General features: G+C 42.9%; 1 non-coding gene and 1 pseudogene across 1 annotated transcript; one reads left to right on the top strand and one right to left on the bottom strand.

Annotated features, from left to right (window-relative positions):
• The first annotated feature begins 40,592 nt into the window (after positions 1-40,592).
• Positions 40,593-40,695, top strand: LOC116631213. Its single transcript, XR_004299143.1, has one exon. It is a non-coding gene; the product is annotated as a U6 spliceosomal RNA (small nuclear RNA).
• Positions 40,696-42,929: 2,234 nt separating this feature from the next.
• LOC116631170 lies at positions 42,930-42,998 on the bottom strand (annotated as a pseudogene).
• Between the last annotated feature and the right edge of the window lie 29,091 nt (positions 42,999-72,089).

Raw genomic sequence — 72,089 nt, 5'->3', positions numbered from 1 at the left:
TGAGCTGCTAGCCCTTATTTTATCACCAACAAACAAGGCCCATAGTGAGCCAGTGAAATTATCTTTAGCCCTTGATCAGAATTGTGCTGTCCTCCCCCCCACCCCCACCAGCCATCCTCCACTTTGCAAGGATTTTTTGTGAGGCGATGCCCAGAGAAGATTTGAGCAGCCATGTCAATTAGCACTGACCTTCCACCTCAGAATGCAGAGGAACTGTGCTGTGGGTAAAGGGAAAATTGGTTTATCAGAATGGAAAACATGTTTCACAACATAAGTGGTGTCTCTTCTGGGCATTTAGTACTCACATAAGTAGAAATTTTAATCCTAGGATGAAAGAGTAGAGAGAAGAAACCCTCCAATGGTGACTCAAGACCTCTCCCTAATTTATTCACCAGGATCATGCCTCTTCAACCCTTTTTGGGGAAGAAGGGACAAAAAGGGAAAGAATATTGGTAACTGTATTAACTAGCTATTCTGAATAGCAAACACTCTAAAACACTGTAGTTTAACCAACAACCATTAATCATTTCTCCCAAGCCTAAGGCTTGGGTAAGTGGTTTTGCTGGTGGTCAGGGCTTGGCACACCTCAGCTAGAACTTGTTCATGCTTCTGCAGTTACCTGCCAGGCTGGCTGGGGGTCACTGGTCTAGAATGGCTTTCATGGGAATGACTCCACTATCTCCCATTTCGCCTCTCATATTGCAGAAGGCCAACCCAGCCTTGTCCTCATGGCAGAGGCAGGGTTCCCCAGGGAACTGAGGGCTAGACTTGGAATCTACACACCAGCACCTCCAACACACTCTCTTGGCCAAAGAAAGCCAAGCCATGTTCAATAGGTGGGGAAATAGAGTCCCCTCTTGCTGCCACGGCTCACGTGGCAAAGGGCACAGATACAGAGATGGGTGGAGAACTGGAGCCATCAGTGAAATCATCTGCCATGATGGGAGAAAGCAATGAAAGAAATAATTTGGAGAAAAGAAAGAATAGGTTCAAGGTGTCTAAAAGATTAGGCTTGTGCCTAACTCCAACTGTTCTTTCTCTTCCACCCATGCCCTCTCTTCAGCCTTCTCCTCAAGCATTGGAAGGCTTAGTGCATGTTTGTCTAGGAAAAATTTGACTAGGTCTGACGACCTGGGTTATCACCCACCCCCTCTCTGAGGAATGCTGTCGGCTTCCCTCAGGCACAAGACGTACATCTCAGCAGGCAGCTTTGAGGCCATCGAGAATCAAGATGGCTCCCAGGGCAAGGAGAGATTGCTGAGCTCCAGAGGATACTCACGTACTTTTACGGAGAAGGGGGAGGGTGAGGAGGAGAATTTTAGTATCACCCCATAAGATGGGGCCCCTGCCTACCTGTCCCATATCCTCATCAGCCATTTCCTCTCATGCACCCACCACCTGGTGTGCTAAACAACCTTTAGTTCCTGAAATGTGAGACCTGGAAACAGCTCCACATCTTTGCACGCATACTCCTTCTGTCTGGAACAATCCTTCCCATCCAGACAATTCCACTTTACCCACCCAAGTTTCAGTGTGAAGGTCACACCGATAGGTGCCTCTCTTCTGGGCTTCCAAAACTCAACCCCAACCAGAGCACTCACCACCACTCTATTGTAATTGGTTACTTTTCTTTCTTCCTTGTGATTTTGTCAGTTCCCTTAGAGCTGACCAAAAAATAAATAAATAAATAAACTAAAAAGTCTTTCGTCTTTATATTCCCAGGGTGAACCAAGTCTTTAGTCTCCACATTCCCAGAGCTTATTTCAGAGCCCACCACATAGAAATGCTTAATAAACCCACCTTCACTTTATCCTTGGGGAACACTACATAGCCCTTATTTATGGAGCAAGGGCAGATTTGTTTACTTTCCCAATACCTCTGGAGCAGAGCAGACTTTTCTTATTCCAGTTTGTTTAGTTGACTTGGGCAGATTATAACTATTTGCCTGAAGTCAACTGGCTTCCAAGTGACAAAGCAAGAACTGAAATCTCTGTCTTCCAAGTCTTAGCCCAGTGCTCTTTCTCTTTAACCCTAGGTTTAAGATGGATTTATTTAACTTTTAATGCCCTTGTCTGATTCCAGCAGAGAATTTATTCAACAGATTACGCACCAACCACATGTCAGGTACTGTTCTTCAATTTAAAAATATAGTGATGCATAAGACAGATCAAGTGAGCGTTAGATGATAAACAGTAATTATTTATTTATTCACAAATGAAATACTTAGCATTGCTATTTGCACTATTTTATATGTTTTTCATTTACAGATGAAGAAACTGAAGCCCAAAGAGGTGAAATAATTTGGCCAAGGTCACAAAACTAGAAAGTGGTCAAGTTGGAATATGAACCCAGTCTGGTTCCCGAGTCTGTATTCATAACCACTCTCCCGCAGGCTGCCGGTATAAAATGTTCTATAATGTGAGGTCATGATAAATGTTCTAAAACAAGCAAAGTAGGGTAGGAGGCAAAGGGAATAGAGGATGCTGCTTTAGACATGGTGGCCAGAGCAGCCTATCTGCAGAGGTGACACTGGAGCAGAAGCAAAGGGTGAGACTTGGAGGGGAGGAGCTTGGCAGGAAGAGGGAACAGCAGGTGCAAAAGCTCTGAGATAGGAAAGTGCTTGGTGAGCGCAAGGAACAGCAGGGAGGCCAGTGTGAACAGGGAGCAGAGGGATGGCAGATGTATTAGAGAGAAGTTCCTTTGTTTGGGCCATAATAAAGAGTTTGAATTTTATTTTAGTATGATTTGTGGGAGCTTATAGAATTACATGTGAAAACGAGAGTAAAAACAAAATCAAATAAGATTTTAAAATGGTGCAACACCAAGGGTAAAACTAGATATAAAATGTAGACCTTACATTTTGCTTCTGAATGTAAGCTGTATACTTTGCTACCAGCATCAGGCTACAAATTTGAGCTTGAGTTTCCTTGTGGCCATTGCAAAAAAGGGAAATATGGACAGTTCCATGCTTCATAGTATTGAAAGATTAAAAAAAAGAAAGAAAGATGTTGTTTAGAAGCACACCGATTCCTAGTACTGAGACTTTAGGGAATTCTCTGGAATCCTGAACTGATCAAAAGGAAAGTTAATGCCTTTTGTAGCTAAACAGAGGTATTTTGTAATTTCAGTCAGATGTACAAAATTTTACTGGTTCGCCCATGGTGGAAACATTGAAACTGAACATGAAAATCTTCCTGTGTTTCTCTGTATGCAGCTATTTCAGTCCACATAATTTGCCAAGACTGTATGTTGAGGCTCAGAACATGTCCATTTGATAAAATATTTGATTCAAGAAATGGATGATTACATGGTTTAGGTCAATCTAAGGGTAGGGGGTGAGAGGCAGCATGGTCAGTCTTCTCACACTGTCATTAGGATGGTTGACAAAGAGAAATAGACCACAGAATGGCCCCCTAGAGGCCAGGCCAAGGCAAGGTGTTTCTCATTTCTGGCACATAAGAAGAGAAAGTAATTTGTTCTTTTATTGTATTCTCTTGACAATCATCACTGCATACCAATTTTTTTCCTGCTTACTAAAAAATGGAGAAAACAGGCAGATTGGTTAATGAAGCCATGAGGGGGACGTTTCCCCACGAACCTATGTGCTCGTTAATACTCATAATACCTCCTGTGCTTTGAGCACTTACTCCAGTCAGACAAATTCCAGTTTTTTCCATGCATTCCTAAGTAAAGCTCTTTACCTTCTGGAGGCAGGCACTCGATAGGATTTAAGGGGACGAGGAGCCTCATAAGCCTTGGGTTGTGTGCTTTAATTAAGTCCCAGAGTTTTGATGGCATAATAGAATACTTGAAAGCCATGTAAGTTGTTCAGGCTATTCAGAAACTGCATGATATTGTAACGCCAGAGTTCTAATGGGCCCTAGTGACTAAAGAAAGGCCAGGGCTGAAGATGGAGAACCTGGGATCATGCACAGAGGTGACCACTGATGACCGCTTCAAGAAGGAGAAAGAGAAAGGAACACAGGGCCATGAACAAACCCATACTCTTGATCCAATCCCCTTTAGTTCCCTTTTGACCCTTTGCATTGCTTGAGTCTCTGGCTCCCCCTTCCTACAGCCTTGCTCTCCTCTTGGAGGAGGGGGACTGACAAAAAGCACCATTGGGTTTCTTAGGAAATCATGGAGCTTTTCCTGAGAGCAATTGCAGGAGCAGGACAGGCGGGAACGAGACTCAGAAGGAACAGGTTGTGAGGAGGTGGGAAGTGTAGAGGACTCACCAAGAAAGTGGCAGAGATGGGAGGGAGAGAAATTGCATGGTGGTTTGAAGATGCAGAAATTCCTACACGTGTAGGCATTTATTTGATCCTCATGAAACCCCTTAAAGGACAACAGGAAGGGCAGTTACGTCCATCTCCATTTTATGGCTGAGGGAGGAGACTCAAGAGTCTCAAGAAAGTGACTTCTAACCTTCCAGTTTTCTACGTGCTTCTGCAGTCCTGACCTTCCTCTTCTATAGCTCTATCTATCACAGATGTAATTACTTACTTGTGCAGTTATTTACCTGAAGTCTGTCTTCCCTGCTAGATTGTAGCTCCGTGAGGGCAGACTGGGGGTGCCGTTCACTGTCATCTTCCTAGTGAGTCCTGTTTATCATGGAATCCTCAATGTCTAGACATGTAATCAGTAGATTTGCGGATGGAGGTGCCGATGGGATCTCTTGAACAAATCCATTTCTTTAAAGAGATTTTACAACTTAAAGGCGCTTGTAAAATTGTATGAATTGAGATTCTTGGATTTTTAACATTTCCCCCAATATTTTACAAACTTAGTCTAACAACAAATCTGACACATTCTGACATCATGTAGTAGATAGTCAACAATTTTTGTTGTGGTGGAAGAGTAGTTATGTATGTGAAAAGAGTCAAAACCTGAGCGTAGGTATTCTGACTGCAAGTTCACATTCATTTTACCCTTCCCTGTTTCCCAGTATAACCAGAACAGTGCCTGGAACATAGTAGAGGACCAGTAGTTAGAATGAATCAATGAACTAGTATTACTTGCTATGGGATTAATGTCTGTGCCATGTAAAAACCGGTTGCTGGTTTGTTGTGTTTGGAGACCTACCAGTGACACTGGTGATATTTAAAGCTCCTTGTCACATAACCAAGAATGATTTTGTTTGTAGTAGAAAAATAAGAAAAATAAAGAACGGACAAAGATAATAATAAAAATGGAACCAAAGAGCTGGTAAGTCTTCCCTCACCAGGGCCATCGTTAACTGAAGGAGAAGACTTTTGTTATCTTTGTTTCCCTTTATGACATTAGAGAAATAAGAAAATGAATGTCTTTTTAAAATTTGCGTAACATACAATGGATTATTGCGCAGCTGAAAAACATCACTAGATTAAACTTCTCAGGCTTGCCACACTTTCCCCAGTTAGCCTGGGTTTGCCCCTACTTACTCCCTGACCTCAGTTTCCTCATCTGCAAGATGGGGACGCTGATATTTGCATTACCTGCCTCTCTGGATCAAAAGAGATGGATGTTTACTAGAAGCTGTGTTTTACCCAGCGTGGTTGCCCCCTGAAAGGATGATGTGTTACCTAAAAAGTTCTGTTATGTCAAAGAATCATAGAAAAGGATAAATATATACTATAGATACTTTATTTTGGTCTAACACATATACTTGTACATTCACTGACCAAGCTTTACTCTAGGACATAGGCCTCTTTTTTCAGTGTGGATTTGCTGATAGGTTTTTCCTATGGTCTTTCTTGCTCAAATCCATTTTTTCTTTCTTTTTTTTTGAGATTATTTATATATTTATTTATTTATTTGAAAGGAGAGAGAGAGCACGCACACATGCAAGCATGAGCGGGAAGAAGGGGCAGAGGGAGAGGGAGAAGCAGACTCCCCACCGAGCAAGGAGCCCAGTGCAGAGGCTCCATCCCAAAACCACGCGATCACAACCTGAGCCAAAGGCAGACGCTTAACCGACTGAGCCACCCAGGCGCCCCTCAAATCCATTTCTTTAAGGAAGTTACAACTTAAAGACCCTTGTAAAATTATATAAATTGAGACTCCTGAATTTTTAAAACATTTTCACCAGGTACCTGACAGTGATCTTACCCAAACTTAATTTGACAGCACAGTTATTTTTAGGAACTCACTTTATGAAATATTTCCAGTCAGCTCTATTTTTATGGAAACAATTCTCTGCTTCTTTACATTCATAGTTCATCTGCTTTAAATAAATTAATTTAAATTAGTATAAGTTCTAATATAAATTTATCAAGTACAACTGCTAAAAATAAATCTAGAAATAACTGCAACTCTGTAACTATGCCACGCAACTGGTAGGAACAGAGGCTCATGGGCATATTAGAGCAATAGCTTTCAGACTATATGAATGTATGTCCAGAGTGAGAAAGGCATTTGCTATTGCAGCCCAGTACACACACAAACACACACATGCACACACACGCACACACACCCCCTCATACAAAGACAAACACACACATGCCCCTCAAACAAAACTTTCAGAAAACACAACTTTACCCTTACAATGTGACATGCGCTTTGATGTTTTTTGCAATCTATTTTACTCTTCTTTTGTTTTTAAATTCTGGGTGCAAACTACTAAACCATTTGGATGTCACGCTCATGGAGCTCAGCCCGGAGTTTGCAAAGACCCTGTCCTAGAGAGTCAGTTTCTAGTCAGGAGCGTTGGGTTTGCTGTGGTTCTCAGCCAGCACGTTTTGTGGAGGGAATGGAGAGGGTCAGTGGGCCTGGCAAGCGGATGGGGTGGAGATTGGTTAGGAGAGTTTCTAGTGTACATGGAAACACTTCGTAATTGTATAAGGAGCTCTGCCAGTGTGTGGGTTGAAAGCAGGCTTGGATTTCCTCTCAATCAAGGCTCCCTGGTTGTTGTTCTGAATCCCCGTGCCAGATGCCCCAGTGGTCCCAGATAACAGGGCAGGGGAGCGATTTCCGAGGAGCGTACTTTCAGCACGTGGAAGCCAATCCAAAGAGACGCGGTGCGCTCTCCGCCAGGCGCTGGAGAGACCAAGGACAGCGCGGCAGACAGAGCGCCGCCAGTGTGTGATCTGCAGTGACACGTCCCGCTCCTCCTCTTGCCCACAGCAGCTCAGCAGAGTCAGACAGGATGACTGTATGTCACATGCTGAGAGGACTGTCAGCTCTGCCGGGGCCACTAGCAGACCATTCACCTTGAAACCTGAGAACTCGTCCACCCTGATGGAAATGATCATTCAGCTGTTTGTATAGGAAAGCATGAAAGGCTCCTCTGGGGCCAGGGATGAAACCTGAAATGGAAATACTAGAAAGGAGAAAAGACAAGGACATGATCCCAGGCTGCAGTCACCCACCCAAACTAGACAGGAGTCATCCAACTTCCAGGCTGTCAGAAGAGCTCTGAAGGGTTTATCAACTTTGGGGTGCTATCCGGACCTGAGCACTTTTCACTCCCAATTTCATTGTTTGGCACTCTGAAAAGGTATGTCCTGGAAGTGTTCATTCCCATCTCAACAAGGTTTTCGACACCTGACAAAACGTGAAACCCATCGTTAGCTGAGGCCCCCTTGCCCCTTGATATCCAGATATGAGGGGCTGGGAACTCCATTCCACACTCCGTGGCCAGTCACCGTCTTCCTTTTACATTTCCATGAATTCTAAAGAGTTAGGGGATAGTTCTTTTGGATTTGAGGGCTTCTCCACCTAATTGTTCAGTGATGTGCATCCAGATGTGTGACCATGTTGACCCAGATGTACAACTGAGCCTTTCCTTACTCGCCACAAAAACCTGCTCACACAGGCATTTGTGAGCTGCAGATCATCAAAAGTCTTGGGGAGGCAGAAGGGGGGTTTCATTGGAGCAGGTAACCATGTACAATGAATTATTGGGTAATCTCATTCTTACTATTTTTGCCCTCTCTCCCCAACCCTTGTCTTCCACCCACCCCCAGGCATTTTTTTTTCAGGACTTCTTGATTCCATATACTGCCTACAGCCTCACATTATCTTGCAAGCCTCTCCGTGCCTTTCCACGCCCAGGAAACCTACCTATTTTTCTCTCCCTCTATTAATCAGAGCAGTTCCATTCTCTTTGACTCTTATCGCCAAACTCAGCTCTGGTCCTCACCTTGACAAATCCAAATCACACCCAGTATTCAATGGTGGAAGAAAAATAGGGTAATTGCAATAAAAAATATTTCATTTAGGAAAGGAAAAAAATAAAACAATATACAGTGGCCACTATTGAAAACTGGTGATATCTCATGCTGGACCAGAATAACCTGTCCTGGCTGCCCTGCCAGTGGAGTGAGCCATAGGATCAGACAGTTTGGCTGCCCCCAGTTCTGCTGTCTTGGAAGGCCCTCTCCTGTCCACTCTCCACCATGTGAGCAGATCTTGGAGAAGAGGTTCCCTTCCAGAGGCTGCATTCATTCCTATGGCAGCCCACCTCTTGTGTCTGGGGGTTTGGGACCTCTCATCTTAGGGTCTGAGCAATTACAAGCATTTGAATGCCAAGTTCAGGTTTCTTCGGCAATTCAAGTTGCTTCGAGCAATCTATCCATTATCTTGGCTAATAATAATCAGAGCACCTAAAACAGTTGCTGATGTTCAGGCACTCTTCTGAGCTCTTTACATATATATATATATATATATATATATATATATATATTAAGATTTATTTATTTATTTTAGAGAGGAGGGAGGGGCAGAGGGAGACGGAGAAAGAATCTCAAGCAGACTCTGCTGCTGAGCACAGAGCCCGATATGGGGCTCGATTCCACGACCCTGAGATCACAACCTGAGCCCAAACTGAGTTGGACGCTCAACAGATTGCACCACCCAGGTGCCTCTTAAGGCTTGAGCTTTGATAGGAATATGGTTTAAATCCTAAGATATAATAAGCACATCGGCCATGAACGACTAAATTGCACTGCATTAACGAACACCTCTAAAACCTCTGTGGCTGATAACTACTAAGGTTTATTTCTCCCTCATGTTTCATGCCCCTTGGTGGTCATCAGGGGCGGTTTCACATATGATCCATGCTCAGGAATCCATGCTGATAGAGAAGCCAGCACCTTGAACATTGTTGGTTTCCATGTGAGGGCAAGGAATGTTCTGGAAAATCTTGCACCAGCATTAAGTGCTCAACACTACTCAAAATTTATTGGCCAAAATAGGTAGGTCACATGGCTCCACCCAATCACAGCAGCCATAAAATTCAATTCTAACATATGTCTGGAAGGCAAAGAGCTGCAAATTTTGGGTGTTACCAGTGCCTACAAGACTAAAATTTGTCACCACATTGCAGGGATTACCAACTTTCTAGCTAGGAGAATGGGAAGCCTCAGGACTCCATCTTCCATCCTGACTTAACCAGTTTCATCTTTTAGGTTTAATCCCTGTGACTCCCCACATCTAGGTGTCAATATCTGCAGTATTCAGGATTATTTTGGTTGCAAATAACAGAAAAGTACTGCAAGTTGGCTTTTGAAAATATGGGATTTTTTGTTTACACTATTAAGAAATGTAAAGCTGTGTTGCACTTTGGACATATCTGGAGCCAGCAGTTCAAATGATATCTCTAGGATGCTGTCTTTCTCCATTTTGGGGGGGGGGCCTTGGCTTTTCTTTACGTTGGTTTCATTCCCAAGAAGTATTTTTTATAGGGTGACAAAAATAGGCAACCACAGCCCTAGGCTTACATACTATCATTTTCGTAATCCTCGCGGAGAGTGTGCACTTATTTTCCAGGAGCATTAGCAGGAGTCACTGGTCCAGCTTAGGACACATTCACATCACCTATGTGTGGCCAAGGAAATATGGTGCTCTGATGGGCATTTTTGAGTCTCATGCACCCCAAACCTAGAGGGAGATGATTTCCACCAGGACCTTACAGGCCAAGAACAGGGGAAGAACAGTTGCTGAGAATAAAAAAAGAAATGCATGATAGGTAAAAACAATAGATATTCACTACATTTATTTGTCATTTGTATCCCCATATTCTGGTTGAAGAAACTGAGACTTGCTATAATGTTATGTGCATCCCTATTAGACGTTATGTGCATCTCTGTTTTATGGTTGAGGATGTTGAGACTTTATAAGATAAAGTAGTAAGTCTTAGATCATGCAGTGGTAGGCTTGAATTCAAACTCATCTGATTACAAATGACGTTTGATTATTTGCTGTGCTCAGTTACCTGCTCTGCATTCCAATTACTAATCTAATAACAGAAATGTATGACAAAAATGTAGCATGAGCTTTTGAATGTTTAAAGAAAAAAATTAGATCTACAGTATTTCAGTATTTCTTAATATTATTTAGAAAATGTTGATGAAAAATAGGACCATATAATATGATAGGAATCCCCAAGCTATCTAAATCTTTCTACAAATAGAAAAAAAAAAATGATTTTTTTTAAGTTCATGATCTCCTTTAGAAAAATTAAATGGTGATAATGAGTTAATTGATAAATACAAATTCCTTTTTAGAAAGGACACAGATTTAATATAAAATAATTGCCTCTTTATGACTGATTTATCTTAAGCCTGACTGCATTTAAATTATATCTTGCCCTTATTCAGACCTTATCTAGGGAAATAAATGAACCTTTCATTCTGGAAGGAGATAGAATGGAGAATGCCCCATGAGGAGACAAAGAAGAAATAGTCTGAGTTCTTAAAAGATGGATTGAGATCCTTTTCTCTCCTCCTGGTTGGTGAGGAAGACATACATATCCCACTGCAATAAATCGTGAGTCACTTATAAAGCAGTCCCTTGTAATGTAGATCTATTAGGAATGCCTCCCCCATCCCCCAGAGCCCACCACCAGTGTTTTGTCCATTCTGAGCCTCTTCTGGAAGGCTGATGAGCAGTTATCTCCCCCAGGGCCTATGGAGACACCATTGTGGTTGCTCTCTGTTGAGACAGGGTGCAGCTTGCTGGGCTCCTAAGACTCCATTCTCATGCTGAGTATTTTCCTTTGAAATAAAATATGTGACATTCTAGACTTTGGGCCCTTCTCCCCAGGAAAATGGAAAGCAAACACTGAGACAATCCTTTAAATCCTTCAAGGCCAAATAGCTCCAACTGAGGCAGAAAGGATGGGGAGGGATGGGGGGAGGTGCAGAATGTCTCAGTTATTCTAGCTCTTTGCCTAAACAGTCCAAAGTTACAGGGTAATTGCTGATGCACCACTTTGTATGTGTCAACCTAGACAAGTTTATATTTTCAATTAGATGGGCTCACTTATCTCATACAATTACATTGTACAAAATAGAGGCTAGACAGGCAGCATTATCAAATCTGGGGACCGCTTGGGTTAAATCTCTTTCCTTCCCTTTGTGACACCCTGAGTGTTTACAAATATGCCGTTTGGGGATAGGTCTCAGAAGGGCAGTAGACGGCACACCTGGGGCTGGGCAAGGAGTTGTCATAACCAACATGGCGTCCACAGTGACCTTGATGGGGGCCTTTTCCACAGGATGGTGGGGGTGAAATCCTGGTTGCAGTGGACTCAAAAGAGAACGAAGGGAGCTGGAACTAACACTAATAGTAGAGACATCTCTTTTAAGGACTTTTGCTGTAACTAGGAGCAGAGAAATCTGACCATAGCTAGAGGGTAATATGAGATCAAGAGAGTGTTCTTTGCTTTGTTTTATAGTGAGAGGGATTGTGGTAGGGTTGTATGCTGATGGGAACAATCCAGTATATAGAGAGAAGCTGATCCTTGAGTAAAAAGAGGAGATTGCTCAGAGAAAGACAAGTATCATATGATCTCACTGATATAAGGAATTCTTAATCTCAGGAAACAAACTGAGGGTTGCTGGAGTGGTGGGGGGTGGGAGAGATGGGGTGGCTGGGTGATAGACATTGGGAAGGGTATATGCTATGTTGAGCGCTGTGAATCGTGTAAGACTGTTGAATCACAGACCTGTACCTCTGAAACAAATAATACATTATATGTTAAAAAAAAAAAAAAAGAAGATAGTAGGAAGGGAAAAACGAAGGGGGGGAATCAGAGGGGGAGACGAACCATGAGAGACTATGGACTCTGAGAAACAAACTGAGGGTTTTAGAGGGGAGGGGGAGTGGGGGGATGGGTTAGCCCAGTGATGGGTATTAAGGAGGGCACGTATTGCATGGAGCACTGGGTGTTTTACCCAAACAATGAATCATGGAACATTACATCAAAAACTAATGATGTAATGTATGATGACTAACATAACATAATAAAATAAAATAAAATAAAAAAAGAGGAGATTGCTGGGCTACCTCCTTAAGTAGAAAGAAGGAATAAGACCGAGTGCACAGGTAAAGAGATTGACCTTGGACAGTTCACTCATCCTAACCAGAGGGCACATGGCACCCACAGTGTAAGTGCAAGGAGATGGAAGGACATGGTGATAGTAACTAGTGAATGTTCTCTTCGGATTACTTCAATTAATTAGTGAAATAGAAAATAAGATATTTGGCTGAGATAAGGATGGGGGGGCATTGGAATTTGAGGAGGGAGGAAAAATATGAAATAGTCATCAGGTTGAATGTCAGAATGAATGACCTAGATGAACAACCCAAAGAAGCCTATTTCTGGATTGTTAAGTGATAAACTTAAACATGACCCCACAGATTAAGGCTGTCAGTGCAGACTTTGAATTCTGATTGGAATTGTCATGTGGTGATGAAATAATGCCTTATGCGCAGTGGGGGGAGGTCAACAGTGGTGGGTTTAACCTTACAGTCTTTCAAATATTAAATAGTCTATAAAACAAAAACATTCTCAATTAAATAAAATAAAGACAATCTCCCTAGACAAAGATAGACCTGAAATAGTACTCTTTGGGAGATGCATTAAAAAAACACAAACACACATTTCAAGGGCTTGAGGAAAAATCATTGCAAGTTGAGAAGCCAAAAGATAACGCAGCTTCCAAAGGAAGAAACATAATCTAACTCACAATGTTGTTTAAATGCTGGGAGACAAAGCCCAGCAAGAATGTTTTTACAGTATAATTTTGGAAGTGCAAAAGGCTATAAAAAAACTTTAAACAGAGTTTTTTGACCTGACTTGCACACTCGCCTAGGATGGCATTCGGGTGGTATATACTCCCTGAATTTGCATACCAAATATTGTGTATATGAGTACATGCATATTTCTGGAAGTGAGCACATAAATTCTCAAGATAGATTCTGATTCCAAAAGAATGACTTCCCCCCAAAAAGGGAGTGATCTACATCAGAAAACTTGCAATATGGGCAGAATATTTTACCTCAGAATTTCTGAAATGAAAATATAGAAACAGTTTGGAATGGTAGGAAATACAATGGACCAGGAATCAAGAGTTTGGATTCTAGACTTGCACCTGATAAGCTGCTTGATTAATGGATACATTTCCTCATTGCTCAGGACATCAGCTTCCTCCTCCACAAGAGAATGGAGCTAGAATCCATTACCGCTAAGATCTCTTCCAATTATAACATGGTAGGATTCCATGGACATGTGCCACACTGCATGATTTTTGTTAACAAAAATGAGGGCTGTCTTTATCTAAAATAAAGACTCTGGAAGGGCTTTATGGCTCCTCCTGGATCCTCCCTTTCTTCTCTCAGTAAGTCAAAATGACAAACTATCTACTAACTAAAGAGAAATAACAAGGTAATATCTAGAGGATACCTTGGCTGAGATGGTAGTACTAAGTGACAGTTCAAACACATTTCACCCTCCCAGATGCCGACCAAGAATGGATTTCTAAATATTTACCTCTGACATAACAAAATGACAGAAGGGGGTTATTTTTCCAAGATTAAAGAAAGGTGAAGAGGCTGTAAGACTGCTTCCACAGGTGAAACATTTGAATTCCTCTTAATCTTAAGGCTTCTCCACAGAGTATAAATTATAGCAGCTTTCACTGACAGAGCAGTGAATTTGATGATGGTGCATGGGTCGCTGTAAATCGTCCACTGGATCATCTGTTCCTACTATCTTAAAACACATCTCAGTTGCTGTGGAAGCCAGCCTCAAAGATGGCCACCAATGATCCTTGCCTCCTCATATTCACACCTTTATGTAAGCCTCTCACATAATGCATCAGGGTTTGATTGTGTGACCAATAGTATATAGCAGAAGTGAGGCTATATGACTTTCAAGGCTAGTTCATAAAGGCATTGCAGTTTTTGCTTTGGTCTTTTATATGACTCCTACTGAAGGAAGCCACCTGCCAAGTCAGGCAGCTCTATGGAGAAACCATGTGGGGAAGAAGCGAGATGTCCTGCCAACAGCCAGCACCAATTTGCTAGTAATGTGAATAAGCCACTATAGAAGCAGATCCTCCAGCCCCAGTCAAGCCTTCAGATGAATGCATCTTCACGATGTCCTGTATCTCTTCAGAGACTCCAAGCCAAACCCTCCCAGCTAAGCTGCTACCAAATTCCTGACCCAGAGAAACTATGTGTGTAATTAGTGTTTACTGTATGTTAAAGCTCATGATTTTAACGGTAATTTGTTACACAGCAATAGATAACTAATATGGTTGCTTTATTTTTCTTAAAGTCTACAGCAAATAATACACATGATGAACAGAGAAACTGAAACAGGCAACAGTTTATAGTAGAAAAACTGGTTGATATCATAAGTGACAATTATAGCTCAAGCTATAGTCCTGTGTGTTCCTATGTTTCTGAATGAACAATGCTACTCCAGATTATCCAGAAACGTCCCAAAATGTGTGGTGAGAATAATATTTCTGACATATTAAACTAATGTCTTTAGCTCCTGATAATCCCTAATTCCTAGTTGCCCCAACACCCCCTCCCACACCAATTAAAACAAAAGAATTAATCACTTCATGGAAAAAGTAGAATCACTAAAAACAGGCAAATCATTGCTCAACTTGGAATTTCCAAAAATAATTTTTTAAGTTTATAGTCACATGATAATCTGAAGGCATGTGCTTGAAATGGCATGTTGTTGCAGACAACAGAAACTGAATCTAAATAAGCCAAAAAAAATTTATAGGAGGGATATCTGGGAGCTGATAACATCCAGAGGCAGACTGAAGGAACAGATTCAGAAATCAGGCAAGAATCAGAGTTAACCAGGAGCTTTGCATCTTTGCATGACCTAGGAGCCAGGAGTCTGCAAGAGCAAACTGGGTATCTGATCTCTCACTTTTCATCAAACTCACACCATGGCAGAACCTTGTGTCTGGTCCCATGGAGCACCTGGTCAAGAAAGGGGAAGGAGACTCTGATGTTAAGCAGCAAGGCAAAAAAAAATTTGTCAACAGATACCCACCCTTTTTATTTTTGCAGGAGCCAGTCTTTGTTGTGAGAAGGAGCAAAGAATGTTCTCCTAACTCCCAAAGCTGGTTCTTTACATATCAGGGGTCAAGCCTGGTGGCATCTGATCATCAAGTTTGCTTGTGTAAATCATGGACTATAGAAGGAGGATCATACCTGTCAGGTTAGGAGAAAGAAAAAGGCTCATATGAATGAGGGAGTCGGGGCAGGGGCAGCCTATGAGAAAAGAAGACAGCCAGGAGACCAGATTTGTGTCCTCCCTTCTCTATTCCTGTACCTGGAGGACTGGAACTTCAGCAGAGGACCCTAAGATAGGCTTAAGGTCCTTCCAGGGTAGGAAGCTATATTCTTCTTTTTCCTCTAGAATAGACCCCTCCAGCTGGGTTCTCAGTAGGAACCACCAGCAGGCCTCAGAGAACCAGGAGAGGTAGGAGATCAGGCAACCATCAGGCTCTGAGGAGCACTTGGTCACAGGTAGATACACAAGCCTCAGTCATCAAGCAACAGATTCAGCAAGTCCAAGAGAATATTGGATACATGGACTTCCCTTGAAACTATCCAAGATGACTCCTTGTGTGAGAGGAGGTAGGGAAAGCCCTTGAGAGGAGGGAGTGTATCCCCAAAGAGGCCATTATTATTATCAGAAGAGAATGACGTAGCTTGAATTGAGAAGATTGGGTATTTTCCACCATTAGCAGGAATGGAGCCTCATACAAATACATCTCTCCATTGAAGGCACCCCCATGTCAGAACTCTTGGTCTTATCTCTGTGATGCTCTGAGCTTCTGCTCCTTTGCCACAACCGACCCCAGCTCTCGATGCACCACATCTTTCCAGTGGGAGCTGGAGGAGGAAAAGGACTGTGAAGGGATCTTACTTTGAAAGCTACTGCAGTGAGTGGTCCAGGTGTGATATGTCACTGCCCTCATTCATGACCTCATCTGAGGCCATAGCCAAAGAGTAACCAAACAGCAAATGTGGCTGTCTTCACAACAGCCACCTTTGCGCCAACCTTCTGAGCCAAAGCCCCAGCTATGCTGCTCACACGCTGGGCAGCCCTGAGCCAGCCTTGGCCTTGGCTTCCTCATTTTTAAAATAGGATGGAAATGACAATGGTGGAGCATGGGTGGAGGATTTTGTTTCTTTCATTTTTTTGTTTTGTTTTCTTTGGTTTTTGATCTGGGCATGAGGAAATGGGGGAGAGGATGGGACCGGATTCGATTTCCTCAAATGATTATCCAGCCATAAGATTCTAAGTCTTTACATTACAGCATTTTCTATGGGAATGCTAGAGCTCCAAGAGACCACTGCATAATCTATACTTCAACGAATTTGTAAACATAACCTGAAAAATATTTAGCAAATAGACCAAAGACAAGAAAGCAACCCCTTAAACTCTAGCAGCTGATGGTCTTCGCCAGTAGACCAAAGAGGACATGCTTTGGTTCTAAGCAGAGTTAACAAAAACTGTCACATATAGAAATGAGCATGGATTTCTTCTTAATAAATGGACCCCCAGTAGCTGGTCTAATGTAATCTCACAGACCAGAAAGGCCAACAAATTGAACCCTAACTGAGTACCCCAGTGGGTGGCCCACCCTGTCAGCTACACCCTACAATTTAGCAGCTGTAACAATGGCCAGCCAAGCTCAGCATTCATGTCACAGCCCAATGCAAACAAGCTCACAGACTGTCTGAAGCTTCTAAAGAAATAAAGACAAATGAAAATCAGCTGATGTTCAAACTAAAACAAACAAACAAAAACAAAACAGAGGTGGTTGGAGAAAGAGCAAGATAAAATATTTTATCATTGGTGACTAAACACAACCCTGTAGGAAAATATTTTTGCTATATCAATGGCTAGATTTAGTAGTGTGGTATCTGTTTTAACTTTTTTTTTTTTGCCAGTTCTCCCAAAGGTAGTTTTATTTTGCTGAAAAGGCAAAGAAAGGGGTTAGAAAAATTAGCATTAATTAAACTTTATTTCCCTTGGCCATGGGCCACACAGTTCAAATAAAGTGCAGCCTCTAGCCAAGTTCCCTCACAAGCAAAATTCAGAATGCATGGTTTAATTCACGTATATTTTTGTTTTTCTGCCAAGAAAACAGAGAAGAGAGGGGATAAGCACAGAAAAAGTGAGAAGGTGAACAGGAAGTATGTCTTCTGTTTGGCTTTCTTTAATTTTCTTCTTTTAGAGGAAATTAGTGGGAGAGGAAGGGCAGAGCAGGATGCAAAGTTATGTTTCAACCATATAAAAACATATGTAAGTATATAAATAAATAAATACAATACACGTCAGTGAACAAAAGCTCCATTCTTCAGTGTAGGTCAAAACCCTTGGCGTTATCTTTAACCCCTGCCTCACACATCCCCCTAGACTGCTTTCAAAATGGATCCAGATCCAATTGCTTCTCACCACTTCACCACTACCCTACCGGTCCAAGCCACTATCGTCTCTTTTGCAGGATATCTAAATAGCCTCCTAAACTAGTCTCTACATTGCTTTCCAAGAATTTGTTCCCTACTAAGTCTGATCTGGCTTCCTGCTCCCTCCATGACTTCATCTGCTGTTCTCCCCTTTACTCCTTCTGATCCAACCATGAGCTAGTCCTGAAGCATGCTAAGCATTCTGTCACCTCAAATCCTTGGCAGTTCATGCTCCCTGTGCCCAGAACGTTCTTTCCCTGGATTTTCTTCGTGGCTTGCTCCCCTATTCTTTCATGGCTCTATTGAAGGCCTCAAGTTACCAGAGAAGTCTTTCCAGACCACTCTGCATAAAATGGCAAATCTCTGTCTAGTACTCCATAGCTCTCGTGCCCAGTTTTATTTATTTTTGTCCACAGAACATACCACCACCCAACATACTTTATTTGCTTATTTATTACCAAAAATTTCTCCCATTAGAATTTACACTCCTTGAGATACCGTTTTGTTTATTGCTGTATCCCCAAGGCCTACGATGGTCCTTGGCATATAGTTGATGATAATAAATATCAGTTGAATAAACAGATGAGTGAATGGATAAATAACTAAATAAAATGAACACATAGGAAAGAAAGTAAAGGAAGGTATGGGAGAGTGCAGAGAAAAAGAGAATACATGACCTCCAAATACATCTCTTTAAGGTAATAGTATGGGTAAACATTTCATACTTTTCTCAATTTTCCTAAATGTATAAAATATAGATGTATTGCTTCTGTAATGAAAATAGTTAATATTTATCTGAAAACAATTTTGTCAAAGTTAAAATGTGGCTAATATTTGAGAACAGAAAATATAAATATATTTTGGGGTTCTTTTAAATTAATGTTGCACAACTTTAGGAGAATGGACAAGTCAAAGAGTAGGAAGGGTTCTTGAGATGAAGGCCCAACTTGTCCCAATGGGACCGTCGCCCACAGAGCTGTCCAAGCCAGACACGCAGGCTCCATGCCACCTCACCCTGCGTCCCCCAGTCACCAGTCCTGGCCATCCTCTAGAGCCATCTTCCCTGCTTCCCATTCCCACCACCGTCATCACCACAAACGTCCAGGACTCATTTTCATTCCTCACTCACATCCCACTTTAAAAGTCAATCATATCCTCTCAATTTCTCCTCCTGCATCTTTCCTTCATCTATCTCTTCTTGTCCATCCACACTGTCATTGCCTTAGGGCAGGCAGTTCTATATTCAACTCCCTACACCTCATCCCTCCTCCTCAGGCAGCCTCCCCAGCAACCCTCTGCTAGAGGGGCTTTTCTTTTTTTTATTGTTATGTTAATCACCATACATTACATCATTAGTTTTTGATGTAGTGTTCAATGATTCATTGTTTGTGTATAACACCCAGTGCTCCATGCAGAACGTGCCCTCTTTAATACCCATCACCAGGTTTACCCATCCTCCCACCCCCCTCCCCTCTAGAACCCTCAGTTTGTTTTTCAGAGTCCATCGTCTCTCATGGTTCATCTCCCCTTCTGATTTCCCCCCTTCATTCTTCCCCTCCTGCTATCTTCTTCTTCTTTTTTTTTTTTTTTTTTAACATATAATGTATTATTTGTTTCAGAGGTACAGGTCTGTGATTCAACAGTCTTGCACAATTCACAGCACTCACCATGGCACATACCCTCCCCAGTGTCTATCACCCAGCCACCCCATCCCTCCCACCCCCCACCACTCCAGCAACCCTGTTTGTTTCCTGAGATTAAGAATTCCTCATATCAGTGAGGTCATATGATACATGTCTTTCTCTGATTGACTTATTTCGCTCAGCATAACACCCTCCAGTTCCATCCACGTCGTTGCAAATGGCAAGATCTCATTCCTTTTGATGGCTGCATAATATTCCATTGTGTATATATACCACATCTTCTTTATCCATTCAACTGTCGATGGACATCTTGGCTCTTTCCACAGTTTGGCTATTGTGGACATTGCTGCTATAAACATTGGGGTGCACGTACCCCTTCGGATCCCTACATTTGTATCTTTGGGGTAAGTACCCAGTAGTGCAATTGCTGGATCATAGGGTAGCTCTATTTTCAACTTTTTGAGGAACTTCCATGCTGTTTTCCAGAGTGGCTGCACCAGCTTGCATTCCCACCAACAGTGTAGGAGGGTTCCCCTTTCTCCGCATCTGGAGGGGCTTTTCTAAAACACAAACTTAATCATCTCCTTCTCCATACATCTAAAATCCCCCAGCTTAGCACACAGAGCCCCTTCTGGACCTGACCCTGCCTGACCATCTACAAGGGTCACTGCCCTTCATTCCAGCCCAACACAACTCCAGCACTAGTGGCTTCCCAAACTCTTGGGCCATCTCCTGCCTCCGTGCCTTGAGCATGCCCATCTATGTTCTTGGAATGTCAATCCTTGGCTTACTTAATGGGCACCTACCCCTTAAAACTTACCTCTCTTGCCACCTGCTCTGAAAAGTTCTCACTGGCCCCCACTGATCTAAACGCTATTCTCCTGGGTTCTCAGAGAATCGTGTGTTCTGTTTCAGTCAATGATTTACTCATTGGGATCTTACATTAGACTGTTAACCTCCTAAGGGAGGAGCCCATGTCTTAGACTGAATATTCACTTTAACATTTGACTCAGCATTTCATATCTAATAGAAATTTAATAAGTAATTGCAAGAGGAAAGGGACAGGGGAGGGAGGGAAGTCAGCTAGGTAATTAGATTGATTAGGATTATACATATGTGGAGAGAAAAGTACATAAAATCTTAAGATCATGTACACTAAGTCTCCTTCTGTGGATGTTTGCAAACCTTGGAGCTGAGATTTTTGAAGCAAATAGCATACAATTGTTAACAATAGGCAGACCATGTGGATTTCAATCTCAGTGGAACCACTTAGAAGCACATTACTTAACCAATTTGAACCTTAGTTTCCTTATCTAGTAAATGAGAAGGAGAATATTGTTTCCCTGATAAAGCTGGTATGAGGTTAAATAGGATAATTCACGTAAAGGGCTCAGCACGGTGCCTGGAAGCAGTAAATGTTCAATAAATGTCATTAGTGATAACGATGATGATAATCATTAGGAAACAAGACACCAAAGGTTTTTAACAGAACAGTAAGAGGAAGTCCAGTAATAAAACTATCCAATGTATCAAGCTGCAATCGCAATCAATGGTATTTCGAAGGCCAGCCCCAAATCAAAAGCATCATATGAGGGCTCGGGGCTGCCAACTAGCTGCACTTTAGAGTATACACACCAGCAGCGCAAGAACAGACAGCCAGCTGTTAAAGTTCCTCAGGATTTAACAGCAGCCTCAAAGCCATGTATCCAGAATGGTTCCACAGAATGGCCATGGATGTCACATGGAATAAATGGTTCTGGAGTCAAACAGGATCCTGAGATTTTATAAACCAAGCCCAACAATGGTATTTTCTATCAGATTTCCCTGAGTATCTCTGAGAAGAAGATAGCAGGATTCACCCAACATTTTTAATCCTTGTGTCCCATGGTTTTCAGATCACCTCCTGAGACTTTTCAAAAATGCCCCAATTTAAGGCAAGTCCAAGGGTCTAGCATTTACCACCCCAGTTCAAAGGAAAAGAAGGAAGGCAGAGAAAAGAAAAGAACATACAGCCTCCAGATACTAGTATGGCTGAATATTTTAACGCTTTTCTCAATTTTCCTAAATGTAGAAAATAAAAGTGTATTAATTCTGTAATCTAAGAACAGATAACATTTGTTTTAAAACAATGCTGTCAAATTTAAGATTTAGCTAAGATATGAGAGCAGAAAATGAATCAGGAAGGTTTTTTTTGGTTTTTTCTTGTTTGTTTGTTTTTTTAAGTCAATGTTTCACAATTTTAGGAGGAGAAATCTCCTGTGTTTGGTGAACTAACAGAAAGACAGGAGGGCCTCGTGAATGAATGCCGAGTCCCAGACAATCCCAACACAGTAGAATCAGGGCTGAGGGCCACTGGCTCAGAGACACCACAGAGGTCTGTGATCCCCTCTGGGCCCTACTGCTCAGCAAGCCCCTCCTCTAGCTGGGGGCATCTGCTTGGACCTGGGGAGGGGAAGGCAGGGTCTCAGCAGACACCTCCCTGGGCAGATCTCCGGGAGAGGGCTAGGTTGGCACTGAGACCCCAGCACACCTTGACTCTTTCCCTACCTCAGTCCACACAGCCTCCAGGAGGGCGCCTTCTGATGGCCTGAGTCAGACTTCTCCAGGGCACTGAGGTCAGGCTGGGCCAGCAAAGGCCAGACCAGCCTCTCACTTCCATCACTGTTGTGGGGCACAAGCTCTTTGTCTTGTATTCATTTGCTTTCAAGTATATCTGGTAACTCTGTAAGTTTCTCCCTTTCATTCCAAATTGGTTTCCTGTCATTTTTATGAGAAGGAATTTAATGGTGCTTTAAAAAAATATAAAAATGTCTTTGTGCCTAAATCTTTCCTTAACAGGCTTCTTTACAATGTTTGTTCTCTATCCTGTTTTCTGGGTTTTTTTTGTTTTTTTCCCTTTTCTGAATTCAGTGCTTCTGGGCCCAACTAAATGGAAGCAGATCTGGTAAAGGCTGGCTTGCAGGTGGGGTGGGGGCAGCCGGGCCCTGGGGTGGCGGAGCCGTGAGCTACTACCCCTCACTAAGCTCTATTACTCCCTCAGCCACTTGGCAAAACTCTTCCCCCGGGCAGCCCATCCCCCTGCTTCTCTGAATAACATACACACCATGCAGGGAGCCGTCACTTACACAAACAGCCGTGAGAACCTTCAGCCTGCTGTTGGGCTCCTAAGAAGGCAGATGCCCTAGAAAGGCAGGAAGGGAAGTGCATGCTCACAGTCTGAGCCTCCGTCTGCGGGCCTCACAGGTGCTTTCTCTTCAGGGAAAGGGTCAGTGGCCATCTGGAACCAGGGCTGCCCGCCCGCCTCCTAGGTAAGGGACCTGCACTTTGCCAGTGCTAAGCAAGAGGCCTGCTCTGGATCAGGGCAAGCTGTGGGTCCAACACTGGTGCTGGGCCCAGGGGAGGAGGGGGGGCGTGTTTGAAGGGAGCGCGTGCCAGTGAACACCTGTCATGTCCACTCCTCCCCTCGTTCAGGGAGACGGGGCAACAATGTCAGAGAGAGGGCGCGGGGTACAGCCTGCTCCCTGGTCCCACCCAGACACCACACACTCATATTTACTGAAGGCTCCTGGAAAGAGCTGCTTAAGGTAGGCTTAAAATTATCTTGACAAATGTAGGGAAAATGCCTCCCATAGGACTAAGTGGAAAAGACTGGTTTGCAGAATTGTACATAAAACAATTTTGACTGTAAAAAAAGGATACCCCTCCAATACGCATGCAAAAGGCAGGAATGGATAAAGCACAGTGGTTGCCTCTGTTTAGTGGGCTTATCAGTGGTATTTCTTTCTCCCCTCACACATTTGCACATCTTCTAATTTTTCCACAATGAGCATTCTCACTTTTAGCACCAGAAATGTCACTAAGCCATTTGTTTAAAAATCTGCTAAACACCTCTTAACAGAGTGACAATATGGGTAAGACAGGTATGTGTGTGTGTGGTTATATATATAGACACACCATGCACATATATAAATAAATGTGAATAAATGTATATGCCCATGTATGTCTGTGATTCTGTGTGTGTATATATGAGATGTATGTTATAACATACATATAACATACATATCATGATTGACTTCAAAGACCCACAAATACAGACAAATGACCTACTGGGAAACCCACAGAAATATGTCACACCCAGAAGGCCAACAACAACTAAGACAAAGGGACCCCCACTAGTGTAATAGGATTTGTCTTCCATTTTCTGGGGTCAAGTGACTGTTGCAAAATAATCCATTTATTTTTTGTAAAGATGGCCACCTTTGACAGGATAAAATGGGGAAGTCCCTGCCTGGAGCAGAAGTGGTGTGCCACACTGGTGACAGTGACCTTAATTGATATTTCTGCCCAGGGGTAGCTTCTCTCTCTTTCTCCTCCCAAGTGAGAAACTGTGCTTTACAGGAACGAGGCAGGGCAAGCCTGGGGCAGATACAAAAGACCTCGTGTGCTCTCTTGGCATGGCTGCCCTTCCCGGCCTATTCTGCCAGTCACGGGCCACTGCGCCCTCTAACAGTGCCCCCCATGCTGTTGGTCTCCAGCGTCCTCCATGGGGAAGAGCCTTTGGAATGCCTCGGCCGGAGTTCAAACACTCATCCTCCACACCTGAGAGTTCTCAGGGCGGCACCTCTGCGCATGTCCTGCTCTCACACTGAGGGCTCTGTGTAGAGCGGGGCAGAACCTATAAGAGATGAAGGGCTTTGGGGCACATGGGTGGCTCAGTCAGTTGAGCGTTCAACTCTTGATTTCGGCTCAGGTCGTGATCTCAGGGTTGTGAGATCAAGCCCCACGTAAGGCTCTGTGCTCAGAGGGGAGTCTACTTGAGATCCTCTCTCTCCCTCTCCCTTTGACCCTTCCCCTGCTCACGCTCTCGCTCTCTCTCTCTAAAATAAATAAATCTTCAAAAAAGAGAGAGAGAGAGAGAGCTGAAGGGTTTCATTATGTATGACCTAATCCTCAAAGACATGGAAGATTGGGTCCCAGAGGGAAAGGGAAAATCTAGATATCTGAATTTTCTCCCTGGAATTTCTGCATCCTTTTGGAGTTCTTAAAATTTGATCCCAACTTTGGTATTACCCATGAGGGAATGGCACTCTTCCTTAAATGACATGTCAAACAATCATTCCAAATATTTTCTTTAGAGAGCTTTTGTTATTTTTCTACAAGGTTAGTCCTTGTAGGATAATGTGTGTGTGTGTGTGTGTGTGTGTGTGTGTGTGTATGTGTGTATGTCTATAGTTAAGGAAAAGAGTTGGTCATTCCAACAACTCACTGGCAGCGTGGAGGCTTGCAGCAGGTGCTGGATGATATCTGGAAGACTTTTAGCCCATCTGTCTGTTCTGTCATTTGTTTTGTTCATTCAGAACATGTGATTCAAAGATTGGTTGTACTAGATGCATAGTGAGCTTGGAAATCAGAGTTACAGTCAAAAGATATGTTTACTTTCTGCTGTATGAAGTACTATAGCTCTTTGTTACTACCACAATAATTCATTATAAATATTTCAATTTAAAAAAATAAGTACTGGACCTTCTGGCCAAAATTTAAATCAGAGCAGGCCCAGTGAAAAGTCTTTGTCAGGACTCTAGGTAATAAAAGAGAGTAACCCAATTTCATCTAGCTTACAGCAGAGAGTCTGTCAGTTCCCAGAACTAGGGAGTCTAGGGTTATGGGATTTAAAAAGTCAGGTTCTGCTGGATCCAGGGACTTGGATGACATTCAAGGTCAGTCGTCAGTCTCTTTCTCTCTCTCTCTTTCTTCCTGTGGCTCTTTCTCTACAGATGGAAAGATAGTCCAGGCAGCTCAAAGACCATATCCTTATAGCTATGATTCCAAATTGAAGAGACATACACATGGTCTCTCAGCATCTATGTAGAAAGTCTCAAGAAAGATGGCCATTTCAAAGCCAATCACTCTGGCTTGGGAAGAGAGGACTTGGACTGGCCCATCAGGATCACATGCCCCCTCTGCACTGGGGGGCACATGGAGTGCCTGTGGGGTGGGGTGCTGTGCAGGGGGACACAACCCTGGTACTTGTAGATCTATCAGGTCCCATGGAATAGGGGAAGCATGGTTCTCCAAAGTAAAGAGTGAGGTGTGCTTACCTGAAGGAGGGAAAGGAATACCAGATGGACAAATGATTTCTCAAAGCATCACTCTATAAAGTGTGCCTGAAAAGGAATCAATCCTGTTTGACATACTTTTAGGAAACTAAAAATGAGAACAGAGAAAAAACTAAGATTATTGGACAACATTGAATAGAATATTATTAAGGACATATATTGACTCAAGAGAGTTTGCTTCAAAAAATACCTTCACAGTGAAAATCTAGGGATGATGGTATCTTGATTAAAATGTTTATTTTCATAAAACAGAATCCAAACGGCCTCAGAGTCAAAACAACTTTTCCTGGAACTGAGGTATTTTTCCCCCAAAGAAGTCCAAATTTAATTAAGATGGGATAAACAGCATCTGGACATTCCTGATCTTATATCTTGACATAATTTAGCCTCAGAGGCAGTCATATTTTCTTAGAAGATGATCCTTCCTTTCCTTCTGATGGGCTTTGTCCTTGGGTAGGGGAGAGGGGAGAGGTTGCTAGAATTTGTCCCACACCGTTCACCATCACACATCTTCTTAAGGGAGCTCTGCTGGAAGCAGAGAGAAACCCAGTACTTCACGAAGCTATTCGAAAGGCTCTTCAAAGTCATAGGGCTCTGAAGGGGAGTGTCTGTCACCAACTGACTCTGGCTGCCCTGCTTTACACAGTTTATGACTTGTAGTCTATTTCCATCAGTTATCCTATTTTATGGCTGCAAATAAGATAAATTGCGATCTCTCTCTCTCTCAATCTCTCCCTCCCTCCCTCCATTAGGGTCACAGATTAGAGGACACACTGCTCATCTGTAAATTAAAATAGATCATTCCACAGTCCCATCCTCTCTCAGACCTCTTGTAACCTCACCCAGTAACAACTTCTGCAGGCAGAATATGGGACCCCAGAGCCTGTCTCAGAGGACAAGAGACTAAGCTGGTGCCAGTATCGAAATGGGTTTAGCAAAGCTGTGTCCTTCAGAGATCTGATCACACCTCTGTGACGAGACCGGTCTCCCTTCTGGTCCTGTGTGGGCAATCTCCCCTCAGGTTTAAAGTCCCTCAGCCGTGTGACTTAGACAAGTCACTTCACCTCTCAGGGATCACTGATAAAATGAACAGAACTGTAAGTGGCCCTTACAGTTCTGACGCCCTGACTCCATATCCCACCACCACGATTTAGGGGAGTTCTGTGCAACCATAACTCTTTCTGGTGTCTCTCAGATAATGGCCAGCCCTAACCTCACTCCGCCAAAGGGTATGTCTGCAATAGCAGGAACAAAAGCAAGGACAGACAGGGGGACAGGCATCAGCTATATTCAGATTAAAATTGGTAAGGTTAAGTCAGTAACATCCTTAATAACGTGGCCATTTCTTTCTCCTTCTCCCCTCTGGGATTAAAGCTTGTGTGCTGACTGTTGAAAAATCAGTCATTAATGGCCAGGAAATGACTTCCCCATCCATCAGAACACTGCTCAGCCATGTTTCAGCTTTTCCCCCCTTTCCCTGTGTAATTATTCTCATCCACCACTGATTACAGTTTATAATAGCCATAATTCTCTCCGAATCAATCATTACTTTACTTTACCATGGGGTTACTGGTAGAAGCATGAGAGAATGCAGTACCCCCGGCTGGGTTTTATTTTTTGGAAATTGCCTGCTTTCGTCTGGATCTCATTTAATCAGCTGGATGTTCAAAGAAAAGCTAAGATTTTAATTCAAAGGCATTTTTTTTTTCTACTTGACCTTAACTCTTCTTCTTCTTTTTTTTTTTTTTTTAAGAGGAAATGATGGCTGGTTAAATAAGGCTGATATTGTACAAAATCTGCCAGTGTTGTTGTTTGGAGTGATTGGTAGGGGACACGGTGGGGATTCTTGTCAGGAATTCATGTGCTTCTTTGGCATTTCACCCACTTGAGTGCTGTTCAGGCTATCCATCCTGCATGAGTTCCTGAAAGGTTCAAGAACTGTCTGTTCCCTCCAAGGAATAATTGAAGCCAACATTCCTATTGGGAGGAAACAAAGTTTTTTTTCTTATACATTCTGGGAGGTATGATAATCAGTCATTTACACCTTAGTGAGAATTTAAGGCAATTCAGTTTTATTCAGTATTTACCAGACTTATTATGTTCAATATACAGAGCCAGTGCTTTGGTGAGTTCAAAAAAAATGAATATGATCTAGTCCTTGCATTCTGGAGCTCACATGGTGGCTAGAAGTGGTAGGAAGATAGACATATAAATAATCATTTCAGTACTCATCATGTGTACCTTGGATTTGGGGGGTACAAAATGCAGCAGGAGAATGAGAAAAAGAGGCTATTTATACACTAAGGATCTTAGAATTTCTAGAGGAAATGTGATTGGAGCTGAACCTTGGCAGAGGGCAAGGACTTGAACAAGCAGTCATTCCAGGAGAGGACAGCAGAAATTAATCATAAAGGGCTGGTAAGGGAAGAGAGGAAGGAGGAGACCAAGGCCTGACAGGAAAGGCCTGAAAAGGTGGAATGACCTAGGGCCATGGGGTGGTGTAACCTGGGCCATGGGAGTTGCCCAATGGCTGGCTGGAGCATCAGGTAACCCCCAAGAAAGCTCTGGAAAACCATCCAGGCTCCTTTCAGAGAGATCTAGAAATACTTGCCGTGGCAGCATTAGCAAACACAAGAAGATAGTACAAGACATCACATAATCCGAGATATGTTATTAGAAATGTGACCTCCTGGCTCGTGAAATTTGGGACCTGCTGGTTATAATAATGAAAGGAATAATTTTACACTCATCAAAAAAAAAAAAATGGTCTCTCAAGCCCAAATAAAACCAGGTTGAAGTTGAAGCTCTAACAGAAGACATTTTACTTAGAAATTTTTTAAATATTAGCATAGTGTGCTGGATCAGCATCAACAGCAAATGTTTTCAGAGCTATTTGCACGAAGGAAGGCTTGTATCTGTGGCAGGAATGGGGACATCACCTTTGCCCTGGCATCCCTCCTTACTAGCACATGGTTGGTCTATCGGGGAGACCCACGAACTCTCACAGAGCCCCTTTTACCCTCATTTACCATATTTGCCATATGTAGGAGCCATGACATAATTTATGCCCCAAAAGCCCAGGGGTCTACAGTCTGGGGGAAAGTATTCCAGGTAGCTGCTAATCTGGAAGTTATTTTCTTTCCCTAAACGGCCAGGGTGGTCCATATCAGTGGTTTCCAGCTTTCTTATTTCATGAGCCAGGAAAATTATTTTTTTTTACATTGGGTGGTAATGGGGGGAAACGTGGGTTTGCCTATTTATTCTTTTGCCAAGTCAGGGCATAAAATATAACCGCTTTCAGCTCCTCTATTGTTTCACACACACACAAAGCACATCTTGATACCAAAAACATAAGTAAACCATAATCTCAGCATAGAGGACAGTCCTTTCAATTGAAAGCTTTATTGAAGAAAACTTTCTTTGTTGTCCTTACTTTTCTCATTTTGCAACAGAAGGCTCAAAGATGCATCTTTGGAGGGCATGGCGCCCAGGAGAAGTTTTGATCTTTATGAGCCTTCTCTCATGCTGCTAGAAGATAGCTCAGAGAGATGATTCTGGGGGTCATTTCACTGGACACACGTTGGGAGAAAGGAAAGGGACAGCCTTATTTTTCGACATTGTCCGAATTGATCAGGAAGCAAATCAGGACCCAGTGTTAACTCACAATGTGATGTTTGCGAACAGCAGGAGACAGAGGCTGAGAAGTCTGTCTTCTCAGCTAATATATCAGCTTTGCTGTGGAAGGATGCCCATTCTGCTAGGCTTTTTTGTGGTCAAGGGCTTGTTGTGCATAGAAGGCTGGCCAAGGATGCACGATTAGGAAAAGAATGTGTTAAAAGGGTGGAACAGAACCTGGCCAAAAGCATCTCCTTTTTAAGTCACTCTTGGCTAAGGTCTTCATTAATTCCCAGTGTGAGGGCAGAGAGGAAGAAAGGATTGATGGCTAATAAGACTTATTACTGAATCCCGACTATGCGCCTACTGCATACCACACATGTGCGAACGCCAAATACCGGCTCTCTCCATGCAAAACCCTTCACAGCTACACCACCTTATTTAATCCTCAAGACAAGTTTATGAAATAGGTGTTCGATGCAACTTTTTTTTAGTTGGTGAAAGCAGGACTAAGAGAGGTTAGGTTCTTGGCCTCTGATTACAGAGGTGGGAGCGACACTCATGTTTTCCTGCACGGAGAGCCCACTCTGGCCGCTGCGCCGAGACCCTTCCTGCAGGATTGGCGCTTGGTTTGTGTAATCGCCTCCCTACACTTGTGCGTGGCCTGCAGTCCTACACTTAACACACTGGTTCTGGTGTGTTCCATCATATGGCTTTTCTAAGTCTCGATGAATCCTTTGTCGTTTTTGTACATGTCTCCAGACATTGTTAAGGGATAAGCCTGAGTAAATCAGATACAGACGGGGGTCTGGCATCAAGGAGGCCGTCCAGGTAAGCAAGCGGGGGTCCTCCCTGCACCCATCTGACCGGAGCGCCCTCACTCTCAGGTCTGGACGGCTACTGATTTCAGGGGTTTTCAAAAAGCTTCCCCAGTCTCACAGGCTCTAGTCCCCATCTGCCACATCTACGGGGTTGGATGCAAGTTCCCAGGAACATGAATCACCTGCTTTTCTCTAGGGTTTTCCTCCATCTTTGGCCCCAAATATTTCATAGCAGCAGTGCCAGAAAGAAGCCCTGGGAGAGAGGAAAGCTTGCATATTAATTCCAGTGGCGACGTAATGAGAATTTCATTCACTTACTTTGAATTCCCTGGTGTCCCCCATCCTCCCCTTGGTTCATTAACTCTCCGTACCTTGCCCGGCTGCTGAATCTCAAGAGAACAAATGCACTCTCGGTTCCTCCAGCAGTTTGCCTGGCTGGTCCTGTCCTCCCTGTATTACCCCCAGGACTTCACTCACACACACAGCTGCAGCTGCCCCTCACAGAGGTCTTCATCCAGCACAGAGTGTGCATTCCCCCTCTCCAGGAGAGGACAGCCTCCTTAGTGTGAGGCTTACGCCTAGGTTCTGCCATCTGATCAGGCTGTGCTGGCCTTCTCTTCTCTGATATTGGGGGGGGGGGTTCAGCCCCTAGTTCTCAACCCCCACCCCACCCCAGCACAACAAACATACTCATTTATTTCAGAGAGGGACCTCACTCAGTTGTGGTCAAAATGTGATAAAATGCTTTTCTGTAGTCTGAGTCTACAATTCCAGACAAAGATTTAGGAGTATGAGAACTTGTGCAGGGACAGGGAGGGGGGTTGTGGTTTGGGGAGAAAGTGTAAACTAGACTCTATAATCCATCCAACATGGATTAAAAAGCTGACAGTTTCATTCTCAATTTAGATGAAGAGGCAAACATGCTTTCACACTAGAAAAAATCTCATTTAATCCCTGCTAACCACTTCTGTCAGAGGCCCGTGTGTGTGTGTGTGTGTGTGTGTGTGTGTGAGAGAGAGAGAGAGAGAGCACGCACGTGCGCACAGGCGTTAACTGGCCCCATAAACTAGGAAATGTAGAGGAAGGCGCTGCTCCTCCCTATCCTGTAGATCTGTCTGGCTGCTCTAAGGTGGCTGCAGGGCTGAATAGACTCTTCAGGCTTTTCGAGGGGCAGGGCTGACGTCATGGGCATGCGCGCTGGACCCCACACCTGGAAGGACTCTGTGCTTGGTGATATTCTGCTGTTGCTGTCCCAAAATACTCAATAGCTTATAACAAGGGACCTGCATTTCTGTTTAGCACTAGGCCCCATAAATTATGCAACTGATCTTATTGAGAAGTATATCATAGATAGAACAATGGCTGAAAACACCAAATACAAATGAGTTGTGTGATCTTGGGTCCATCCCTTCACCCCTCTCAGCCTTAGCTGGGCTCACATTTGGTGGTTCTCAACTCTGGCTGTACCTTCAAATCACCAGAGGAGCTTTGGAGAAATATCAATGTACTAGAATCCATTTGGAAAGGGGACTGGCATCAGAATTGTTTTGAAGTTTCATTTGAAGTTCTGCAGGTGATTCTGATGCAAAATTATTGCTGAAAATACAAGCCTAGACAATCTAAGCTCTGTTTTCTGTGATCATGTATTCATTTTCCTTGGTACCTGTTCAAATTCCCATTACTGCTGTATTCCATAGTATAATCATGCTTGTTTTAATTTAAAACTAACATTTTGGGGCACCTGGGTGGCTCAGTAGGTTAGATGTCTGCCTTCGGCTCAAGTTGTGGTCCTGGGGTCCTGGGATCAAGCCCCGCGTCAGGCTCCCTCCTCTGCGGGGAGCCTGCTTCTCCCTCTCCCTCTGCCTGCCGCTTGGCCTTCTCTCTCTCTTTCTCTCTGCCAAATAAATAAGTAAATAAAATCTTTTAAAAAATTTAAAGCTAACATTTTAAATTTATTATCTAGTAAAAGGACACTCCAGGAAGATGCACCATATTTAATTTGTGTATAACTCATGGCTTTGCACCCTCAGATGTGTAGTAGCCCACTTTGAGAGACCCAGGACTAGACTGAGGATGGTCTTTAAGGACCCTTATTTCTTCAATATTCTTGGTGCCTATGATCTGTCTTCCATAGATCTTTCCACCATATTCATGTGAGAAATGAATTCCTTACGGCCATACTCATGTGAGAAATGAATTCCTTAGATGTGTGTATCCTTCCCTGCTAACATCACCAACCCTGGGCCTTCAAGGAAGTTCAATGTGTATACTAAAGGTCAAAGTCAAAACAGGGAGTGGTTGGTGTAGGCCCAAGGAAAGAATCTGAATTCTCAACTGCTCCAACAAGTTAACAAAAGAGTCTTACCCTTAGTCACATTGGGAAACATCAATACTGTTGAGTAGTTGATACCAACTTAGATCTCTTAGAGCAACCCTGGTATTACTCTAGACAAAAACATGGCAAATGGAAGTTTTTCTCTCATGCTCTTCAGAATCCCTAAAAGTGACCAATATGCTCAGAGTGTATTCTGCCAGCTTAATCAGGCCTGCCCACTAGGGGGTTAGTACATTACATGCCCCAAACCATCTTTCTTCTCTCATATAGCTGCCCTTGGAATAGGATTTGATAAACTAATTCTCACTAAAGTGTCAATGACTGATGCCATGTACTTAGTTCTTTCCAAGTGTAGTATATTACAACAGGGCTGCATTTCCTTAATCCAAAAGAATATGGCTTTAAGGTAGAATTTTAGGCATGAATGGCAAGCAAGGAAGGGTATAGTTAGACCTAGACCAGGCTTCCTGGACCTCCTCAAATAACATAGCTCCTCTGGCAGCTGGCCATATGTTTGTCATTTAAGCAACAAATAATGCTATCATCAAGCAAGTCTTTGAACATATGAAAGCATGTATTTAAAAAATCAACCAACCAAATAAATGAAAAACCCAAGGATATCATTTGAATTCCTACTCAAATTGCTCAAAGATGGGAAGATGAATTAAGGGTGCTTCAGGAAAACCTGGCAGATAAACAAGGAGTTTAACATTAACACTGTGAAAATGAGTAAAGAAGAAAAGGGTGGATTGAAGTTAAGAAGGATCTAAGCATAAAAGGCAAATCTCTGGCATTCCCCAAACACTTCGGATCCAAGAAACCAGCTAAGGGAGATAAGTGAAAGATTTAATAGAGAAAGCAGCCAAGGAGCCAGGAGGAAAGGGAGTAGGTGCTGACATGCTGTGCACCCTCCCCCTCACCAGACCCTGGGTACTACTACACACATATGTCCGCCCAAAGGGAGCTCCTTTTTCTCCTATGTCCATCTGGAGGGAATGGTGCTTTCTGATTGGTCTATCAGAAGAACACTCTCCTAATTTTCACCAAGATTTCCTATAGGCCAGCAGCAACCCTGGAACCAATCCCAGTTAACCTGTTGTCTGTATGCAGAAAATTTAAAAGCAAGAATAGCCAAAGGAAGCAGAATGTCACAAAAATTCAGACCTAGACCCAACAAGGAAGGCATTAAAAAAAAAAAAAAGCAAGCAAGCAAAGGAATTGAGATTGGTAGAAGAAACACATTTAATGAGTCTCTGAAATGTTTTCACGAGGTCAACCCCTGCCTGGAAGAAACGAAAAAGAACTGAGGCGACCGACCTAGCTCCCCTTCCTGCCAGGACTGACCTATAATTTGGGAACAACGTAAAAGGCCCGTGCAGAGCTCAAGGTGGTGCCTCTTGAAATCTACAGGCCAAAGAAGTTGCCCTTTTTTATTTTGCTAATTTAATGTGAAAGTGAGATAGGCTCCTTTGCAACTTTGACAGCGAGCTTTCTGGGAAGGTGTCTAATATTGGACATAAAATGGAGACATGAATCGATGAGACTCATTAATATTCATAGACAGCAGATTAAGGTTGGTGGGAAAAATTATTTATGAAACCGGGGTATTGTCTTCCTCTCACCAAAAGGATTTTGTTTGGAGAGAATTGCAACCGGGTGACAGGGCTATGACAGATTAGGTATGAATTTGCAGATTTCTTGGTTTATCTCCCAAGGAAAAGAATCTGAAGCATTTGCAAGCAAAAAATGTGCTGGGCTGAGAGCAGTAAATGCTTCAGCATCGGGCGCCGGTAGGTGTAATGAGGTTCAGACACCGCGGGCATGATGGAAAGTACTTGGAAGGGAACGAAAGAATGGATTGAGAGTGTGGTTATGTAACAAAGGAACAGGCTGAAAGCAGAACAGGGCTCAGCTGATGGCAAGAAAGGTGGGGGGATGAAACATAGCATGTTCCTTTTTTATTATGCATGTGGGGGATGGGTGATAGCACAAACCTGAATAATATAATATGTAATTTACAATCTTTTCTCACATTAAATATGTATTTGTTGTGCCATGAGAAGCCTTTGTGTTGTATCTGACTGTAGTTAGTGTACGCTGGTTTATAATCTAATAAAGACAAGAGTGAAAGTCAATGAGTTAGGAAGGTGTCTCAGATCCTCAAAGAAACTCTGTTAACAGTACTCTTTACTTACACAGTTTGAGGATTTATTGCCAGTCCCTTATCTCCATGAGCCCTTTCCTCCTTTATCTTTCTGATCCTTTACAGGCTTGTGGAAGTAAGCTGTAGACATCTGCTGAAATTTTAAAGTGACAGGTGAAATTTCTTTTTTTCAGAATTAAGCATTGAGAGTGGCAGAGTGAGAACCTTAGAATAAGACCTTGAATTGTTCCCTAGGGCGTACAGCATGCCATGGATTTTTTAAAAAGGGGTTTTCTGTTGATTGTGCTTCAAAAAATTTAGTCCCCTACTCATGGGCCAGCCCATCACAATTTGATGGTTACTGTGATGTTGTAAACATAATTGGAGAAGAACAAGTGGCTGTCCACTGTAGATTGTTTACCCACAAGGCTTAAATTAAGTAAGGTCTCCAGATCAATTAAAAAAAATTTTTTTTTAGGTGGATACGAACAGATGAAATTTAAAAATGTGTTCCCAGGAATTTGATAGGCCAGTCTTCGAGGACAGGAGACCTGGAGCCAATCTAAGCAGAGCTTTATGCAAAACAGCACAACAGAGGCTACAAAGGGGAACGAAATCAGGGTTTGAGAGCTGGAAGAATTCTCAGCCGTGATCTGCCCTAATATCTTCATTTGGAAAGTGTAGAAATGAAGACTGATAAAGAACTCAGCCAAATGGATAAACAATGCGTGGGACATCCATACGATGGAATATTATTCGGTCATCCAAAGAACGAAGCCTGACACGTGCTACACCATGGGCGAACCCCCAAAATATTATGCGGAACAAAAGAAGCCAGACATCAAAGGTCACTTATCTTATGGCTCCATTTGTAGGCCATGTCCAGACTCGACAAATCCGTGGAGACAGAAAGCAGATTGGTGATTGCAGCATCCAGAGGGAGGGAACGTGGGGGGTGACTACGAACAGGATGGCGCTTCTTTGTGTGGTAATGAAAATGTTCTGACATTATAGGGTGGTAGTGGTTGCATAACCTTGTCAATATGTTAAAAATCCACTGAACTGTACACCTTAATATGGTGAATTTTATGTTCTATGAGTTTAATCTCAACTTTTTTTTCAATTGAGAAAAAAAGACAAAAAGAAAAAAAGAAGAGGGGGCTTGACAAAAACGTTTAGCAAGGACTGGAGCCCAGCCTCCTCATCTGAAAGGAGCATCCTTTCTATTCATAGACCCTCTTCTGGAATCATGTTTTTAGTATATAAAATTAACATATAATAACAAAGACCAATTATATCAAAATGAAATTACCAAAATATTCTTAAAAAAAAAACAAAACCCAAATGTGTGATCTAGTACCGCATGCTTTTCTAGAACGGTACATTAAAGAACAGTAACTAGCAGCTGGTCTGGGCCCTATTGTCATTTCTAAGTTGTGATGAACATATGTGATTCTACACAATGTCCGCAACAACTGCAATGGGGTATGAAATCTGTGATTTCTATTAATGACAAAATCACAGATACTAATGCTGGTTTCTTGCTGACACTCATCATTAAGGAAATGCTAAGTTTCCGTTAGAACGTAGTGAAAATAAAAATACATGTATTTTTTCACATCCGGAATCATAGACCCTCAAATTATACATATGGGTCACTTGGGGGTTCATAGACCCTGTTAAGTATCCCTACATTGCACCCCTTTGGATGGTATCCAGGAAAAAGTGCAAAGGACTCAAAATATTTAATAAGCCCTTCTCGTTTAATTACCTAGGGAGGATGGTTTCCAATCTCGGCCACTGGCGAACAGCAAAAGTAACATCTAAGGAGACTTCTTGTCATTCTTTGAAGAGCGCATAATAAACTACCCGATTTAGTAGGCAGGTAAGTCCCCTAAATGCAAATAGGTTTCATTGTGTTTGTGCCAACTCTCAGGTTGTAGGGAAGGCTAGGGCGCTGTCTGCAGAACAATTCTGGGGTTCTGTTTCCTGCTGGGGTGTTGGTAAATTATGCGATGGATTCATGTGATTACTGATGTCTGCTCCTGAGCCCAGAAAGAGGAGTGGTGACCCCCTGATCCTATTAACTCCCAACCCTAAATGCTGAGCACTTCCTAGACCTGCAGCCTATCTCTTAATGCAATTGGTGCCACCAGGAGCCTGGGTTTAGCAATTCAGTCCTTAGCAATGCTACACCAAATGTGTGATGTTAACACATAAGGTAAATTAGCCATGCAGACGTTCGGCGTGGCTTTTCTTTTTAACAACAAATGCCGTTGTTTATTAGCATGACAATATACTACAATGAAATGACGCTTATTAAGAAGCTATCATTTGGAGAACGATATCAACACGCGGAAGTACTGCAGAAAACATGATACTTCTTGTTTAAAATACTGTTAAGCTCTGCTTTTTAATTTACTCAAGCCCTGCCGGTCCTCTCAGAACTAATCGAAACTCACAGTGAAGCTTCCAGGCACCACCAAGAGCCAAGGTTCTGATCTACAGAGTCAGGAGGCTAAGTGCTTCCCCAAGGCTGTGACTTTCCCTCCGAAGTGCCCGGGGGTCACAACTTACCATGAAGCGGGTTTCTGGGCATCTGACCAACAGGTGGCTGCCCTCTAATCTTGGGTGATGGTCCTGGTCCTATTGCTTTAGTTAGTGAAGGTAACAGCTACCCGACCCAGACCTGCAAGGGAAGGCGGCTTCTGGAGCTTGATTCTGTACGTTGTTCTCCTCAGTACACCACACAGATGAGGCAAATGTGATGTGTACGCATATGCAAATGTGATGTGTTTGATCTATGTGTAATATATATATCGTGTGTGTGTGCGCGTGTGCGCACGCGCGCGCCTATCTCCACTGTCCTTCTCCCTTTGGAATTGCTTTCCCCCCACTGTTCAGGATGAGAAGGAAAAGAGCATCCAGTGAGCGGATGGGTAGTCATCTCAATTCCCTGACCCTTAACTTTAAGTCAGTTTGACCGGACAACTTAGTTTGGCCTTCTGGCTTCGACTTAACCATTCTTCAGAGACTCTATTCCTCCAAATAACCTCGTTGGCAGTGAATTTGACTCCTGATGCTTCCGAAGCTTGAAATGGTAGTGTGTTTTGAGATTGGCAGGAAGCTTTCCTCCATCCATTTCATCCCCCTCACTTGTGAGTTTGAGGCTCCTTTGATTTTTGACACTTGGACCAGCTTCACGTAAAGTGAGAGCCCCTCCTGGGAGGCAGCAGGAGAGTGGAGATCCAGGGCCTTCCCCCCTTTCTCACTCATCCAGGGCAGACTGCACTAACTGAACACAACACTCTTTCCTGCGAACCTGGGGCTGGCCTCAGAGTCCTTCTGAACATGATGGAAGCCAACAGTGGAAGTCAATGTGTAAGGGGAAACCTACTTGCCAACCTGACATTGAACCCACGTCAATGAACAGTGAAGGCATGAGGTTTGCATAACTGATCACTAGCTCATTGTGCAGTGGAAGGCTGTGTCCTCCAGCTAACGCTTGAAGTTCAATGTGTGTGCTTCTTAAGCAAGCAAGTTAGATGCTCCTGTTTAAGGGCTTCTCTTAAACCACAACAAAATATCCACCTTGTCCATTAATCTCTGTGGGAGAGCCTAACGGAGAGGATTGCTGGAGGGTGAGACGTGTCACTCCGCTGTGCACGGGGAGGTGCTCTGTTCCTCAGGCATGTCAAGCAGGTCCTGGCCCAGGTCGGCCCCTGTGTCCCTCTTGCTCAGTGCCCTGCCTCCTGGCCCCTGGGGTTTGCCCACCCCAGCCCCAGCGCTAGCTCTTCCATTTTCCCTAGACCTCCCCGGCCTTCTCTGAGCATCATTTGCCCACCTTTGCAAGAACCGAACTCACTCCTATCTCCCGGTTATCTTTGGGAGCAAGCACAGTTTTCTAGCACACCAGGCATTGTGTTAATCATTAGTGGTGTATGATGTTTCACTATCACAAAATCCCCCTTCTCTCTTCACAGCCTCCCTGATCATTATGTCCGCCATTGGCCATTTGCTTCTCTCTTCACAGCCTCCCTGATCATTATGTCCGCCATTGGCCATTGGAAGGTGTCCCCTTGCTTAGTAGAGATAATCCCCTTGCTGAACAGAGGTACTCATTCATACTTTTGTACCCAATAACCCTCTGTCATAGATGACTCTCCTGGAGCCGGGCTCTTCTCTCCAGTCCAAAACCATGCCTCAGCACAGTCTCCACCCCTGCACCGTTAACCTCTTGATTGTCTGATATTTCAGGCAGCGAAGGGTCAGCCACTGCTGCTGAGAGCAAGTCAGGCAGTGGGGTCAGTCCTGTAAACTAACGGCTTCACTTAGCTGCAGCCTTGTCTTCTACACAAAAATCTTCTCTCTCAACGTTGTAGGCTTCTCAGGGTGGGGAAGAGAATAAGGAATTCGTCCTCCCCCTGTCAGCTTTCACCCAGGCAAGGAGGGTATCTGAATGGGAATCTGAATCTTAGCTTCAGTCTTCTGGAACACAGTTTAGGCTGGGGCCTCCTGAGCCTCCTAGCTAGTAAGACTGACTTGGGAATCTGAGAGTCTGTCGGTGGGGTGCAGGAAGTACAATGGTGTGCAGTGTGGGATGCCACCCTCCCCCCCGCCCCCCCTGTCCCTGCCAGCCCAGAGAAGTAAAGTGAGCTCAAAACAATTAGCCAAAGGGATCAACTATCTGTTTCCCAGACATGGCTTCTGGTTAAAGCTACAGCAAAGTATGAAGGTGCCAGGCACGAAGGAAAACATGGATAATCCCAAATGTTCACATTTCCTCAATTTCGAAGTTTTCATGGTGTCTTTCCCACAGCCATTGTTCCAATAAGCAGAGGAACTGCTGGGCCATGGAAAGGGCCCTGGCTTTGGAATGAGAAGACCAGGGATGTGTGCTAGCCCCTGCACTTGCTGGTAGTGTGACCTTGACCAAGTCCTGGGCAGAGCAATCTCGTGGAACCAAACTGCCCCACTGGTAAACAGGGAACCATTAGAATGTCTTGTTCTCTGTGGCGTTATGAGGTTCCAATAGCGCGAGGTAGACTTGAACGCCAGTTATGTGCTGCAATTTGCATTACAAAAACAAGGACTTTTTCCTTTTTTCTCCATCATTCAATAGCCCATGATCCTCCCAGGAGCCCCTCTCCCCCAGCTCTCCTGCCTTGCTGTATCCAGCATTTGCCGGGGCCACCCAAGGCCCGGTAAGTGGGGTGCTCAGTGGGGTGGGTGGGGGGTGAATTCATGATGCCTCCATCTCGCCCATGCAGATGGGTAAGGCAGCTGAAATTAATGACATTCCGAGCCACTGCAGTGCTCATCTGCTTAACAATCCAATTTCTAGGACATTTTAGAAGTTGTTAGCTGACTGCCAAAAATGAGGATCATTAAAAATAGATTCACAGCTGTTCAGGAAGCCAGAGATATAATTTTACCTTCATTATGCCTTATTGCAGATGTTATTGATTTAATCTCATTGCATTTTACTGTGTAATATCAATTCACACTGTCTTTGACTTGGAAATTAGGAACTGTATTTATTCTTCTTATTCTCATAGCACGGATATGCTGAGACTGACAGCCACAATGATACCAGGTTCCAAGGTGGTGGCACCATTTGGGCAAAGCCTAATTGTAGGGGTGCGGAGCTAATTTCATGTCATTGCCCACGAGAAAAATCATCTAAAGATGGGGGTCACTGTGCCTTTTAAGAGTGGGTTTACCCACACAAATAATTTAAATAAATGAATCAAAAGAACACTTGGTTTGGCTTGCATGTCACCAAAAAAGTTGGTTCAATAAATCTTTCACTTCTCTGGCAATTCTTTTATCCTGAAAATTTCACATTGAAAATTGCTAGAGAATTTAATCTGAAATAAATTAGTGTACATTAGGACATTGTTTTCCAAGAGGGGTTTCTCAGAACATTTGTCTTGAGATACTCTATGATTTTTTTTTTTTGAAAAAAGGTCCAGGGGCCCCTGGGTGGCTCAGTGGGTCAAGCGTCTGCCTTTAGCTCAGGTCGTGATCCCAAGGTCCTAGGATCAAGCCCCACTTCTGGCTCCCTGCTCAGGGGGAAGTCTGCTTCTCCTTCTCTCTCTGCCCCTTCCTCCGCTCATCCTCTCTATCATTCTCTCTCAAATAAATAAATAAAAATCTTTAAAATAAAAATTAAAATAAAAATTTAAAAAAGGTCCAGTGCTTGTTTGGCACACATATACTAAAATTGGAATGATACAGAAATTAGCATGGTCCCCTGTGCAAGGATGACATGCAAATTCATGAAGTGTTCCAAATTTTTATATAAATAAAATAAAATAAAATAGGTCCTAAACCCAAAAAGTCTGGGAAACACTAAATGATAAGTCCTTCTATTAAGGAGTTACAGTATATGTTGGCATATTAAGGTTCCAAGCACGAAAGAAATTTGCTTACTTTGTTTAATCCAGCATTTTCTGAACTAAAGTGATGCAGAATCGTTTGTTCTCCCCACCCATTTACGTCTCTGAGTGCTAGTGTGTGGAGGAATACCATTTGGGAATCACTGCTTTAGGACAGTACTGGAAGAAGGAAGGCCAGCTCATCGCTAGGAAGTCCCACACATTTGTTGACTGCCAGTATGGCCGCCATCTTGAACCTAAATGAGCCATTCCTGATTTACAAAGGTTTGGTTCATGAACTTTTTGACCTGAGTGTCTGCGGCTTCATCTCTCTCTTCCTTTCCCTATTTCACTGTCTCAGCCTCCAGACTCAGGTTCCATCCCATTCACTTCCAATTTCCAGCCTCCCCACCACCCCATCAACTCTGCCCCAAGAAAACTTGCCAAGCTCATCACTCACAGGTGCAGAGGGGTTCAGGGAGGCCCATGCCTACTCTATTTTTACTAGATTCAGCCATTTCCTCAAGTAAGTAGCTCTACACGAGTGAGAAAATTTGTTCATATGGTATGCTCCAAAGCCTATATGACATCAAGTATAAAATGATTCCAAATTTGCCCTATTTTTTTGTAACATGAATATGTTTCATGGCCTTTAGCAACTCATTTAGCCACTCTGTCTTGATGAGTGGTTGGCATAGCACGCCTAAAAATGCACAAGTGTCTGTCTATATTTATAAGGGCTTAGAAAAGAGCCCCATATTGCCAACAATGGCATCTGAAGGGGTTCCATATGCACCACTTGGTTTGATGAGCTCACACTGGAGGTTTTACCAACCGCAGTGGACATCATCAAGGATGGTGTGGCCCAAGGAGTTTTACTCCCTTTCTGCCTACTACCTTGCAGACTTCCAGATGTCACTAGCTTCCAGGCTGCTGAAGGTCTGTGGGGTCCTCATACATTTATGTCTATGTCACTTTCTTTTATTTCATAGAAAATATTATCCCGTTGATCATGACGTCTAACATTTGCTACCAGGTGGCAGAGAATGTTAAGCAACTTCATTACTATCTCTCTCTAGCCCTTCCTTGCTCTTCCCCACCGCAACTTGGCTGATTTCCCTACACCAAGCCAGTCCCCAGCGGTGACTTAGTATCACTTCTCAGGATGACGACCATGGGCAAATTTTGGGCAGGGTTTAGGCCCAAACCAGGGTTCAGAGCACAGACCTGATCTTATTTGGTACTTATTCCCCACAATTACTAACTCCCCAATAACAGACAACTTGTGCCCCACCCCTGGATTGTGAGCCACACCATGCCTGGCCTTTTACTTCTCCACCTGTCCACAGTGGTGACTAGCACTGAGCTCAATGCCTACTAACTCATTGCTGGTTTAGCCTCTCCCAGCCAGTAAGGGATAGAGCCAGTGTGGGATTCAAAGTCTCTCGATAGGCAGATTCATCACACTGAACCAGTTCGTCCCGAGGTGTGATTCTACAGAGCGGTCAGCTTACTCCTCCGTGGGCCGACTTCATTCTCACAGCAATTCCACTCTAGTAACGTAGGTTGAAAAGCTAGCTGGGGATCATAACTGCATACATTGTTGTGCCACAGAAAATTATCCAGATTTTTTTTTTTAGCAATATAGCTTATGCATACAGGTTCAAGAATGGTGTTTGGGGCAGGCAGGTGGCACAGCTATATTGACAAACTCATAAGGTCATAGGTGTTCCAACTTGAAAGAGATCGTGGAGGACGTTTAGAGGAATTTCTTATTTTTGTAGTCAGGAATTTGAACTCCAAAGACTGGCACAACACAACTAATTGACTAGGTAATGCTGGAGAATTCCTTTTTACATAAACCCAAATGGGAGAATTCATTTTCCATTCCTTTACTGATACCTATTTTTCTTTCCAGTATTTAAGTTATGTTACATTTTAGTAGCTCTGATGTGGTTCAGAATTATGTCCCTTTTGAAATCAAACTAAAGTGAAATCTCCAAAAAAACTCTAAAGAATCTGAGACAATGACAGACCACAAACTCAATTTGGACCCATACTTGAATGTCCTGAAAATTAATGCAAGAGCAAAATATAACTAATCTGTACACTTGTACAGAAAATAGGTTCAGGACCTACTTTATTTTATTTATATAAAAATATGGAACGCTTCATGAATTTGCATGTCATCCTTGCACAGGGGACCATGCTAATCTCTGGTTTGAAAATTTGTGGTCACTGTGAGCGGTTGAGGTTTAGACTTAGGAGCCAGAAATACAGAGCAAAATATAACTAATCTGTACACTGTACAGAAAATAGTTTTCCTTCCCCTAGCATACTTATATAAGTATATTATATAATCATATACTTATATATGACAGACCCAGACATATTAAGAAAATAATAAAAAATAAAAATGCTTCTTTACAGGACTTAAGCTACTCCATTAACATTGCTACTAAACAAAGGAATAAAAAAATAAGAAATTAAACACAGGCATTAAGAAAACTAGCAGAGCGGCGCCACCTAGTGTCGATAACCTGAAAAAGCATCTGCCCTTCCCTGCGCCCTCCTGTGGTAGAATTTACCATTCTTCGTAGTCAGGAAAGCGAATTTTATAAACATTGGTTTCTTTTCTCCGCTCCAGATGGGAGATGGAAAGAGATAGCATCTCAACACATTTTCTTAGCAAGGTATACCTTCATTCACTATATTTAAGACAAAACTACGGAGATCCAATTTCCCGTTGATCACACAATCGTCTTCCTTTACACATGATTTCAAGTAAACTGTACTCATTAACCTTTAAAATTTGAATAATCTTAAAAGATGTAAGCCCTTCAGTTACCAAGACATTCTGTTCACATGAAATTTTATGAACGTCATCCCTGTATCAACATTTTAGTAACACTTCAAAGCCAAAACAAACTTTAATTTAAAAAAAAACTAATTTAGAAGTAAATATGAGAGAATACGAGCCAGAAATAAGATTCATCTTCCTCTGTGCCTCGGTTTACCTATCTGTAATGTGGAAATTGTTCTGACTCCAGTCTACCTACCTTCCTTTAGGAGTGGGGAGAGTTGCCATTGATAGGATTACATGAGATTGTCCATGGATGCTATCAAAGAGTAGAAAGTATATGATTTAGACAAAACTGAGACATTTTGTTATTTTTATTAAGAGTTGAAAATTTTGGTGTTGATCTCTAACATCAGCACTGCCTGAGTGAAGCAAAGAACAGTGAATGAGAGAACTAGATGAACTTTACCAATCCCATGATTTATCCTTGGATAAGTCATTTAAGTCTGGACTCTGTTCTCCATAGGGCCTGTTTTGGTTCTAATATCCTACAGTTAGATAATACGATTGCAATCTCCCTGCCGCTGTCCCAGCACAGGCCCTCGTTACCTCTTATCTGGACTATTGCAGTATCTTCCTAACACATCTCTCCCAGTTCCAATCCATCCGGGCAAGTAATCAAGGAAGACAGGTATTTCCAGCATAAATCTTCCTAAAGTGTAAGTCCAATCATTCCATTCCCCTGCCTAAAAGCCTGAAATGGCTCCCCATGGCATTTTGCAGGGCAACCAGCCTTTATTGGCATCTACTCTGTGCCAGACAGTATAATTGGTGCTTTCCATGCCCAGGGTCATTACATTCATGCAATGACACTTTAGTTTGGCAGGACATACCCCATTTTCATGGGGGAGGAAGCTGAAGCTCCTAGTTGTTCAGGGAACTGATTCAACTCCCAGTGAAAGAATGAAGAGTCTGGAATGCAAATGCAGGTCTCTGGTTTGAAAATTTGTGGTCATTGTGAGCGGTTGAGGTGTAGACTTAGGAGCCAGAAATGCTTGGGTTGGAATCCAGGCTCTGCCAAACATGGTTACACATTGTGTGACCTTTGGAAATTTCCTCACCTCCCTATGCCTCAGTTTCCTCATCAGTAAAATGGGTGCTCAGTGAGTGTTTTGTGTTACGATTACCACATTTTCTCATTGAACTAGGTATGAAGTTCCTCCCTTAACATTCAAGGGGCTTTTAACCTTCTGTTTTTTTCTCCTACTACTTTCCTAAGAGTCCAATGCTGAATTGTTCCAACCCCTCCCAACCCCACCCTCACCCCCCATGCTTACAAGTGTACTGACCTTCCCCTCAAGGTCTCTGCTTTTGCTACTGCTGGTGGTCTCCCTCTTCGGGAAGTCTGTTTCCCACTCTCTACTGACCCCTAGTGGTTAGCACAGTGATGGGCATATGGCAAGCACGTAATAAATGTTAGGTATTATCAGTATGGTGGTAATTGGTGGTATTATTAATATTCTTCAAAGCCCAATGCCAAAGCCACCTCTTTCATGAAACATTTTCCAATCCTCATCTGAGGTGTTGTCCTCTTCTGAGCTACCTGATTGTTGCCCTACCTATTACTTAGCACACTCTCAGGTGATGCTGACCAATTCAGTACTTGCCAGCCACATGTGGCTATTGCCCTTGAGATGAGGCTGGCCCGAACGGAGATCTGCTATAGGTGTAACATAGATCCATATCCAAAGACTCTGTATAAATAAAAAGAAGTATTAAAAAGTTTCATCAGTATTTTAATTTTTATTGATTACATGTTGAAATGGTAATATTGAACATATTAGGTTAAATAAAATATATTATTAAAATTAACCTCACCTGATTCTTTTTATTTTTAATTAAAATTACATGCATGATTTCCATTATATTGCTATCAGAGAGCACTTTTCTAGGGTACAGTTATTTTTAACTGTTCTGATTAGAAAATGTAGTTCAGAGTCATGGTATAAAGTTGAGAAAATATAGAAAAGCACAGGGTAGAAAAGGTGGTGTGTCTCACCACTCAGGAAGAAACACTAATGTATATGTTCTAGGATTTTTATTTATGAATATATATTTTTTGGTAAAACGTATTTTTTGACAAAGCCAAGACTATAACCTAAATGTTTTGTTGCCTACCTTTTCCATTTGTCATAGTGTAAATCTTTTCTAGTTCATTAAATCTTCTTCCACAGCTTCATTTTTTTTTTAAAGATTTTATTTATTTATTTGAGAGAGAGAATGAGAGAGAGAGAGAGAGAGCACATGGGGGGGGGAGGGTCAGAGGGAGAAGCAGACTCCCTGCTGAGCAGGGAGCCCGATGTGGGATTCGATCCTGGGACTCCAGGATCATGACCTGAGCCGAAGGCAGTCGCTTAACCAACTGAGCCACCCAGGCACCCCCACAGCTTCATTTTTAATGGCTGCACAAGTATCCTGCTCATGGATATACCATACTTCATTAAGCCAATCTGTGAACGTGCCAGAGATCGGCAGATGCTCACCAATCCTGTTTCCTCTTCTGGGGCACAGTGGGAGATTATGTTTCCCAGCATCCCTTGCAGTTAGTTGTGGCCACATGACCAGGTTCTGGCCAATAAAATGTGGTCAGAATGATGTAAGCCATATCCAGCCCGTAACAAATCAGGCATTCCTCTTTGCTCTCTCTCTCTCTCTTCATTCATCTGTTGGATGAATGCAGGGGTCTAGATGAGTGCTTTGAAGCTCTGAAAGATAGTAGAACTACAAGGTAGAAGGAGTCAGGATCCCTAAATCACTGTATGGAAAGCCACCGAACAACCACCTCCAACTGTATCATGAGTGAAAAATAAACTTGATCGTGTTAAACCCCTGAGATTTGGTATTATTTGTTAGAGCAAGCTAGTGTTAATTCCCTTAACAACGAGTATGGCCATTTGGATTACTTCTCATTTTTGTTACTATAATCCGCAGCATTAGGATAAATTCCTAGAAGTTGCATTGCAGTGTCAAAGGATATGTACATTTTTACAACTTTTGGAAACTGTTGGTAAAATTCCCTTCATATTTCTTGTATTCCTTAGCAGACAGAAGCCATTTGATACATATTCACTTCAATTGCTTCTAAGTATCTTGTAGATAATAGGTATGTGTTAAATACTAAACAAATGTACATATGCCCAAAGTACATATGTAAAAGGAAATACTTTCCATATAATGACTCCAAAGTATAGATTTCAGAAACTGCATGAATTGTATAGATGCCTTTAAGAAATACAGGTTATAGAAAAATGGCAGCAAGTAACATCAATGTGCTTGGCTAAGAACTTCTTTTAAAAAGAAGGTGTGTTCCTTTCTAATTGTCATGGTGAAGCCATGAGGAGAGTCAGCCAGTTTGGGCATATACCTCCCACACCAGGGGTTGCTGATATGTTCTGCATGCAGTTGGCCACTTGCAATTTTCTTTTTTTTTTTTTTTTTTGCATCTTTTTGTTCCTCCATGGGTTCTCCATATGAATCTCATTGCATATACCTGTGCTATGCATTTTTTCATGTATCACAAATGGTGATTTATTTGTAACTACATTTAGTCCTTTAAGAGACATAAATATCAGATTTGGGAGGGGTGAAGTTAAGAGTAAATAATTCTTAAGATTCTTTCCACATCTAAAATTCCACGAAAGGTTCTGCAAAGAAATGAATTTAATTATGTAGTGCCTGGGCCTACTCTGAAAGAAATCACTGACCAGTCTGGAGGCCAAATTTTAGTCTATCGGAAGTTTAGTTTTCTAGAAGCCCAAGCAGTAACAATAGCCTATCTTTCTTTCAACCACAAACCAATGCTGTTTCTTCATGTTAAAAATCATTGAAATAACTCCAACCCCTCATTACCCAACAATGCAAGTTTATGTGCAAAATTCTTTCAGAAGAATATGGTTTCACTTTGAGTGGAGTTGAAGTTTTCAAGTCCTCAGGCTACTGAGAACAGCAAAAACCCAAATTCTAGTCTTCCTGTAATGAGATAATTCTCATGCTATTGTAGTAAACACTTTTACTGAGGTCAATGAAAAAACCTACTACATTCTAAATAAATGGGTCCACCATGGCCCTTGATCTTATTTCTGGAAATTCTATTAATGGTTGAGACACAACAACCACAGAGGAATGAGAATAAAATCCTATCCTATTCTTTCTTGAAGGAAATTGGAGTTATAGACAAATGGATTTGAGAACACCCCAAGATAACAAACCAGCTGCACAGTTAAAAATATTATCTTTCTATGTGATGCTAAACAACATTGCTGGGTTTGTTTTCTATAGCTGAATTGGCCTGACTGCTCAGCTATTTAGTGTCACAAGGGCACACCTCGTTGTGGAGGATGAGGAAGGAAATAGTATCTTGTAACTAAACATTATGTCTTTTGAATGGGTCAGAAAGAGATGGGTTTTGGGGGAGCAAAGCTGCTGGCCTAAGCATTTCTTTGTTTTATTTGGACCTTTTCTGTTCTTCTGTGGTTAAATGGTGTTCTTTAAACAATAAACCCGTCATCTTCTCAGACTGGCCCGATGGCAGGGCTCTAGGTGAGACATGTTATCCACCACCTTCCTTTGCAATCTCTCTCTCTTTCATACTCAGGCAAGACCAAGGCTAAGAAAGGTTCCTCTGAAGGACAAGACCCCATCAGGCCAAAGAGCAAGAGCTGAAGTGTGACGCATGAGTAAAAGGAGGCACAAGGAAGAATTATCTTATTTCCTGTGTTGACGATCTTCCACCTCCCTACCTCTCCTCCCAGAGTAGAAGTTCTATGAACCTAGGGATCTCATTCTCCGGCACCTAGCATATGCCTGGCATATAGAGGATGCTCACAAATATATTTTTGAAAGGTAGAGAGGTAAGAAAAAAGAGCCATGAAACTCTTCCTGGACAAAATTTTTAAGAAATAACAAAATTGCCAGATCTCCTAACACCTGGGTGGTCAGTATTCATTGACCACCTATAATATGCCAGATGCAACACCCAAAATAGAAACAAGAGTAGAAGCAATAACAGAATAAGATTCCAATCATTTTCTAGTCAGAAAGCAAGTTTCTAGCTTACATCAACTTATACCTGAGAAATGGATCTCAAAAAAGGGCAGAAAAATACTCCTTGACATTAAAGTAAAGCATGTGCCTTTCATTACAAGCATGCTCTCTGCTGTTTTGCATAAGTGATTTGCCCTACCTCTAAATCAATTTATGGTATGAGAACAGCTACCCAAGCTCCTATCAAATGACACACTCCAAATTTTCTTTGCCATTTAGCATACATTTTAAATAATATAGGAGCATTGAGACTTTTTTAAATAAGGAAAGTGTTTCAGGGGTCCATATTGCATTGTGTTGATCATCAAGAGGATGGCTAGGCATGGCTCCTTTGGACAACTGTGGGGACAAAGAGTCGAGGGAAAGTATAATTCTTTTTTACTGTAAAGAGTTTTACCCACAAAAATCACTTGGCCTTTCTTATGGCTCATGCCATGGGTGATTCCTCCTCATTCATGGACAAGCACCCAGCACTAGGCCCTTTGTAGGTCTTCAGTAGATACAGCGTTTATCAAGTTTAGCAAAATCCTCCCCCTCTGGCTTGAGCAGCTATCTCCCAGATGCTCTCTCTACCCTCGAAACAGGCTCATTGCCCTTCTCGTCTCCTTTCTTTGTCCGGGACACCTTCATTTTGGCTTTAGCTATACACGGTACTTGGGAAAATGACTGCCCTAATCATAATCTTTAAGATCTCTACAGAAAGTGTCTATAACTGGAATTTCCTCATTACTTTAATGTCCTTCTAGTCATAGCTTCATGGGCCTATTATGTGTAAATTAGAAACACATTATTCCACCAGCAAAGCTTTTCTTTCAAATGCATAGAATTTTATAACCTGTCACAATCTATTAAATTCCAAATTGTTTGTACTGAAACTGACTTTTTTCTGTAAGAAGATGTCAAAGGATCTTAATTTCAGCTAATTTTGGCAACCAAAACGAGTCTCCTCTACTTAATAGCTGGCGGTGGTCTCTGCAGTAAAACGCTTCCAGGAACAATTGGAAATTACTAAGATAATAGTGTGTTTCTTTAGATTAGTATCACCTCTGAAATGTGAAGCTTTTGCCAATTCAAAGCTCCTTTGCTGTCTTTCTAAAACTGAATTTCCTGAAAAGTTCTTAAATATTAAGAAGAGTTGATGTAAGTAGACAAGAAGACAGCAAACAGGAAAGCTAATGGACAGACTGTGAGTGACCTGTAGAGAGTTCTAGAATTTCATATGGGCTACTTCCAAATAAGGGAAAACTTGGCAGGCATGAGTTTGGAATTCTCTTTAGTTTGTCGCTCTTTTCAGAGCCCAATACTACTTTTATTACTATTGCTCTATGGTTTCATGACCATCAACTGGAGTATTTCCAGAGATGATATGTTTTTGGGTGGGAAAAGCATCATTTCCTTCACAACCAGCTCATTAAGTGTGATGTAAACTCAGCACTGGAGTGAAGAGTTTGCCATTAGTCATTTGATCTCTACTTTGGATGTGAACTCAAATAGCTAATACCAAGGAGCTACTGTGGGGCGAACCAAGGAGAACTCTGTGCTTTATGCTTGATGAGGAGTAACTAACAATAATAGCAAACGTTAATTAAATGCCAGGCATGTCAGTAAGTGCTTCATGTGTGCTAGCTTATGTAATCTGCAAACTATAAAAATAAAGAAATACAAAGCCTCTGAGGCAGATTGTACTGTTATTCCCATTTCTTTTTTTAAAAAATTTTTTATTGTTATGTTAATCACCATACATTACATCATTACTTTTGATGTAGTGTTCCATGATTCATTGTTTGTGTATAATACCCAGTGCTCCATGCAGAATGTGCCCTCTTTAATACCCATCACCAGGCTAACCCATCCTCCCACCCCCCTCCCCTCTAGAACCCTCAGTTTGTTTTTCAGAGTCCATCGTCTCTCATGGTTTGTCTCCCCCTCTGACTTCCTCCCCCTTCATTCTTTCCCTCCTGCTATCTTCTTCTTCTTCTTTTTTTTTTAACATATAATGTATTATTTGTTTCAGAGGTACAAATCTGTGATTCAACAGTCTTGCGCAATTCACAGCGCTTACCATAGCACATACCCTCCCCAATGTCTATCACCCAGCCACCCCATCCCTCCCACCCCCCACCACTCCAGCAACCCTCAGTTTGTTTCCTGAGATTAAGAATTCCTCATATCAGTGAGGTCATATGATACACGTCTTTCTCTGATTGACTTATTTTGCTCAGCATAACACCCTCCAGTTCCATCCATGTCGTTGCAAATGGCAAGATCTCATTCCTCTTGATGGCTGCATAATATTCCATTGTATATATATACCACTTCTTCTTTATCCATTCATCTGTCGATGGACATCTTGGCTCTTTCCACAGTTTGGCTATTGTGGACATTGCTGCTATAAACATCGGGGTGCACATACCCCTTTGATCCCTACATTTGTATCTTTGGGGTAAATACCCAGTAGTGCAATTGCTGGGTCATAGGGTAGCTCTATTTTCAACTTTTTGAGGAACCTCCATACTGTTTTCCAGAGTGGCTGCACCAGCTTCCATTCCCACCAACAGTGTAGGAGAGTTCCCCTTTCTCCACATCGCCGCCAACATCTGTTGTTTCCTGACTTGTTAATTTTAGCCATTCTGACGGGTGTGAGGTGATATCTCATTGAGGTTTTGATTTGGATTTCCCCGATGCCGAGCGATGTTGAGCACTTTTTCATGTGTCTGTTGGCCATTTGGATGTCTTCTTTGGAAAAATGTCTGTTCATGTCTTCTGCCCATTTCTTGATTGGATCATTTGTTCTTTGGGTATCATCAAGACAGTATGGTACTGGCACAAAAACAGACACATAGATCAATGGAACAGAATAGAGAGCCCAGAAATGGACCCTCAACTCTATGGTCAACTCATCTTCGACAAAGCAGGAAAGAATGTCCAATGGGAAAAAGTCTCTTCAACAAATGGTGTTGGGAAAATTGGACAGCCACATGCAGAAGAATGAAACTGGACCATTTCCTTACACCACACACAAAAATAGACTCAAAGTGGTTGAAAGACCTAAATGTGAGACAGGAGTCCATCAAAATCCTAAAGGAGAACACAGGCAGCAACTTCTTCGACCTCAGCCACAGCAACTTCTTCCTAGAAACATCGCCAAAGGCAAGGGAAGCAAGGGCAAAAATGAACTATTGGGACTTCATCAAGATAAAAAGCTTTTGCACAGCAAAAGAAACAGTCAACAAAGCCAAAAGACAACCGACAGAATAGGAGAAGATATTTGCAAATGACATATCAGATAAAGGGCTAGTATCCAAAATCTATAAAGAACTTGTTATTCCCATTTCATGGAGGGCAACCCTAAGGCTAAAGAGGGAGAGTTAAGTTTTGAACTTAGGTCACTCTTCAAGGTTTTGTTTTAGAAAAAGTCATCAGTTTCTCCAGTATGAGATGACCTGGATCACAGAAATGTTGCAGATACTGGAGCTTTCTTGTTGGTGCTGGTAGATCTCCTTGAATTTATGTGGCCACAGAGCATTTATTCTCCATTAAGTAGGGGTGGTACATGTCTGAAGATATTCCTAAAGCAGGACAGGCACTGTATTCAAAACAGACATGTTATAGACAGATTCTCAAGGCATTCCAAATGACTGGTCAATTCAGTCAATTTAGGACTGAACAATTCAAACTGATGGGTTGTCTTGGCATTGTGCCAACAAAGTTTCAGGCAAAAAATCAGTCAATTTCTGTGAACCCATCATTCCAACTGCTTGGCCCTGTATACCTAAACTAATTGCTGGATGTTTTTCACTTTTCTCTTATTTGTTTTTTACATTATATGATTTTCCTTGCTTAATTTTCCTATTTCTGTTTGATAAATCCTGTCTGAATAACTCTGAGCTTCTCATTAGAACCATTTTACCAATTATGTTCATGGCAATGCCAAATGTGGGTGTACTTAATTTACGTATTGGTAGTGAAAATAATGACATTTCACCCAAAATAATAGCATATGTTTGCCATGTTTCATGGATTATAATCCTTTTATCTGCTTTTCTCTGAATGTGGTTTGCAATAAAATTCATTCTCAGTAATAAAGTCTCCCAAATAAAATTCCCTATTTTATACTCTTTTATGTGACCTGAGACACTTGAGCAACACGTCCTTTAGAAGAGATGTAACTTGAATGCATTGCACTTGAACACAGCTGTCTTTTATTCAGGTGACCTTTGGGTTGCAATGAATAAAAATTCAGTCAAACTAGATGAAAAACAAAACGCACTTTTTCAGGAAAGTGAAAGATTTGCCAATTAATCAGAAAGCCAATTAATCAGGACATCCTTTTACAAAGTTCTAGCTCATCAAATTTCACTTTTCCATTTGTCCATTCATCTACTCATCCATTCCCTTAAGATCCACTGAGCATCTATAATGAGCCAGGCCCTGTGGACACATGAACAAGGGCTCCACGATCCTTGCTCTCGGGGAGTCTTGTCAACCCTGTCCTAATCTTCCTTCCTTCTGAGCATTTCTGTGTGTGCTATTGAAGGGTTGCTGGAAACTGGTGCAAAAGATAGGAGTGCAGTGAGGAGAAGCTGTAAAATGGAAAATCTCATTCACTCTTAAATCTATTAAAGATTAACGTTGGAAATCCAAATTGTGCATTGGTTAAGATGAGAATATATTTCTGTGGAATGCACTACTCATTGACTTCAGGGCAAATACATTTCAAAGCTTAGAAAAAGAACTGAGCTCAGTAGTCACTGAGACAGACCTAACCATTTTCTTGGAATGATACTTAAGGCTCTAATCAAGGAAATCTCCTAACCTAGCTTCTGTTGTTAGCTTTTTCTCCTGTCCAACTGTGTGGCATCCTCACAACCACCCAGAAGGCTGGTAAAAGTCCAGATTTGTGGACTCCATCCCCAGGGTTTCTGGTTCCTGAGGTCTGGGAGGGAGGTTGAGAATTTGCATTTGTAGCAAGTTCCCAGGTGACGCTGGTGCTGCTGGTCCAGGGACAAGATTTTGAGAAACATTATTATAAATAAATGTTACTCAAAATGCCAACTTCAGATGTGAACTCTTCATTGCTAGTCTGCAACAAGATGAGTACAGGAACTGAAAGGAAGCAGTGGGAATCTTTTATAATTTGACATTGCCGTGACATCCAAGTGCATCATCAGTGGGCCTATCTCACTGAATAGGGCAGAGATGAGCTCCGGGCTGTCAGCTTTACATTGTGAGTCACATGTGTACAAGCTACATGCTAGATATGCACAGGGAGCCCATATTTTATTCTGCAATAGATTGAAAAGAAAAACCCAGGCTGTTCACCATATGTAGTTTGAGAAGCACCACTCTCTAAACCATCACACCATACTGCCTCATTTTTTAAAAAGTGGTTAATACACAAATGAGTCAGGGCATTCCTTCTCACACAGTTTGGGGCAGGAGGGAGGAGGAGGAGGAGGCCATGTCTCAGCCTGGTGCCCTCTGCCTAGGGAGGCCCAGAGGAAACAGACAAGGCTGTTTTGGGTGTGACACCACACACCAGTGGAGTGGGTCAGCCCAGGGGCCAAGGAGATCAGGCTTTTTTGAGGCTGGAGGCCTGGAAAAAGAAACTGGCCAGTCAGAATTTAGGATTTCCAACCCTCTACAAGGGTGAAACTAGGTAAGAAGGAAGGTTGGATGCTTCCAGGTGAGATCACTATGGGTCCCTCAATTGCAGACAGCCAAGAAGACTCAAGACCCAGCACTGGTAATTCTTTATGGTCACAGAGTCATCTGATCCCAGGTCTGAGAAATTGACTTCATACCTGGGCTTAGCAGCTTGGGTATGACTATGTCTGTGGATGGAGACCAAGAGCAATCCCCATCATGGATGCACCCTAGGGAAAAGGGAAAACAAAAAAATCATCCTTTTATCTCAGCTACTTGGGCTGGCATTTTCTTTTACCTCTTCAAACATTTTTATTAAAATTTCCAATGATCTGATTTCTGTCAGGATTCAGCTGTTCTTGGCCTTAAATTCTAGGATCCTCTTGGGCGGGCAAGACGGAAACCCATGTGATGAGGCCTCCATGATTTCAAAGCTTGATGAATGTGTCTCAAATTGACTTTGCTAACTGTCTTTTCAAATAGATCTCCTGATAGCTTTACGATTTTACTAGCAGTGACTTATTTTTTAATATTTTGCACTTCAAGCTCTGATAAATTCAGTGTTCTTTCTAAGCACTTGTACAAATTAGACTGTAGTTAGAGGAGGTTAGCATTTTTCCATGTTCAATACATCAGGGCCTGATAAGCATGCACTGCAGCTGGCTATTTGCTTTTCTAGTCCCCACTGACGTCTGCCCTTCTCTAAAGCCCTCCTTGGCTGGAGTCACCCCAAGAAGAGGCTTTCATTACCCTGTATCCAGAAGTGGCCATCAGCTTTGTTCTAATGGCCTCCAGTCACTCATTTGAAAGAGTGACCTTACATCACCAGCTACCTCCCAGGGCCTTGTCCTTGGGGCCAGAAAATTAACTGCCCCAGAAATGCTGCAGACTGGCTGAGACACAGAGAGACTACCAGGCTGCTGATAAAGATGTGAGTTTCAGGATGATGACCCAGAGAAGCAGAAAGGACTGTAATGTGGGCGGTATGCACTGGTCAGGGGTCAGCTCTGGGCTTGATGCCTGCCATATCATTTAGAATGCTTTTGATTACAAGTAACAGAAAAACCACGGCGAACTGAGATAAGAGCAAAGGAAATTTAGTGGCTCATATTGGTCCAAGAGACAGAGCAGGCTTCTGAGTCGATTGTTCTAAGGGCTCAAGGACATCAGCGCCTCTTCTCTCTACCCTACTGTTTCAGTTTCGTCCTCAAACTGATTCCCTAATTCCCCTCAAGGCTGCAAGACTGGCTGGAGGTTGCCATCGGGCTTCCTCAGGAGAGGCCCTCAGAAGAAGAAAAGGGAGAATTGGTTCTCACAGCCAGTGCAGGAAAAGTCAGTCACTTCAATATGATTGGCTAGGGGATATGACCTGACCTGATTGGCTACGGTCTGGTTTACCTGAGCCAATCGCCGTGCAAACAGGATAGGACTTCTGTGGTTGGTTTAAACCAATTAGAGTCACTCATTGGAGTTAGGGGTGGACCTGATGGCTCAAAACCTAAAGTGTGCCACACCTCAGGGGAGGAAGGCATGGCCGGACGTGGGCAACCTCTACGTGGTGATCCTGGCTCTGCTACTCTCATCCCCTTCATCTCCTCATTTAACCTCTCTGAGCCTCTGTCTCCTCATCTGTAGATTGAAGATTACCTTGATATCCACCTCCTTGTTATGGTAGAGATTAGGAAAGAGAGAAGAATAATAAGGAGTTTTGCACTGTGCCCAGCAAACCGTTAAGTACCCAGTGAAAATTATGAGGGAGAACATCAACGGAAGTAGGTGCACGTTACATGCTTTCTTGGGCTGGTTTCCAACAGCACTTCCTGCTTAGTGGATGTGAGTGAAATGGCTGTAAAAGGACAACAAAGACTGTTCAGAGAAGACATTTATGCTGATTTATCCGGACATTATTTAGGTGGAAAAAAAACTCAAACCAGGCAGTTCTAATACATGCAGAGTGTGTCGCTTAGTGAGTTTAAGCATAATAGTAATAATGGCAGTAATTATAATATTAAAACAAAGATGAAATGAAGAAAAAAAATAAAACAAAGACAGAAGGGGAGTAGCTGCAGTTCATCGAGCACTGCCGAGTGTTGTCCTAGGCACCCGACGTGAGTCGTGAGCCCTTGACCTTGGCTTTATTGTATCTATTTGTACATGAGCAACGAAACTTTACCTAAGCTAAGGTGTTTGCCTGAAGTCAGTAGCCGTTATGTGACAAAACCTGGATGTGAACCCAAATTACTATGATTCCAAAGTTCATCTCATGTCTGTATTTCAAAATTACTTGCAAAGGAGGGTGCCCTCATTCATTCATTCCCCCACTCGGGCTCCCAGCAGCTGGCCCGGGGGCCCCTGCCATGATTGGTGTTGGGGAAAAGAAAGATGAATAGGACCCAGCAGTGCCTCCAAGCACCAGACAGTGTCCGCGTCCTGGGATTCCTGGCTTATTCGAGGAGTTCCCAGGGCAAGGTTGTCTGGAGCAGAGTTTTGCGCTCTTTCTCAGTCAAATGAGAACTGTTGAATCACTAATGATGATGGAGGCACAGCGTGCTCCACGGCTTGCAAGACACAGGGGGCTGCCCTCTCCCCCCAGCTCCCTCTGCCATCTGCTGTCCTCAGTGAGACAGTTTAATCTTGAGCTATCTCAGGGCGAAGGAGGTCGGACCGTCAGAGGTCACCTTAACTCTCCATAACTCTGCTCCAAAGAAATAATTGTTTCAGAGGAAAATGGCTGTGACCAGTCAGATTCTCCTTTTTTCAGAATCTGGACTAGATGGAGAGAATGGGTCTTGGGGGTTTATATTGTTGATTCTGTTCAATTCACCCAGCTGTGTTGAGATGGCCTCTGTGCTAGGGATATGCAAATGAGTATCACAGCGCCTCTGGCCTCTGGGGTCCACAAGCTGACAGAGTAGACAGAAGCACATAGAATGTAGTACGTATTAGAATAGAATTGTCTGGCATGCCTCAGTATGACTGAACAAGTTGTTAAAATTTCGGCAAATAAGTCCAAACGGATGAACACATGCTGTCCTGACTGCCGATCCACCTGCCCCATAGTATCCATCTTCTACCTTTTCTGCCCTGACCCCTCCTCAAGGATCCTTCCCACGTAGTGGCCCCCAACTTCCCCATGATCCCCAAACTTCCCCTGCCCCAGCACCGCAGTGGCCCTATGTTTTGATTGGTCGGCATCTGAGCATGCATGGAACATCTGTTGCGGCCTTTGATGTCTGGCCACACTTCAGCCATGCTCCCCAGAACTTTCCCCAAGTCTTGTCCCTTTACCCCCATCCTGCAGTTATCCTGCTCTGAGTGCCAAGACAGCCGCTTACTGCTAATGTCAGCCCAAAGGAGTAGATATGGGTCAGAAATACAGGACTCCCACAAATTGAGGTCTGCCTCCTGGGAATCAGCTTTAGTGTCCTCTGGACTTTGGTTTTTGTAGGAACACAGGACTCAACAACCAGATGGCTGGATCCTTTTATCTGGTGATTGGAACTCTATCCATTAGGATACTTTCAGCTACTAGTAAAAAAAAAAAAAAAATCAAACTGGCTGAAACAAAAGGGAAAATTCAAAGGAAAAACACTATGGATCCCAAGCATGGTTCTGTCTCATTGTCTGAGTGATCACAGTGACCTCAGTGTCCATGTTCTGCTGTATTCAGTTGGCTTCAGCCTCAGGTGGACCCCTCTCATTGTTGCAAGATGGTGGGCAGCAAACAAAATCAGAAAAAGATTGTATGTTCTGGTGTTTTTATCCTCAGAAAAAAGGAAATCTGTCCCCATAGCCCTTCAGTTGGCTCATCCTTCTGTCTCATCGTCAGAAATGGATCACACGTTCCCTCCTGTTCAATGGCCAATGAAAAGATTGCAGTCACCATTGCTGGCTTTTTCAATCAAGATTCCCAGCTCCTTCACCAGCAATCAGGAATGTTTGCTACTAGAACCTCCTGGAAAGAGAAAGGTAGAATTGGGGAAGATGATGTTGGTGAGTGAGGTAGGGAACTTGGGGGTATGTCACTAGAAATCAGCAATTAAAAGGCAGAGGATTTTGTGGAGTAAAGAAACCTGGTTTGGAATGCCAGTATTACTTAGGCCATTGTTTCAGTTGTTAATTACTATGTAACAACCACCCCCAAACTTCGTGGCTTAAAACAACAACCATTTATTATTGCTCACTGGTCAGCAGATCAGCTTGGTGGCTCTACTAATCTGGGCCAGGCTCATCTGAACTCATCTGGACTCTTCCAAGCATCTTCAGGAGGCTGGCTGGGGTAGGTTGGTCTCAGCTGAGATGGCTTATCTCTGTTCCACATAGCCCGTCATCCTCCAGCAGGCTTTTCTGGGCTGGCTCATTGGACGGCTCACCTGAGTTCCAAGAGAAAGAGTAGAAGGAAGTGTTGGAGGTCCAGGCTCAGCATCGGGACACTATCAGCAGAACCTCATTCTAATGGCCAAAAGCAAGCCATGAAAGCAGTCAAAAGCTGCAAAATCACATTGCAGAGTGTGTGTGGAGTGTGGATCCTGGGAAGCATGAAGAATGGTGATCACTTTGGCAATCAGTCCACCACCATCACCTTTGCAAGACATTTCTTTTCTCTACACCACCATTCATCCCCTCTAAAATGACACTAATAATAGTATCAACCTCAAAGTCTTATTTAAGGATTAAGTGAGAAAATGCATGTAAAGTGCTTAACCCAGTGGTGGGCACATAGTAAGCATTAAATAAGTACTAGCTTTTATTACACTTGTATTTAGGATTGTAACTAGTCTTATTATCATTATTATTATGGTTGTTTTAATGATTATTATGATTTTGAGTATCTGTCTGCTGGGTTATGTCTCCCCCTAGGATACAAGCCTAGTGAACTGATTTCCAAAAAGCCCAGACTTTATGGAAATCCTTGCTGACTCCCCAGAAGCCTGCTAATCAAGGGAGGGTGATTTCTGAGAGCTCCCCATCTGCCTTCCTCCTGCTGTTTGGTGAGTGCCATTGTCTCTGGGTTTTTGCTCTGCTGGCTGCTTGGAGCTCCCTGAGCTCTGTGGCTCAGTGGGAACCTTCCAAGGAACGGTGGTTAGCTGCTATTTCAACAGAAACCACTAGTTTTTGGAGGAAAGGAGCAGGGAGCAGGCTTCACTCCCGGGACAGCTGATTTTCTTTCCTTTCCGCTGTTCTATCTGTGCCCAGTGCAGAACTCTCTAGAGGGGATAATAGAGTTCATGGTGCCCAGTGTGGGCTGTGAGTGAGGGAAGGAGAAATCTGGCAGCCTTGTCTCACACTTACTCCAACGCAAGCCTCCAAGAGTTAAAACTGGTTGGCAATTTCTTGGAAGAGGGAATTTGTCTCTTAAATCTGCAAAAGAGAAAAGTTTATTGTTTCATGTTTTAGGGGGTTTTTGTTGTTGTTGTTTCTTATGGTGGTTTTGTTCACAATGGAAAAAAAAAACCTCCCAGTGATGGTCCTGTTGTTTATAGGCCACGCAGACTCCGCGAGCACCAGGGAGCAAAGGTGCAGGGGCTCGTTCCACGAGGCAGCTGCTAATTTCATTTGCCACCACGGTTTTCCCATCTGCTAAGGGACCGGCCCAGACAATTTGCCATGTATAATTCACAGTCCTTTGTAATTTCAGCTCAAGCCGAATCAACAGCTTGATCGAAATGCCATGGTGAGGATTCAGAGGGTGGTGCTCCCATCTTTTGTCCTCACTCCATGCCAGCGAGGGCCCTTCCCTGTGCACACCTTCTCTCTGTCCCGCTCTCCGAGTCTCTGCTTCTCGCTCCCTACCTGGTATCACGGCCGGCCCAGTGCTTCCTGGTCTCCCCCCTTTAGCAGGCTCTGTATCTCTGCCTCACAAATGGACTGCCACCGAGGCCATTGTCGGGGCTCCACGAGCTAATTGTGGCTCCCACCCCTGCCTCATCTGGCCAGGGCTAAGATGGATGCTCCATTTGCATTATTTATGTCTTTCCTTGCGTTCCAGTGATGTGTTTGTGCATAACATATGTAAAATTCTGCTGACATGGGGAATTCATTTGGTTCGAGATGTTCAAAAAGCGGGGCGGGAGGCGACCTGGTTTGTGTAAATTCACAAGCTATCAGACAGCTTTGCTTTCTTTTCCCTGAGACGTGGAAGATGGCTCCTCATGAGAGTTCTTTGGATTACACTTGACAGTCAGGTGAGCTCTTTTGCTTAAAGAGCTTTGTTTCCATTTGGGCTGTCAGTCTTCCACCTTCAAATGGGGCCAGGTGAGGGACTGAGGCCCATTTTGAAGTTCAAATGCAAGCCTGTCCCTGTGTTGCAACTACAGCCAGAGAATATCAGAGCCACAAGGCCTGAGAGCATCTCATTTAATCTCTTCCTTTTGTAGAGGAAGCCACTGAGTCTGAGAAGCAGAAGGTGGCTCGCCAAGCAGCGAGCCAGGGTATATCATGTGACTCAATCCTTACCTTCCTTCCAATAACACGTTGTTACAAGGGGGCAGGCACCCTTCCAGGCACTTTACTTACTGTCTTTTAATCCCCATGAAAGACTCAGACACTGGGACTTGCTATTCTTCTCATTTCATAGAGGAGGAAACTGAGGCACAGAGAGGTTAAATGATTTGTCCAGGGTCACATAGTACTAAGCAGCAGAGCTAGGACTCAAACCCAGGGAGCCTGGCTCAAGAGTCCCTGATCTAACCACAGTGTTCCTCTGTCCTAAGGCGTCTCTGAGCTGCCACGTTGATTACAGAAGGATGCTCAAAGCCCTCACTTTGCAACATGAGGCCTGCTATGATCCTGCCCCTTCTGACTTTCTGAGCTTCATTTCTGCTACTCCTCAGAATGTAGAGTTGGGAAAGGCAGTCTTGTGCATGTTGTCTTTCAACCCCTGCTCAGCCACAGAAGAATGGGCCTTGGACCTGGAACATTTCCTTAACAAGACATGGGGAGGCCACACAGCCTCCGCGACTAGCTCTCCCCGCTTCAGAGCATTGTGTACTCCTTTGTACCACTAAGCGCACACGTCAGTGGCCCTCAGGCACAGCCCAGAACTTTGTAGCTCAGGCCCCAGGGGAAGAGAGAGAGACATTTTGTTGCAGCACGAAATGGGGAGTGCAGTCACACTGCCCGTGTGGGCTGCTGGGTGGCTCCATGGGCCGTGGTGGGCCTGACCATGGCAAGGGGCTGGATCTTCCACATGCTCTCAACAGAACACTCATTACATGAACTCAGGCTTTCTTACCTCCCCAGCTGAGCACCATCTTAGCCCATTTTCTGATGTTGTAATCACTCCTTAGGGCGCAGGTGATGGACGGCAGAGCAACCAACTCCCCAGTGGGCCGGGTATGAATCTGCCTCCTCTGTGGACCAGGGCAGGAGGAAAGGACACAAAGAAAGGGCCAGCCCCTCCCCCTGGGGTCAGGTGGTACTCGGGCTAAGGGTACCTTCCTCAGCTTCACCTTAACCTGACTTTCCTACCATATTGGAGCAAGGGCTCTAGCTGAATATTATGAGCCAAATATCATGAATATTGAGTTTATTATTGAATAATAAACCACTTTTTATGACTTATAATAACACACATTGCAGTATTACCACAGTAAGAAGCAATGGCAATTTTACTAAGGAAACTCCTAGGAGATAGTCCTTAAGTTCTATGGACGACATATATTTCATACATATAATTCTGACACACTTCTACATCGTGTTATGGGATGTATTCAGAAACTATGATTGATAACTATGTTCTCTAAGCCAGTTATTTTCAAATGTCAGTTCATAACAAAGCTTTCACAGACCCACAAAAATAAGGGCAAGGATATAATGTGTGTATGTGCGTGCTTCTAAATTTGTGAATGTCCTTTCTTGGGAAGCAATGTCACTTATTCAAAGATGGTAGGCTCTTGTTCTTTTAAAATTATCAAGGGCAAGAGGAAAGGGCAAGAAATTTCTTTCTTCTGTGAAATAACAGTGTTCATCCTATTGGGAAAGTCTCGAGATAATGTATTTCAATTTCTTCATTTTTTTGATATTCTATTAGATTCTTGGTTTATTTACCTTATTTAATTAACTCATTCGAAAGCTAAGCAAACTCTGTGTCACCTCACCGAGAAGATGATCCATGCCCTAAGCTCTCCGGTCCAGAGTATCTGCTCAGAGCTGGTGGGGCTCGGTCCTCTGTCTCTCTGGTGGCCTCCTCCTCAGAGCCCTGCCTCCACCCAGGCTCTCGTGCTCTCACACAGCTCATGATGGGCCTGTCCTGACGTCGCCTCAAAACAAGAGGCCTATAGCCCAAATGACCCTCCACTTTTCTACTCTTCTGGCCCCGGGTCTCACCTCCTAGTTGGGGGGCAGGTATAGGCAGCTGTGAGACTTTGCCACAGTACTTTTCTTAAGGCTTTAGCATTATAACCCAGGGCACTCATTGCTCCAAAGGGTAATTTCCTATCGTGGAATTTCAGGCAGTGAGGCCAAGTGTGGTGAAGGCTCCGGGCAGCACTGGAGAACTAGTCTTGAGCACTTCAAGTTAGACCCCTCGGGGGCCTCCTGAATGTCCGTCCTTGACCCAACCTGGCTGCTGGAAACACCAGAGCTCCCGGAGACTCAGCCCTTCCCTTGAAGTCAGACACCGAAATCATTCAACTGCCTGTGGAAGAAATGTGTCGAAGGAATAAGGATCATCTACTGCATCTAACCGCAAATTCTGTCTCCCTTTGTCTGGCTCACTTCTTGTCGACCCCCATCTCCCTTTCCACTCTTCCTCCTTTATCTTCTCTTGCCACAGAACATTTTATCCAAATAGTTGAAAAATGTGTGTAGTTTATATATCCACACATTGATATTCTCTGTAGGTTCTGTGATCTCTTGTGCAATGTGGGGATGGCTTTTGAAACTTTTATAAGGCTGAACTAGCAGGAGATCAAGGACATTCAGCTAAGTACACAACAATCCTTTTTAAAATAGAAATCTTCAAATTTTCTCTTGAAAACTTAGAGAATGGCCACCGGAGGCCCAAAGAGGAGGAAGTATGTGTGGAAGAAGGGATATGAAGGAAAGAACCAAGCAATATGGCTTATGCAACCCATAGAGATAGAGTATCTATCAAGTTATGGTCCAGAAAATGTTTTTGCTCTTCTTAAAGCATTCGGTTGTACGATCTGAGAGAAGTGTTCATTTGTCTTGAGAGATATGTGCATTTAAGGTTGAGGAGATTCTGGTAGATGAGCCCATGCCCACACCAGATATGTTTTCTATGCCATACCACCCCATAATATGACTACTCTATGGACTTGGGATGGCAATGCCACCATTCATTATACTACTAAGGGTCCCCTTCTGCTTCATTACTTCTCAGACTTGGGGAAACATACAGCTGGAAGTAGACGAGGGGCCTACCTCCATCCCCACTTCTGTAGTTGGTCAGGAAGCCCTGCTTGGTGATCACAGCTGCTTTCTTCCATGACCCTGTCCATGGTCCCCCTACTCTCTGCCCTCAGCTCAGCTGGATAGGTTCTTTGTCTGTGGGATGACAACCTTCCATCACATGATCTGCGTGCTTCATGGCCTTGCCCTTAATGGGTTGCCTCAATTTCCCGTTGCCAGGGATCATCTATCTGAATTCTGTATGATATCATTATCTTCCATCTTTTTGATATGAGGATGTGTGCTTACCTGCCTCTGTAGCTTGCATAGAAAGGCAGATACACACTGAAATTTAAAACCTTAGGAAAGGTACACAAGTGAAGTATCGTTAGCTAAAATAAAACATTGTTGCCAAAAAGTTGAACTTGAATCTGGTCAAACTTCTAGATTTAACTAATAATTTACAGGAAATTCAGGGAAAAGGGACCTGATATTGTTAATAAATTGGAGAGAGAGAGAAAGAAGTTGAGATTTAAAGACTGAAAGAGACTTAAGAGACACATCAGACTATTGCCATGTATAGACCTTATTTGAATTCTGATTAAACCAAAAACCTCTTCCATCTCATTAGAAGGTGAATATTCAGTAACTTACTTTTTGTGTTTAATAATTTAAAGGAAAGTTTACAAGAATAGATTGTTATTGGTTAAATATCAATGGTAGAATTTTTAAAAATATAGCATTATAGGCAGAATGAATAAAAATATCCACTTCAAATCACAAATGTATTTTTGTTACAAAACAGTAAAATAGAGTGTTCAATAATATGACTTTTAAGCATAAAAATACTTTCTATTAGGATGAAATTATGAAAGATGAGTAGAAAATAAATGAATTATGAAAACTTAGGAAAATAAAGAAATATAAAATTTCAAGAGTTTCTTTCTATATTAAAAAAAAAAGTAGTGAGCTGGGTATCACCTGCTCTGGTTCTTAGATTCTGTGGATACATTTAAAAGGATAATGTAGGGGCACCTGGGTGGCTCAGTCAGTTAAGCGTCCAACTCTTGATTTTGACTCAGGTCATGATCTCAGGGTCCTGGGATCGAGCCCCATGTCTGGCCCTGGGCTCCGCAGAGAGTCTGCTTGGGACTCTCTCGCTCCCTCTGCCCCTCCTCCACCCACACGTGTGTGTGTGTGTGTGTGTGTGTGTGTGTGTGTGTGTGTTGTATGTGTGCGTGCTCTCTCTCTCAATAAATAAATAAGTAAAATCTTAAAAAAAAAGGATAATATAACAGTTTTGTTTTTTAATGTCAGTATTTAAAACATGCCAGACATTATGTCCTCTGTAACTGCTATAATTTGGGATGAAACTATTGAGATGCCTGCCTAACAGTGTGACAAGGGTACACAAGTTTCAAAATTCTTTCAGGGGAGACACAAGCGCAAGAGTTTGAAAAGCCCCCATGAAATCCACCACTCCTCACCCTGTGTGAATAGGAACTCCTTCTCACACACAGCACTTCTCGGCGGTGTTCAGAACGCATTGCGGGAAGCCCCCCTGCGGTACCCTCCACGGCCTCTGCCTGTGGCCCTGCGGCGGCAGATGTCTGCTTCTCAAGGTCAGTCATTCATCCCTTCACTTACTGAATGTTACTCGGGCAGGTACTCCGTTCAAAAGCCTGCGCTGGACCCTTGGGAAATAACCTCTGGAATCACATTCAGTGTTAAATTCTTTATTTAAGTCCTTCTGTGACTGAGGCTAACACCGACCAAATTGTTCCACTCCAGCCTGACTCTGCTGGATGAAAATAGTGAGAGACGCATGCAGTGTCCTCTTGAAAACAGAAACGATCTTAGGATGGCCTCGCACAAGCATTAGACGTACACGAAAAAAAAGAATATTTCGGAAGGCGGGTCAGTGTTCCAAAAATTGAATTCTCCTCTTAATTAAAATGACTTCTTGGTTCTCTGGCAGGACCCCTGAAAAGGTGAACTAAAAGCCAATTCATGAGGAGGTCCATGTCAGAAAATATCTCCTTATTACTGGTGGAAAAGAACACACGCACACACACTCAAGTAAGACAAGCGATGAGTCACATCAATATTCCAGATCTGTCCTCCGTGCCCCCAGACTTTGCAAATGCTCCGAAGATTATGTGTACATGGAGTTCTGATCTGGAGATGATTTACCTGCGGCAGGCTGACCAGCTCTGTTGAACAGAGTCAGCTATATTTTTGGGGGCTTAGAAGATGACATTAATATTGCCCATATTTATCACGGAGAGGAGACACAGAGTTGCCAGCTGCATTTCTGAGACGTGAGGGCTCAGTCATGTGTGTGTGCTGTTTTCCGGTGGATGTGTTAAACCCAGCAAGCTATTTTTTACTCTCGGTTATGTATTTATATGCACCTGCCTTCCTTAAACTACACACACACTCATTTGCACACCCTGGCACACTTCAATGTGATTCTTGCACACAGCTATCCCTTCTTTGATTGTTCAAAGAAAAAAACCCCTGGGGATAAAAACTCACTATTCCTTCCTGAACAACACACGAGGCCTGACTCCTCTGGGGGTAGATTGGTGAGATGCAGTCTGCAATCTAGTTTTTTGCTTCTTTGTGTTTTGTTTGGTTTTCAGCAATCAGAGAGCCGGCCCCTGTCCTTGCACAGTGATTACTTAAAGCATCAAAAAGAGATCTGATCCACTGTTCTCAGAAGCTGACTCTAGGCATCATAGAACCCGAGGATTTCTGCTTGTCCCCTTTATTTACTCATCCTTTCAACAAATATTTATTGACCACCTATAATATACAAAGCCCTGGGCCAAGTGGGGGGCAGATTTATGTGTATTCCATAGATTCTGAGCCATGCATTTTTCAACATCTTATTGTCTCTGAATTTGGGCTGTTTCCATGGCAATGCCTTTTTGCTCAATGGCACCCAAACGATTCCATGTCCTCCAACCAATGGCCTCTTAGATTTGATGGGAAACTACATTGTCCGCGACTTCCCTGCTTTCACCAAAAGGAGAAATATGCACAACAGGAGAAGGTAAAACTCCCAAATTGGCAGACTTTCCACTTATCAGCTCTTGCAGCAAAAAAAAAAAAAAAAAAGTCTTAGATGCTTGTGTGATTTGAAGGTGATCTGTGTGTTTCATTTACTCACGCTCTCCATGGCCTTAGAAACAGATCATAACTGAGTATGGATTATCTATTGTGATTCTGTGGTTCTTAAATTCACAAATGACTTTTTTATGGCTGTAGAGTGAGTGTGTGTGTGTGTGTGTGTGGGTGTAGTGCTTTCTAACAAGAAACTTATTCGGCAATTGATTTTTGATCCATTGTTGAAGCCATAATTTGAGGAGACGGTTTCTTAGGATACATCGATAGTATGTCAGTAGAAACTAGTTAGCATTATTTTTAACAGAGTAAAAGAAAGGTTTTTCTGTTAATACTATTCATTCAAACGTTTTTCGAGTCCCTGTGATGGGTCTGGCACCACAAAGCACTGTTAGGGGACAGAAACAAACGGGATACTACTTTTGCCTTCACAAGACTTACAGTCTAAAAGAAAAGGAAAATCTGTAAACTATGAATGGTCACATAAGGGAGAATAAAATGAGTCAGGTAATCAAGACCCAGGGATGCCTACATGAGATCTGTATCATTCCACAGCAGTACACTGACTTTCAAATATAACAAAATGAAGGTAGCTCCATTTCCTCTGAAACGTGGCTACATCAGGGACAAAGACCCCAGGGGGAGCTGAGAACAATGTCCCAAAGCAGCCCTTCCATGGTTGCTACAGAGGCAGCTCCCTTCCATGAGGGAGGGGTGGCGAGGACTATTTATTTTGGAAGCTTCATCGTCAGCCCAATTCTTTGTGCTTCCTAGAACTGCTGTCATGACTTTCTACCCAATGATAGGTCTTACCAGTAATGAATTTATGCCCTGCCTCTCATCCCAAGAACCTTGTCCTCTTTCTTCCCTGCTCAGCTTCTCCTTGACCCTCCCAATGCTCTCAATCCCTTGCAGAATCCTTCAATCTCCTCATATAATGCCACCTTCCCTTTTGTTGAACTCCAAGCTCTTCCCGGCAGGAACTGAGCCTGTGTGACACAGAGTAGACCCTAAAAAGAAATGTTGCTGTATCAAGGAGGAAAGAAAGGAAGAGAAAGAAGAGAAGGCAACCCCTCTTCTTGACTCTCTGAGTTTACTAACCTGAGGGGAATTTGGGACCGGCCACAAGCAGGACACGGTAGCTTGGACAGCAGAGAAAGTCCCTTCTGGGCTTCCCTCCTAGAAATATCCGGGAGCAGTGGATCTCAACCAAAACTTGTGCCCCCAGCACATGTGACAGTTGATTTTTCACATGAATGACAGATGATTTGGGACCTAGTCAACTCACCTGGAATCCCCAGAGTGTTGACTTCCAAGTCACTTTTCTCTCTTGGTGTACAAGTGATTAAAAGTGAAGTGAGGGAAAAAGATAATATTGAATCCACTCTCACTTATGGGGAGAAAGGCTGGTCACTTGCAAATTTTGCTGTTGTATTGTTAGTAATGGATTTCTTGAGACGAACTGGTTTGTAGACATCCCAGAACCACCAGCAGCTCCTTCCCCAGCACACTGCCCACCAGGTCTGACCTGCCTCCCCCCCACCCCAGGGCAGACACGGAAGACAGAACCCAAAGCAGCAGGAACTCTTCCCTCACCCAGTATCCGAAAATGGTATCCAGCTTTCTTCTTTTAACTCTTAAAATATCGATAAACCTGTCAACAAGAGGTTGACAGGTTTATTGATATTACCAGTTTAAAGAGAAGATCACCCATTCTAAATATGTTCATCTCATTGAAAAATAAGACACAAAACCCTTTATTTCCAGTACGCTCAGGTTTAGGCTACTTGATTTGTAAACCATCAGATCCTTTAATAATTCTGGGGAAGTGAACTGGCTCATAGCCCTTCACCAGTGATGTGGAGGTGCTCATGTTACAGTCTCATTTTCCCATCCTTCTCAGCCACGGGCTTCCTCACCCATATACCACACCCTGGTGCTCACTAGATAGATAGGGTTGCCAGGTTCAGCAAGTAAAAGTACACAGTTCCCGGCTAAATTCAAATATCAGTTAAACAACAAATAATTTTTTAGTATGTGTATGCCTTATGCAAATTTGGGACATACGCATACTAAAAATTATTTGTTGTTCATCTGAAATTTGAATTGACCTGAGCATTTGTATTTTATCTGGCAATCTTATCACCAGAGACCATTGCTTGGGATTCACCAAACACTTTTATATCCACCATTTCTTCTGAGCAAAGGGATTGGAAATAATAAGTACCAGTAATGGTAGCAGCTCAATCATTGGGCAGTCTATCCAAGGAGAAAGATGTGGAGACTTCCTAGCATCGCAGAAATCCCATATGGGCACAGGTCCAACTTGCCTGTGAGAAAGAAGACCAGTCATAGTGATAAGGGAAAAGGGAGACAGTGGGCAAGGAGGTAACAGATCAAAGGGGGGGCAGAGCATCTTCCAGGGACCACAGCAGACACGATGTGCCGGGCTACCCAGAGTGTCACGCCAGGAAAAGCCGACTCTGTCCAGTCCTGGTTCCTCCCTGCTGAGTCTCCAAGGAAAGTGGAGAACATGACAGAGCTTTGGAAACCATAATATTCAGACAGAAGACCTCAACTGATTTTCAGCTTTCTTCCCTTTGCATCTTGGCCCAGGACTTTGACACAAGTTCTCATAAAGACTTGGCAAATATCTATAGGTGGGAAATGGTTGTAGGTATCTTGATAAGCTCAAAGAAACAGTTAAATCTGAGTGTGGATCATTTAATCACAGTATCTGGAATATATAAACATGGCACGTATTATCTCCACCCCCCCCCTTTTTTGTGGCCTCAAAATTTGATCCAAGTCTGGGAGTTAAAAAGTCCCATTTTGTGTAATCAGGTTCTGGTTGAACATGATTGCTGAATTATTTTAAATTGAAGACACATGTCTGGAGGCTGAGCTGTGTGTATTATTTCAGGATGGCGTCCATTAGGTCTTATCCACAGGGGCTATCTTCAACTTTTGCCACATTCAATGCATTCTTTATACATCAGTATTTGCAAAATGGTGAATCATATATAAGGGAAAATTGGAGGGAATATGGTACTCGTTAAAGGGTGATTTTTTGAAATTATCTTGAATGCATTATTCAGACCCACTTCTAGTCTCCCCTGCTAAGGGTCCCAGTGCTGATTGGAAATTTTCTGCGGGGAAAAAAAAGAATATTTTAAAGACAATAACAATGCATAAATAAACAAAACCCTGCAGTTGTGCAAGACCCTTTTGCAAGGCTACATCTTTGAAAACTTTACAACTGAATCAACATTTACTTTAACTCCTTGTCAGCCCCCAACACTTGAAGTGTCTTAATTGCAGACCTAAATTGTTGCCACAGCCATGGACTTTTTCCCTTTGAATGCATGTGTCCCTGAACTGAGACTTTTGTCAGACTTTACTTCACAAGGGCAGACAGTTGATTTTATAAATTGTTGCATCATGTCAAGGGCTCCTGAAGGACTTGAAGGTCGCTGGCTCTCCATAAGGAGCCGTGGGGCTGAGGGAAACCCCAATGCTGAATCAGTCTCTCCCAACGTGCCCCCACCCCCAGAGACGTCCTCCATACTAAGAGCTGGGGCATCTGCTGTGTGGTTGTTGGTTTTCACTGCTTTAGTGAGGTATAATTTCCACACCATAGAACTCCCTCATTCAGAGTATACAGCTCAATGATGAGCAAATTTACAGAGCTGCGTACCCATCGCCACAACCTAATTTTAGAACATTTCCGTCATCCTTCAAAAGAAACCTTGTGTCCATTTGCAGTCATTCTTCATACTCACCTCCAGCCTTTAGCAATCACTAAGCTACTTTCTGTTTCTACAGATTCACCTTTTCTGGATGTTTCATATAAATGGAACCATATAATATGTGGGGTTTTTTTGTTTTTTTTTTTCTGTCTGGCTTCTCTCACTCGGCATACCTTTTTGAGGCTCACCCATATTGTAGTATATATTAGTACTTTGTCTTTACTGCTGAAAAATGTTCCATCATATAGATACACTGCATCTTTGTTCACCCAGTCCTCATGACATGTCTGTCATAAATTGGCAGACATTTATTTGGGTTGCTTCTACGTTTAGGCCACTATGAAAAATGCCGCTGTGAATGTCCATGTACAAACAGGCATTTTAAAATGAATTTGGAAAACATAAAATAACGTAAAATGAATTTGAATGATTGTTAGTGTCATCCACAGTAAACTGTAAGTTGGATTTACTTTTCATTTATTTAAGGGGTTACCCATGCTTTTGTTCAGGCCGCCTTTTGGAACATTCCAGAACAAAGTAGGCTCCCGAGTACTTTAAGAAATTTTTATCAGAGTGAGAACCTTAGTAATTCCAGGGTGTGAAGTGGTTAAGAAAAAGGAAAAAAATCTGGAAATTTCGAGACTAAAAGCCACCCTCAGAGCAGCCTCAACTCCTTCTGTGCCAGGCATAACCTGGAGTTTAAAGAACTCAGAGCCACACATGCCGGTCACACAGACCTTCCTTCTGGCAGCCTCGGCGCACACTGCCTGATTTCTGAAAGTCCTGCTGACTTAAATAACGTGGAGGCTACTCAGGGAGAAGTGAAGTTGGAAGTGGCAGGGAGGTGAACAGGTCATAACACGGGAACGGAGTTGTCAGGCTTTGTTTATTTTCATGCCTTCTAAGGCTTCAGCAACTGATAGGAGACACTGGCAGTTCTGTCATCGAAGAATGAGCGTTGCACACGACAGGGAAGCCGCTCTATCGAAAAGTGCCCTTGCGAGTTGCTCCCCAATCACCCACGTAGAGCCGTGAAAGACCCATGTCAGGAGAAATCCCTTTCCAGGAATCATCATAGAAAGCAGGCATATAAAAAGCCAAATGGTTTCTAGAATGTGGTACTGATCAAAGTCAAGCCCAGCATTCTTGTCCTGGCATGTCGCTAACCTTCTCTGTGGCCTTGACCAGGTCGCTAACCTCGCTGGGCCCTGGTTTTCTCATTGCAAAACGAACGAGTTGACATCCTGATTCTTGCCTACGGTTTTTTTTCTCCATTCAATATTCTGTTTCTCTGGCAACTTTGAAAACTTATACTTTTGAAACCCACATTTAAAAAGTTAAACCAGTATTATCATCCTGTTAGCAATCAACTTACTGATGTCAAGAGACACGATCTGGAATGCCAACTGGTGAATAATTAGCATTTGGAACACAATTTTTTTGAATGCCACACAGAGTCCCAGGGGCACTCCAACACTATATGCAGATAGGAAAACTGTTGTTGATTTTTCAACATATTCTCCTGCAAGTCGTT

The sequence above is a fragment of the Phoca vitulina genome, unplaced genomic scaffold (assembly GCF_004348235.1).
Source record: "Phoca vitulina isolate PV1807 unplaced genomic scaffold, GSC_HSeal_1.0 scaffold4, whole genome shotgun sequence".
Taxonomy (NCBI): domain Eukaryota; kingdom Metazoa; phylum Chordata; class Mammalia; order Carnivora; family Phocidae; genus Phoca; species Phoca vitulina.
Note: the sequence above shows the minus strand (reverse complement) of the source record. Positions and strands in the feature narration are given on the sequence as shown.